Below are 72,089 nucleotides of genomic sequence, written 5' to 3' on the forward strand. Positions count from 1 at the left end.
AGTGTAGCGCCTGACGACAACTCTGTCGTCTGGCGCCAAGCTCCACAGTGCGACGCCAGTCCTGTTTCTTGGCCGACAGTTCGGATTATTGGTCGAGTCATCACTTAGAGTCTAATTAACCAGTTTTCTAATTAATTCGGTTAAATTTTGCTGTCAACAGTATTTATTTGAGTAAATGATCGAATTTAGGCACTAAGTCCCATGGTCTTACACAAGAGCCCAAGCATGTCACTTATACTCAACGCACACACCAATACACATATTTTGACCATGTTTAAGAGAGTCTTGTGTGCGCGTTTTTCCGTCATTTTTTAGGGGGGTAAATCGGATATTAATCCTCCAATAAAAAAAATATGCTTAGTTCCCTAAAAATATGTACATTATTTTTGCCAAAAAACATGCACCCTTTTCTTTACTTTTTCTTTTCTTCCTTAAAATAAACCGTAAAGTCAAATTGATTCGAGTCGAGTAATTAAAACGCAAAATGGTTTATTTACAGCGTGTGGTCAAGAAAGGAAGGATGATTAATCAAAGATAACCTCTTCGTACAAGTCCAACTTTCGACAAACCCATAGCTCGTAAGAGGAAAGCTAAGGTTATAATGGCCACACAAGAAGAATTCAATGATCTTAAGAACCAACTGGCTACCGTGACTGAGACACTGAAGCTTCTCGCACTCAAGATCGATGATCTCGTGAAGCAACAATAGATGGACCTCATGCAAGAGAGTTTAAGAAAGTTGTCTAGCGACTACAAGTTTCAAGAGCTTACATCACAAGGGGTCTCGGTGGACAAAGATCTTCTTCCGCAGAAGTTCAACGCCAACGATATCCCAAAATTCAGAGCAACTGACAACCCTTACTTTCATTTAAGAGCATTCGAAACAATAATGAGTATTAAGGGTATCGATAAGAAAGTTTTCCCCTCTCTGTTCTCACTATCTCTCGAGACCGTTTGCCAACAATGGTTCTTTTCTCTCGAGAAAGAAAAGACCTCTACCTGGGAGTCAATAGCAAACGCTTTTGTTGATAGGTACAAGTGCAACATTCAAGTCGAGACTGATCATAGGGAACTTGAAATCCTCAAGCAGAAAGAAAATGAAGGCTTCACCTCCTTCTTTAACAAGTGGAGAGAAACCTCAACTAAGATGATTGAGGTGCCAAGTGAAAAAGAATATGTGAGACTGTTCATCAAAAATCTCCAAGAAAAATATTCCAAGCATCTCAAATATCAAAATAATCTCCATACCTTCAAGGTCGTTTATGACATTGGGATCAATATTGAAGATGACTTGGCTAAATTAAAAGCTGCCAACAATAACTCCAACAGTGGCTGGAAAGGAAAGAAGAACGAAAATCCTTCTTCTTCCAAAACCGCCCACTCAAACAATGTTAGCACCTTTAATTTAGGAGAAGTCCTTGCTATGAACAATCAAGGACAAAAGAAACCATTTAGAAGGAACTTCACTCCTATTGGCATGAGTTATGACACCGCATTTGATCGATTAAATGCAAAAGGCCTTATAACTCCTATTGGACCATTTGGGGACCCACCAGTTGAAAAGAGGTCGGCTAATTGGAACCCCAATGCACACTGCAAGTATCACCAAGGTAGGGGTCATCTCACTGAAAATTGTTGGAAGCTTAAGGAAGCTATCCAAGACTTGATCGACAACAACAAGCTGCCATTGCCCCCTGCCAGTAAGAAGCCCAGCATTGACAATGCACCTCTAGCTCATACCCTGGCTATCTCCGATGAGGAAAACAAGGTTGACCCCTCATCTGTCATTAAACCTGTCAAAGAAATTAGCACCATAGAAAAAGAAGAGGAGATCTTTTTCGATGTCAAGGACAACCTTCTAGAACCGGAAAATAAAGATGATATACAATTGCTCACACTGTCTATGAGGAAGGTATCGCAACTACTGCGTGAAGCTCTCAAAGTTATGAACGAACTCCATAAGAAATATGATGAGCTTCCACTTCCGAAAGATGAACCTAAAAGAGAATTCACACCAGTGAGAACGACTTATGAGGCAAAGCATTTTCCCTTACAAGTCACTGAAAGACCCAAGAAGAGCAATAAAATTTACACTCCAATTGGGATCCCATATGCACAAATGTTCGAAATGCTCTCCGAGAGTGGCGAGATCAAACCTCTCGAACCGAGACCATTCGAATCGTTGAAAAGGACAAATAGATATTACTGTCAGTATCATCAATCAGGGGGTCACACTATAGAAAACTGTTTCAAATTCAAGGATTTGGTACAGAAAATGATTGATGAAAAGAAACTAGTCCAAGTTCAACAAGAAGAGGATGCAACCATTAATGGAGTTTGGGACAGTGACGAAGAAGATGTCTATCTAAAAGACCTATTAGGACTTCCACCTTCTGTGTTATACACCACAGATGACATTTGGGCTGAAGAAGACTCGTCAATAGACGTCCTCACAAGATCTGGGAGAATGCAACCTCCCATTTCAACACAACCTATTCCAACCACACAACAAGTTCCCATACCTATCATTGAAGACAATGACATCGTTAAGCAGTTTAAGAAGATAAAGGTTGAGATGAATGTGTGGAAGCTTCTGGCAACATCTCGAGAACATAGGTTGGCTGTAATGAATGCCTTGGACAAAATTGTGATAGACTCTGACACTACTCCTGAGGGACTAGCCAACTTCCTCACAAGTGACCTTCCTAGCCCGATTAATTTGATCACCTTTTCTGACAAAGATTTACCCCCAGAAAGTGACAAACATTACAAGGCATTAAACCTCACAGTAGTTTGCAAAAGGATAAATGTTCCTATGAATCTTGTAGGCAATGGATCGGCCATCAACGTCTGTCTACTTAGAACTGCGAGGATGCTCGGTATAAGGGACGAAGATTTAACTCCGTCTACACAAGGAATAAGGGCCTACGACAACACTCGTCGTCAAGCTCTTGGCAAGATTACCCTAAATGTAACGGCAGGAGCAATAGAACATGCTACTACTTTCCAAGTAGTAGACATCAAAGCTTCATTCAACTTATTGTTGGGACGCCCTTGGCTTCATGACCTAAAGGTCGTCCCTTCATCTCTCCACCAACAAGTGAAAGCTATAGTTGGAGGAATTCCAATCACCATCGATGCTTCTCCTATGAGGATCAAATCTATAGAAAATCCAATTATTAATGTGGAGCACGACGAGGATGATGAAGATCTATGGGGATTTAACGAAGAAGTCTCCCTAATCCAGGAGGATGAAAGGACCCCTCTTTGCCATGACCCCCATTCAAACACGATTGTCAATGCCATGCTGAAGAAACAAGGACATTTTCCTGGGATGACCCTAGGGAAGAAGAAAGGAATGACAAAACCGCTGGAGTTACCTGGCCTCCCTAAGTTAGACACTTTCGGACTTGGTTTCGAAGCGACTCGGAAAGATCTCAAGCGAGCCCAGGAAAAATTAAAAGCACGTAGGGATGCTCGCATTCAAAAGAAAGCAATCACAATGGATCAGTACCCTCTTACACTTAACGGTCAGTTTATAAAAGAAGGAGAGGACTATCCATGCCATGAATTTCCCGAGCCATTTGTTGTAAACGGCATAAGACAACCGGGATTTGAGATTTTCTTGGATTGCTACTTCACTGATGAAATCCCAACTCCCGTCCACAAGGAGAAAGCACCCCATGCTCTGACTTTAACGTCATGGGATTACTGTTTGGGAGAGAAAAGAATGAGCCAACTTATAAAGAGGATAACTCCTCGCTCATTCAAACAGTCCTACAAACTGAAAGCTTCGATCCCTCGAAGCTAATTACTCTAGCTGAAGGATCACTACAAGGGTGGCGCAAGACTATCAAGGTGACTACTCCAAGCGGAAGGAAGATATCCATCATGACAGAGCAAGGACCGATGTTTGAAGAGTCGTCTGAGTCAGAGTTCTTCCCTCTAGAGTCTTCTAAGTCTTTAGTAGTAACACCTCCCCCTCCTATTTCCTCTCATAAGATAGTTAGTGATCCGGTCCCTGAGGATATCACTCTTTGATGTAATGATCTCAGAGTATAATAATATTTCTCATTCTCCTTACTTCTCATGTTCTTCTCTAACCCAAGATGACGAGCATTGCTTAACTAACGATGAAAAAGACAAAGAAATTATTAAAGCAATGGAAACACTCGAAAAGAAAACACTGGTAATTGAAGAAACTGAAACAGTTGATATCTCAAATGATTCAACTCATAAAAGAGAAGTTAAAATCGGATTAACATTGAATAAACAAGAAAGAACCGATTAAATTAACTTACTTAAAGAATTTATCGATGTATTCGCTTGGTCATATGTAGATATGCCATGCATTAATAGAGAAATAGCTCAACATACTATACCACTAATTCCAGGAATGAAACTTGTAAAACAAAAGTTGCGTCGAATGAAACCCGACGTAGCCCTTAAAATAAAAGAAGAAGTTCAAAAACAGATAACCGCAGGTTTCATCAAGGTATCTAAATACCCCGAATGGGTCGCCAATGTCGTCCCAGTTCTGAAGAAAGACGGAAGGGTAAGGATGTGTGTCGACTATCGAGATATAAATAAGGCAAGTCCAAAAGACGACTTCCCTTTGCCACACATCGATATTCTGGTAGATAACATGGAAAATCACGCGCTTCTCTCGTTCATGGATGGGTACGCAGGTTACAACCAGATTCTCATGGCAAAAGAAGACATGGAGAAAACAACTTTTATAACGCCATGGGGCACTTACTGCTACACGGTAATGCCATTCCAGTTAAAAAAACGCGGGTGCTACTTACCAACGTGCGGAAACTGCCTTACTCCATGACATGATGCATAAAGAAGTCGAAGTATATGTCGACGACATGATTGTAAAATCAAAAGACCGTCCAGGCCATCAAGTAGCCTTAAGGAAATTTTTCGAAAGACTAAGAAAATATAATATGAGGTTGAATCCATCTAAGTGTGCTTTTGGAGTCACCTCAGGCAAGCTCTTGGGTTACGTCATAAGCTCTAGAGGAATAGAGGTAGACCCAACCAAGATCAAAGCAATCATGTCAATGCCACCGCCCAAGACCGAGAAACAGATTCGAGGATTTATTGGCCGGTTGCAATACATAAGTAGGTTCATATCAAAACTGACGACGATATGTGAACCAATCTTCAAAAAACTCAAGAAGAATGTACCAGTAATATGGGATGATGAGTGTCAAAAAGCCTTTGAAAAGATCAAAGCTTATCTCGCAAATCCTCCCGTATTAGCATCAGCACTTCCCGGAATACCTCTCAGGTTATATTTGACAGTTACCAAGGAGACAATGGGAGCTATGCTAGCACAAGAGGTAGAAGGCAAGGAGAACGCAATCTATTACCTAAGCAAAAAGATGCTCGAATACGAAGCACGCTATACACCGCTCGTGAAGTTGTGCCTCGCCTTGGTCTGGGCCACAACTAAGTTAAGACATTACATGTTGGTGCACACCGTTTTCGTAGTCTCCCGATTAGATCCACTCAAGTATCTATTCGAGAATTCTACACTCAATGGATGCATATCAAGATGGATAGTCAATCTAGCCCAGTTTGATGTAAGGTTTATGCCATAAAAAGCTATCAAAGGATCCGTGGTGTCAGACTTTCTAGTAGATTTTCCAATAGAAGACTCGACGCCAATACAAGACAATGAATTTCCAGATGAAGACTTAATGGTCACTGAAGATGATACTTGGACCTTATACTTCGACGGGGCCTCAAATCAAAAGGGATGTGGCGTTGGAGTGCTACTAGTATCACCTAAAGAAGAACATGTTCCAATCTCCATAAAGCTTGATTTCGACGTTACCAACAATGCTGCTGAATATGAAGCATGCGTGGTAGGCCTTGAAACATCTTTGGCATTGGGAGTGAAAAAATTAAGGATATTCGGAGACTCTTCTTTGATCATCACTCAGATATCTAAAAGGTGGAAAGTAAGGAGCGAAAGCCTAGCCCCTTATCAGACTTATCTGGAAACTCTTACCGATCAATTAGATAAGGTAGAATATACATATCTACCTAGAGAGGAAAACCAATTTGCCGATGCCTCGGCAAGATTAGCCTCAATGGTTAGGATTCCCACGGAAATCGAGCAAATGCCTCTAACTATAGAAAAAAGGCACAAACCAGCATATATCCAGGCTATAGAAGACGACGAGGTAGTCCAAGAAGAAGAAGAAGAAGAAGAAGAAGAAGAAGAAGAAGAAGAAGAAGAAGAAGAAGAAGAAGAAGAAGAAGAAGAAGAAGAAGAAGAAGAAGAAGAAGAAGAAGAAGAACTGTGGTACAAGAACATACTCAACTATGTCACCAAAGGAGAATACCCTCCTCATGCTGACAAAAGAGCAAAATGAGCATTGAGGCTTTTGGCTTCCCAATATGTACTCATAGACAACGAGCTACATAAAAGGGTACCTAAAGGTCGAGCTCTCTTATGTGTAGGAAATAAGGATGCACAAAGAGAAATGAGAATAGTCCACGAAGGAATCTGTGGCACTCATGTAAATGGAAAAATGTTAGTCCAGAAAATAATGCGAGAAGGATATTATTGGACTACAATGAATAGGGATTTCCATCAATATGTAAAAAGATGCCCTAAATGCTAAATTTATGCCAATTTACAACATGTCCCTCCATCTTTTCTCTATACCTACACATCACCATGGCCATTCTCTACATGGGGAATTGACATCATTGGCAAAATCACTCCCCCAGGAACAGGAGGCCACGAATTTATTCTAGTAGCAATTGATTACTTCACAAAGTGGGTCGAAGCGCAATCAAACGCTAAACTCACTGCAAAACATGTAGCACTCTTTATCGAGAGAAATATTATTTGTTGATACGGAGTCCAACATGAAATGATAAGTGACAATGGAACTCACTTTCAAGTCGAATGTGAAGAATTGCTACAAAAATACGGCATTCAACATCATCATTCTTCTCCTTATAGACTTCAAGCAAATGGAGCAGTCGAGGCAGCTAATAAAAATTTAAAGACTATCATCGAGAAAATGACGGAAAATTATAAGGATTGGCCTGACAAACTTCACTTCACATTGTGGGGTTACCGCACGTCAATCCGTACATCAACAGGAAATACGCCATTTTCCTTGGTATATGAATGGATGTCGTACAACCTGTCGAACTAGAAATACCATCTCTACGCATTGCGTTAGAGAGTAAACTTGATGAAGTTGAATGGAATAGGGCAAGATATGAAGAATTGATCCTACTCGACGAGAAACGACTAGAAGCTCTACATCACACTCAGTGTTACCTGACTCGTATGGCTAGGCATTTTAATAAGAAGGTCAAGACAAGAAATATCAAAGTAGGAGACTTGGTGTTAAAAGCACTAAGGAAAAATGTTTTAGATCCAAGGGGTAAATTTAGACCTAATTGGTCTGGACCCTACATTGTCAAAACAATCTTGTCAGGAGGTGCAGCAAAACTAACTGGTATGGTTGGCAATAAATTCTCAAACATGACAAATCTTGACCAACTCAAAAAATACTACCCATAATTACTCGAGTAGGATACTCAAGAGAGCTACGTTCGACCTGATTCCTTAAGAAAGGATACGTAGGCAACCCTTTACGGGTGCGGCCACTTTATTTTTCGACATCTCTGCGTTCCAGAATTAATTAAAAATTCAACAGAAGATCGGCGAATCATCGGCGTCGCAGAGAAGAGCTTGGCGCCAGCCAACAGCCATCAGCGCCAGTCGATGAAATCGGCGCTTAGCGCCAGACTTCAATGACAGGTGCCAATTGCAAATAAGTGGCGCCAATTGGAAAAAAAATTCTGGGCAAATTTCGGTATTTTTTTTCGGAAAATTTTCGACTTCTGTACTCGAAGAATTTCTGGAAAAATAATTTTTTCGTTTTTCATTGCTTTAATAAAATAAATTTGAAGTAAATAATTTAATTAAAAGCTTAAATTTCATTAATAAAATAAAATTACATTATTGATGGAATTTAAATAAAGTTGAAATAAATTAACTTTAAATAAAAAAATAATAAACTAAGTCTAATTAATTGAAATACAAGCAATGCTCCTAATCTTTCTTTTCCTTTCTAGCCCTTTTCCAATTTTTGTCTACTTCCTCCTCCTCATCCATAACTTTAGCTAGTAGGCACCCTTTATAGGACCTACATTCAATTTTAGAGTAGATAGTCTCCCCTTCAGCTAACACTCCATGCTTCTTTTCCACCCAAGCCTTTTTATCTGTGGTGTTAGCTTTCCTTTTCCCTTTATCTTTGGTACATTTTTCTTCCTAGGCATTGCTGGTGTTTTGAATTCAATTCTTGCACCTAGACGTTCCTTGGCAGGAATCACCCTGTCACCCAGACGACTCTTCACATCAGTTTTACCCTAATTTTTATTCGAATCCTTCGAAGGTTTCTTCAGCAACCACTTCTTCACATCATTGGGCAAGGAAGGAGGAACCTTTTGGGTAATCACTTCCCATAAAGGTCTAGCACCCCAGTAAGCATCAAATCTGTCTACTTCTTGGGAAACAGGGTACTCATAGGGAGGACGAAGATCCCCGGAAGGAATATTCTGAAGCAAGCCGCATTGTCTTTTTACCCTGCAGGGGTAATAATAAGTCACACGAGACAAGCTTGGAAGACGGAAGAAAGGTTGCTTGTTAACACCAACCATCCTTTCTATTTTCCACCATGGGACGACCCACTTGATAGCAAAATCACGTGATTCGAAGACTTTTCTCCACCCTTGGTTCCCAATCTTAGGGAAACGTTTCTTCCTTCTAATGAAGCAATTGGGAGTATACTTCTCAATATCGTCCGAAGGGCTAATTAATCCTAGCCTTTCCATTAGCCACATCTGTAAAAAAAAATTACAATGCAATTAAATTAGTATTACAATACAAAAATGTATTTTTTTGATTTCTATAATTAAAAATATTATTTTTCTACCTGTAATAAAATTGGAGAGCCGCGAAAAGGTGCTTTTGGGTCCCTTTTCAATTCATCTAGACTAATCATAGTCTCTCCAACTATTAATGACATTGGATTTCTCCCTGATTCAATTTGTTCTAGTACAGTGGTTATAATTGATTGGCCTTCTTTATTTTTAACACTACTAAGAAAAAATTGGTTAAGTATGCAAAATAAGAACGCCCTTCTTCTATATATATGAAAAGATTCAGAAAGAGGTTTATCAAAATAATGGCGTGCAAATTCTTTCAAATTAACTATGTTGCCATCTACTATTTTTAATAAATCCCTTTCTTTCAAATTAAAGAAGTGCTCAAAATCCTTATAATAGTATGCATCTACTCTAGGGATTACTACGAGGTCTATTGCAGGGAAGCATAAAATAGCACCAAATTCCTCTGGCAAAGGGCTAATCTCATCACACCCTATTCTGAAACAATGAGTATCAACATTCCAAAATTCTAAAGCGATATATGTGAAATCTAAGTCAAGATCTACCCCTTTGATGCCATAAATTCCCCCCAAGTGAAATAAATCTAATTCTTTTCTGTCTCTAGCATTAAGAGATCGACACCATTCATGAGTGTATTGGGTGAAGGTTTTGGTGACTAAAGACATGATTATTATTTTTTCTAAAGCAGAGAATTATTTTATTCGCTGGAATTATGAGAAGAATCGGCTGGGCAGGGGGCTATTTATACACAAATTGTGAGAAGTTTTAATCAGAATGAAATACGGTATCAGCGTCTATTGGCGTAAAAACTCCGTAATTGGCGCCAGCCGCCAGCGCTTGGCGCCACACGCCAAGTGTAGCGCCTGGCGCCACGCGCCATATTGTAGCGCCAGCTGGCGCCAAGTTGCCACATCAGCCGCGCGTGCTTAACTTGCGTTTTTATTCCTAATCTCGAGTCGACTAATAACTTTATGGCTCCGTTTATCTTTCCTAAACATTTTTTTAATCTTTTTTTTTTCTTAATTAAATAAAATAGCTATTATTTTTAATTATATTATTCTTTTTGGACTTTATTTAAATTAAATTCCAAACACCCGACATTTTGTTTGACTTTCCTCTTTTTTATTTTTTTCTTTTCGGGGAGAGAGTCGGATACCCTCCATCAATAATAAAAATGACGGAATTTTTGCGCAAAATTGTTTGTCACACTTCTCTTGCACACACTAACATACACATAATAATAACAAACAATATAAACTCATAATAGCATAAATATACAAAATATGTCTAAAAATAGTGAGTCTAAGGCAAAGTTCTATGAAAAGTCAAAATAAAATATACACAGGAACAAACTACGGTGCCGGAGGACGTATGCCCATCATATCATAAAATTGCGTCGTACGAGGAGTCACCTCTCCACCAGCTCCAGCTCCAGTCTCCGTAGGAGGAGGAAGACTCAAGGTAGGTCCACTCTAGCCAGGATCAACCTGAGTCTGAGGCTGCGGAGGCTGCTGCGATGACGAGCCTATCTCGTACATCCCACCACCTCTGAAAGCCGAGGTAGCCTCTCCTACCGGTGCAGCATGAGCACCCTCAAAAGAGGATCCCGAGCCCTCTGCAACGTCAACACGAGCAGCCTAAAAGCGACCACCTCTACCCCCTGACTAAGTACGACGTCGTCTCGAGCTAGACCTCGCTGGATCCCTCCGCCCCTCAGTTCTTGTGCGGGTTTGAGAAGCAATAGGTTGGCCCTGCAAAAAGAATTAAATCAGAAACAAGGTAAAATTGAAGCAGCAATGCAAAAAAATAAGTAAAGAAAGGCTACCTCTCGGATGACGTCATCCCGACGGCAAGTAGCCGCATTCCTCATCTGGACGAGCTGGCTCCGGAAGGCATTTATGCATCGTGCCATCGCCGAAACCACCTCGCGTGAAAACTGTCAGAAAAATAAGTCAGTAAATATGCATGATATATGAACACAAAATTGTGAATATCTAGGCTTACTCGAGTCTGGTGGCGAGGAATCGACCGCTCTACGAAGCGCTCGCCCTCGGGAGCCGGAGGAATCATCTCCTCGATCGGACCATACATCCCCTGGTAGTGGATGGACATACAGGGTGGCACGAACTTAGCAGCACCGTCCTAATAAAAAAAGAAAAGGTCAGTAAAACATTACTTGGGGGCTACTTAATGGAAAGTAAAAGATGAAAAATCTTACCCTCACATCCTCAGCCGGTATGGGGGCTGGAGCTAACAAAGGTAGTAGCTCCTCAGCATATCACCGCCCGAGGATCACATAGGACCGCCAAGGGGTACCAGCTCCCTCAGACATGTTCGACAAACGCGCATCATCGAACATATGACGCGGTGGAGGAATAGGAACGACGAAGACATCAGAGGAATGCTTTCTAGCAACCCTCTCTCCTAAGTACGCGATCGCTCCGTAAGTCCCCAAGAAATAGCGACGCTCAGCAGAATACTGTGCAGCTAACCCAGGGATTGTCCAACCGCCCCACGGCCGGTACACCACCTCATGCCCCTACAAAGAACATCAATCAGGCGAGAATATACCTAAAGCACCGTGAAAAGGCAAATAGATAAAAGTCGTACCGCGATGATCCAGTTCCGGACGTGTGTAGTAGACACATCCACGAGGCGGCCGCCCCAAGAGGCGCTCACTAGAAATCCCCGCGGCGATGGTCTCGCCGGCGCAGTAGAAGGGAAGTACTCGTAGAACCAGATCTACAAGGAGTTAAAATTGTGAGTAAATGCTAGCTAAAATGTAGAGCTAGACTTTATAAAGAATAATGTTTACCTCTACGACCTTCCAAAAGGCAGACAAAGCGACGTTCGTCCCAAAGGACCGGTGTCGACACGAGTCCCTCAGCGCACGAACAAAGTCAGCATAGGCCAAGCTGGCTCAGTCATAAGTCCCGATACGATGAAGATCGCGGACAGCAGGAAGATAGTAAAGCAACGCCAAACTACCTTTGTTAGGGGAGAATGTCCCTGACAACAACATCAGCGCAAAGATGCGCACCCGCTGCTCTCGGGTGGTCGCATCGTCATCAAGAGCCGCTGCAAGCGTCGAGCGGCGAATTCTCCTAGAGCTAAACTTAGTCGTCTCGACCTCGGCTTGGGCCCGAATAGCGATCGGCCCCAACAGCTCCTCGACCTCCGAAGAAAAGACGTCGATCTCACTGTCGAACGGCAGTGGCACGGAAGTGAACTCCAGTCCTGTAATGAGACTGAAGTCCGTAGGGGTGACCATCATCTCGCCCCAGGGGAAATGAAAGATGTTGGTGGTGTCCCAGAAGAAATCCACCAAAGCGCGCACTACATGGTGACCCCCGCTGGAGGCAACCATAGCCTTGGAGGTCTCGAACAGAGTAGCTAGTCCGCAAGACTCCCATAGGAGTCTCGTCTCAAGATCTCTGGCGAAGTACATCTTGTACAAATCGCCCAAACCATCACAGCCGGAACCGTGATACCGCGTCCTCCCGACCGTAATGCCCCGTCTCACCCTCTCAGAAATGTGGTGGACGGGGGCGAAGAACAGGGTCCGCTCATCCCACTCGGGAAGTCGACCAAGCGAAGTGGAAGGCGTGACGTCATCCTCTACGGGCTCATGCTCCCGTCTGGTGTTTCGGGACCGTGAACCCGAACCTCGTTGTCTAGTCATGCTACATTGTGCAAAATCATCATAAATTAAGGTTCTATAGTATCTAAGGTTCGCCTAGCTGTATGATACTATGTTCGCAAAAAAACAGAGTACGTAGTACTAAAACAGAGCACAAATTCAAATTGAGCATAACGGCATTTTTCAAGCAATCAAACAATTTCTTGCAACTCTATAGTAATTATTGTGACAAATTGGACAAGAATTGCAAGCAAAAACAACAAGAACAAGTCACATTGTTCTTCACGACCTTAAGAGGTCCAACGATGGCAAATTGCTCATTTCTTCACCAAATTGAGTCAAACAAGTCTCAAATTACTCCCAAGGCAATGTAAAAATATAATCAAGCAATTTCATGGCATAAAACTTGACAAACAAAGAAAATTGAGCATTATAAGTTTCGAATTGAGCATTATGCGGATAGAGATTGTTTCAAGAGAAATAATCTTCGATAGTATTCCCTTGGACGTGGAATATTATCTATGCGGTTGGAGATTGTTTCAAGAGAAATAATCTTCGATAGTATTCCCTTGGACGTGGAATATTATCAATGCGGATGAGGATTTGTTTCAAGAAAAGCAATCTTCGGTGATATTCCCTTGGACGTGGAATATTATCAATGCGGAGGAGGATCGTTTCAGGAGAAGCAATCTTCTAATTTGAGAGCAGTTATAGGCGTGGCGGTTTTCAAGCGGGATGGCATTCTCTAGCTTGTAGAAGGTCATCAAAACAGGAAGGATACAGTAAAGCGGCAACAATCGGTTACTTTCAGAGACGTGTGCTCGACGGTGCAAGATATGCGTTTCTTAACTCTTTTATCTGTTTAACTAACGCTAGTTTTACAGGTATCGGCGTTACAAGATTGGTTTAGGATCGCAGAACGTTCTGAATCATTCTCCGTCCCTATCGTTACTTTGACTTTTGTTTTCGAAACTTGCGTTTCTCCAAACTCAGTCAAAGTGGGGGCTTCTATAGACACCCATTTGTGTCTCCCAAAAACCAAACCCGGTGATGAGTACCTTTCGCGTCGAATCATAGTCGAATGAAGTGAAAGAGTGGAAAGTCTAGTGTTGCGGAAAGTTTTAATTTCTTTTCTCTTCTCTCTGTTTTTGAAAATTTATTTTAAGAAAACAGCCAATCCAGTTTGGTTGGTCCATGATATGGGTCCAATAATAGTTTAGTTGGATGGGGCTTGACAAAAGCTTTCCAACGATATATTATAATCCCAATTCCGATGAATATTGAGGAAATTATGGTCAATTTACTAAACTGGGTCCGGTTTGAGCCTTATATACGGCCCAATGATCTAGGGGGGGCCTAATATGATTTATCATTCCTAATGCAATTAGGAATGGTTTTAATCTTCTAGAATCTTCTAGAAGGTTCTTTTCATTCCTATTCAATTAGCATTGATAAATTGACTTTTGACTTTTCAGAGTTTTAATTAAAATCAAATAGCATTTTTGAGGAAATTATATGATTTTATCCTCCAGTACGGCAAATTTATCTGATTTTCGAAAACGCGTTGAAAATAGGCTTGGCGCCTGGCTTTGGCGCCTCGCGCTAGCCATTAGCGCCTCGCGCCAGTGTTGGTGCCTAGCACCAGTTAGCCAGGGTTTGCGCCAACTCTGTTTTTTGTGCGTCAGACTCTGTTTTGTTTATTTTATCTTTTTGGCTGATTTTCTCTATAAATATCGTATTAAAAACACTGTTTTCAATCATCTACATTCATCAACAATTAGTTTTCATTCGCAATCATTATTTCTTTAGTATTCTCTTAATCATTCATCTTTTTCTTCTAAACTTTGTTTTTAAATACAAAATTCCGCATTCGCAAGATCTAGAAACACCTAGCCATATTCGAAGTTGCCTTCGCCCTAGACGTGAAAGGTTTTAATTTCTGAGGGTTTGGTCCCAAATCTCTCTTTCAATTATTTAATTTGATTGTTTTGTTTATTATTTTCCTTGAAGTTAACTAACGTGTGTATTTTGTTATTAGAAAGAGGTACGAAGCATCAAAGTAAGTACTTTAATGGTTCATGACCTTATGGAGTTGACGATCTCTTGGATCGTTAAGGGGTGTAACCTTCATCCTATGAACGGTTTACAAGTTCCTAAAAAAACTTATTGGCGACTCTTTTGCTCTATCTTCTTCCCTTTTGGACGCCACCGTACTTTAGTGTATGATCACAGTGGAGTTCAAGCTAGTGGGATTAAAGCTTGAATTATTCCCTACAGTAACACTACTGAATCTGTTAAATTATTATTACTTAATATACTTTGTAAGATTGAATAAAGTCACGTGAATTCCAGTTGAAATTGTCTCAACTAGTGATTTTAGAAAATTAAATTTTTATTAATGTTCGCTAACTAGTCAGTAATACAAATAGTAAAAGATTTGCATTAGCAAAATAGGATATTAAAGAGACAGAGGATAACTAAATTCTCTCTCAAGGGTGACAAACATTAGTTGGATTATTCATAAACAGAATTTGCATCAAACCTGCAGAATTCAGATACTGATAGCTAATATATACAGGAGATTTACACTGTTCTAGTTTTTTTATCATCTCAAGGAACAGCTGCAAGTATGCTATCTGCCTCGGATTCCTGAATCTTCTGGGAACAGGAACTGAGGTAGAGATGCTATCCTTGGAAGATGGAGAAGAAGCTCGCCAACTGAATCCTTCCTTGACATGCTTGGTTCCTGTTGGAAATCATTTCCTAGTCCAGCCTCACTTCCCACTGCAAGAATAGTCTTTGTAGTTCGATTTTCACACAGTTGTTCGGCAACCAAATCCTTCCTTGAAGAGCTAGTTTCCTGTTGAAAATTGCCTAAACCAGTCTTGCTTGCTTCTGCAAGAACAGTCTTTGCAGTTTGATTTTCACACAGTTGTTTGGCAGCTTGGGTGTTTCCCACAGCCAGATCTCGCACACTCTCTAAGCTGATCTGTGCATTTTGAACTCCTGCATCATCCATTTGCAGAAGGCAGCAAAGGGAGTTAACTTTTGACATGATACGCTTTTCATCGGAATTTGTTAAAGTTTGGGAGTCATTTAGCAGATACTGAGTGATCTCGTCAAGAATTTCCCACTTTTGAGGTTCATTGATGGAAAGACTAGGATTGTCAGATCTAATCTGCTCTGAGATACAGTCACCAATATGGTTTACAAGATCACCTACTGACATGGATGGATTAAGACCAGGAAGTTTGATCTGGTTCAGAAGTTGGAGTCTATCAGCATCGTTATACTTGCTGCTGACATCTCCTTCCATCACGCGCATATCTGTAGCATTATTTAAATTCATGAGGTTATTCATTACTGTAAGCAATACTTCATAATAGGCAATAGCAAAACTAACTACTGCAATACCACCCCTCAATGGCAAAATGTGCTCCTGCCTGAAGGCTCAGAAATAAGGTGTACTTGTCTAGATAATTATGGGCCAAGGCATTGATTGTGCTAGATCATAAGGAATTGAGCCTAAGCCGATTTGCAGAGGTGCAAACAACACAAACTGGCCATTTGAGGGCTGTTACTATAAGATTCAATCACAAATAGAAGAAATAAACAGATATAAAATGTTCTTCACACAAAATCTGCCAATCTCAGGTTTCAAATTCTAAAGAAAAATATTTGAAAGCAAAATGACTGATAGAGCTGCTTCATAAATCAGGTGGGTTTTCGGTTGGCAGTAAGAAAAATCATCACCCATCTGTAGCTTGAACTACCACCCAGTAATTTTAGTTAACATCTAACATTGTTGAGATTATTAAGTAGGAAATGGCTTGTAATGTAAGGAACCCCATTAATGGAGACACCGACATCCCTCATGACCAACCAGATAGTAGCTGTTCAAGTTAAGGAAGAAAGAGAAGGTCCTAGCCCCCAGGCCATCACGAGAAACATTACCCTACCTAAAGGTATGGTTGGTATAATCAAAACTAGTATCTAAGCATACAAGTATATGAAAATTAGACAGTAAAAGATGGTCCATGTCAGTCCATGTCAGTTCAAATACCTGGAACAAACTGAGAATTTCTGTTTGAGTTCTGTATAGGTGAGCCAATATAGTTCTTGTTCTCAATATCTGAAGAGGATAGCCCAGAAACTGAAACTCCATCCCTGATGCCCGAATAACTAAATGTCCTTTCAGTCTTCAATTCAAAACTATGTGCAGGGTTACTGTGATCACCAAAAATGGAAGCCCTTGGTTGAAAATATGGAGTATCTAATTCTATCTGTGGCTGTTGACTTAGGAAGCTGAGACGAGGATCACATTGTATAAGTTTTTGAAAATGCTTTCCTAAAGTGCCCTGGGGAAACTGTAGAAAATGTTGCCTGCAACAAAAAATGAAGCTATCAGGATGCCATTCAATAAATTCAAACCATTAACATCCCCTACTTATAAGATGGTATCAGAACACCATTCAGAATTGTATCATGTAGATTCAAAAACTATATACGTGTAATTTGAATCAGTAGTCTTAGCAAAATAGCATAAGCCAGCCACACTATAGCCACTCTGGCCCATGGGCTATCTTAAGCCACAGGATCCTATCACGGATATCACCCATAATTGCAAGAACACGTAGCTATATAACAAGGTCCATCTATATTATGAGAACGCCATGACATTGAAACAGTCTAGTCAATCCTGTATTCTGTTTATATTACCGAGGTAGAGCACATGACTCAAAATACTAGCAGCTGATAATTAGTTATGGTCATCAGGTCAAGTGATGTAGCAATAGTGCAGAGGGTTCATCCAATGAACGGATGGTCCAGTGCAGGAATCTTAGCATAATTCTGAAAGCATGAAATCAATCAGTAAGCCGACAGCCCAGCAGTGGGCTATAAGGAAGGAGAAAATAACCCGCTTTCAGAAAAGCAGCAATCCTCAGGTAAATTTCTAAGCCATATCTTAATCAAGAGGCCATTCTTTGATTAGGACACGGCCAATCTATGACAGCTGAAGTAAGAATGCAAATCCACATGAAAACCCCTGTTATAGAGTTCGTAAAGTTTTTCTTTATAATTTCATATTTTCATAACATGACCTGATGAAGGAAAAATTGCAATAAGTAGTCCAAAGTTGTCAGTTTTACCATTAATGAATGTTCAGGGGGATATTCTAGGCAATCAACCAACTCCTATTGTCTTTTTCAGGATTACTAGATCACTATAACTTAAAGGCTATAAATTACTTGTACATAACAGTGGAGTAACGTCTAATAACACAAAAGCAGATCTTAACAATTTAAATGAAAATTTGTATAATATTTAAAAAAAAAAAAAATCCAAAAGCTGATAATAACTTCAATTTACAAATACATGACACAGATGGCAGATTCAGTCTCACCGAATTATTCCTTTAAAAGGAATTCTGAAAATAAATTCGATTGTCTTAACTTTACTCGGCGATTGAATTTATTTCCAGAACAGTGTTGTACAAGAACAGTATAAAGAACAATGTCAATTGAAGTTATTAACTCCAAAGTAACATGTTTATTCATTTAGCAATAGAAAATAGAATCATGGCTTGTTATAGATGTCAGTAATTTGTAGGCTGTTCTTCAGATATTCGGTAATCAACAATCATACTTACACACATAAATTAGGTGCAGCCAGCGACAAAATGAGAAAGAAACCAAATTCCAAATTGAAACAAAAACTCAATCAACTAAAACAATCAATAAGGCTTTGGCAATTGTACCTATGGAGTGAAGCCTGCCCGGTAGTAAAATCTGTTGTCGCCTGCCACAAAGTGTGCTTCCTTGGTTGTGGATTAATTTCTCTGAAGAACAGAGGTTGTCGCGAAAGCTGAACAGAACATAACACCTTCAATCATGACACCATTACAACAAACAACAATATACATTGAACCAACATATTTACTCATAACATACAAGTATACAACTATCTTACCACAACATCTAGTGTTCCAGGTTCATTATCAGGGTAGTTTGCCTTGATAGCCATGATGTCAGACCACTGAATTTCAATCTTATTCTTAAGTCCACCATCCAGAACTTCCCATACAAGCTTGTGCTTAGCAAAATAACACTTTGCCACTAAATCGCCTTCGTACCTTGACTTGTACTGCAATGAAAATACATAGCACATTTTCCTAAATATACTCTACACCACAAAAGGATACCACACACATACAAGTATACAACATTCATTTTCAAACTATACCCAAAGTTTTAACATTAAGAGCCTTAGTAGTTAGTACATATCATAGCATATGACAAACCAAATGCATTAACACCAGATCATATTTACAAGTATAAAGTTCAAAATTTTACCAATAATCATTATGTCAAATAAAAAAAGGAAAATTAATTTATAAACAAACAATAAGAAGTTAAATTAAATAACACCAATTAACACGTAATTTTGTCATAATTTTCGAAATCATAATATACTAGGTTATCTCGTGCGATGCACGGTTAGAATTAATTTATGTCAAATAAATAAGGAAAATTAATTTATAAACAAACATTAAGAAGTTAAATTAAATAACACCAATTAACACGTAATTTTGTCATAATTTTCGAAATCAGAATATAGTAGGTTATCCTATCCCGTGCGATGCACGGTTAGAATTAATTTTTTTTGTAATTTATGTTATGTTGCATTACATTGTATATAAATATTAAAATTAGATATAAAAATAATTTATATTTAAGGATATATATGAACCATATTAATAACAATAAATAATTGAAATAGTCGAAAGAAAATTATTTAAGGATGCATATTAATAAAATCTGAAAAAAAAAAAAAAAAAAAAAAAAAAAAAAAAAAACAGTATACAATTAACACAAATGTCATCAATATTATTATTTTAGCTTCCAACAATTAATCGTTTGTATAGTAGTCTATAGAAGCAATTAACACAGTATACAATTAACACAAATGTCAACAATATTATTATTTGTATAGTAGTCAAAATAAATAGTAGTATAACAATTTTCTAATCAATAAAAATAGAGTAGTTAGTTCAGCTTTAAAAAAAAATAAAGATGATGTTATTAAAGCATCTAGGCGGAATTTTTTTTTATGAGAAACGACGTGTATAATTTTAGAAAAAAATGATGTTAACATGTTTTATTTGTTTTATTTTAGTATTAGTGAATAGATAGATTCGGAAATACATTTAAACTTCATATTCCGTCCATCCCAAATTTGGTGGCCAATTTCGTTTTTATGATTAAACTTTAAAAACTTTGACCAAATTTTCTCATTATATAACTTTTTCATAAGTAAAAAAACATAGTCGTATAAGATAGGAGTATTAGATTTGTATATTGGTCAAATGTACGTATTGGCGTATTGAAGACCAATTTATTATAGTTCACACATATCCGTGTTAAGTTCAACTATGTATATCAAACATTAATTACACTGATTAATGTGTAATTAAAACATACAAACCGGCAATTATCCAAATTAAAAAAATGAAGTACCTCCCAAGAGCCAATTTTAAGCAAAGTAGCAGGAAAATTGGAAGCCTTAAGCTTATTATCAGCAGCAGAAGAAGCACCCTTTTCTTTTCTAGCAAGTGTTTTTGCTAAGGAAGCACTCTTTTCCTGAGACAATTTCATATGGATCAAATCCAAAAATGATGGACTCTTTTTTAGCTTTAATCCCAATGGACTTGGCTCTTCTAATGGATTATACTCCAATACCCCATCATTCTTTTCCTGAAAATCCAACCAAACACACCCTTCCTGAAAAAACTAGCTTCTTTTCATATATTTGCAACCATTTGATATTCACACTTTATGTTAAATGGTTATCAAATAATGTGATACGGAGGTAGTATAAAATAAATTAAAATTTATAAGAAAAATTGACGAACCTTATTGAATGAATCAAATTTGGGTCGTTTGGAGAAAAACCCATGTGAATTTTCACCAGAATCATCGAATTCTGCCTTGACTTTGACCTTTTTCCGGCATGATTTTTCCGGTGAAGAGAATTCTTCGACGGAATCCATGATTCTATGAACCATTTTTTTGAAACTCGAAGAGAGAGAATCAGAGACTCTGAGTTAACTCGGTGAGAAAGTGAGATGGAGTATTTTGATTTTGGTAGTGAGACAAAAACGTCAATTACAGCTATTCAACTCTATCCTATATAGGCTAGAGCACGAGTGTGGCGCGTGGAGTGACGTGGTACTGTTGAGTGTGCCACGTGTGATAGATGTGGTACTATGTACCTGGCTGTTGTTGTTCAAAGAAGGGAGATTACGGAATAGCCCTTTTGTCATTTACGGTAGCTAGATTATAAGAGTTGTGACTTCGGGTAAACGGGTCGGGTTTAAGTCGGGTTAGTGTGAGTCGGGTCATCTCGGGTCGGGTCAATATAGATTAATGTCATAACATATTTGGGTTGGATCATGCTTGAGTCGGGTCACGTCGAGTCATACATCTTATCGGGTTTAGGTCGGGTTAGTAAAAGGTCGGGGTACATTCGGGTCGGGTAAAAAATAGGTCGGGTTAAATCCGGGTCATTACGGGTTTAAACAAGTTAGGGTCATTCTCGGGTTCGATTCGGGTTCGATTCAAGTCAATTATTTACGGGTTATAATAAGGTCGGGTCATTTTTGGGTTGTAGTCGAGTTCGGTTCAAGTCAATACTTTGTGAGTTATAATCAAGTCGAGTCATTTTCAAGCCGGGTCATTCTCGGGTTCGAGTCGGGTTCGGTTCAAGTCTATAATTTGTGGAAAACATGTTTCGTCTTTGAAATTCGTCCCTATAAACATGTTGTGAAACTAACCTCTTAAAATTCAAAGTGAAATATTGAAGAAATAGAGTTAGGATTCAATTTTCGTTCCAATACCAACATGAGATAACGACCTATGCAAATTAATTAAATAACAAGTTGAGTTGAATTTGGGTCGGGTCAATAAGAAGTCGGGTTGATTCGGGTCAGGTTTGTAACGTGCCGTGTTGAAATTTGAGTCGGGTTTGTAGCAGGTCGAGTTAAATTCGGGTCGGGTTAGGAACAAATCGGGTTGAATTCGGTCGGGTTAGGAACAAATCGGGTTGTATTCGGATCGGGTTAGGAACAAGTCGGGTTGTATTCGGATTTTGACGGGTTAAAACGGGTTTGGGTCAATTTCGGTTCAGGTCGGGTTCGGTTCAGGTCAATAATTTACGGGTTACATTAGGTCGGTCGTCTCTAGGTCGGTTAATGTTCGGGGTCGGGTCTCAAATATTCGGGTCTAAAGTTGATTTCAGGCCGGGTTCGGGTCACCATTTTTTTCGGGTTCAATGGGTCGATTAATAGGTCGTTTTAGGGTCGGTATCTCGGGTCGGGCCAGCTTTTGGCTCTATATGTCCGTCCGAATAAAAGTTAATTGGATAATCTATGTGAGGATGAAGCTAATAAGTATATTATATATATATATGTATATATATATATATATATATATATATATAAGATTTGAAGAGTAAAGTTGACAAACTAGTCTTAATTTATAATTTTGCTTAATTTATTTTACTCGCAAAATTTTTAATTTTTGTGTCTATTAATATACTATCAGTAAAATAAAAGTTATGGAAAAATATAAAAAATAAATAAATAATTAACACCATAATTAGACTCTAACCCACCAAAACTTATCAAAGTAGATACTTCCTTCCCTCAAAAAAATAAATAAATAAATAAATAAATAAATAAATAAAATACTTCCTAATGTAAATTATTGTAAACTCATATTTCCTACGTCCCTATACTAGATTTCTAACATTTATTCTGAAATCTAGGGAGTAGTATATAAGTCGAAGTGTATGTTACAAAAAAATGAAATTACAAAAGGTGCAGTGGTCGTTAATGGCGGCTGGAATTGTCTTATATGGATGTAAGAGAGTCTAATGGGATGAGCTGGAAGGGTAGATAGGACACGTCAGCAATATTTGGAAGTATATGGGAGTTCACATTCACATTCTCGTGGCTGTTGTTGTTGTGGATAAAAACGTGGGGTCCAGATTCTTGAAGGTTCTTCATTGCAATTGCGAATTTGCGAGTGTGATGCGTGTGAGGCCGAAAGCTACGCTTCGCATCTAACCAACTTCTCTTATTGGTTCTAATTTTACACGTGGTTTATTCTAACAATTTATGTTTATATTTTTTAAAAGTTGAAATATTTATAGATTATTTGGTCGGAGAAGATTTGGATAAGGTTTACAACTTTCCAAAAGGCAATACTCCCTCGGTTTTTTTTTTTTTTTTTACATCACCTTTTTTTTTATACTACATAATTTTTTTTTTAATTGCATCACACTATATTTGGTAACTTTATACGGAGTATTATATTTTATCATTTCTCACTCTTATTTTAAACTCCACTCAACTTATTTTATTACTTCTCTCTTTTCCACTAAAATAATAAAAATCCTAGATATAAGCTCGTGCGATGCACAGTTCTAGTAAATATTTTTATTAATTTAAGATTTTTTTATATGAAGATCATTCAATATTTGGATAAAATTCCTAATATCATTAGATAATTTTTTTAAAAAAAAATTTTAACACTAAAGTTATCTTTTGTAGGTTTATTTATTTTACGTGACGCTTGAATTTAAAATTCCAAACCTTATTCTTTAATTTTGCTTAGGTGACAATTTAATTTTTTAATAAAAAATAAATGACAAATCATTTTATTTATTGGTTAAAATAAGTCCTTTGCAAATGCGTTTTCTTATATAATCGTTCTCTTTCAAAATGTTAGTCTCATCTAGAATATTTTAACTATTAAAAAAATTAAAAATTTCTCTCTATATATAAGGAAAAACATAGTGATATGAGATTTAGTTTTATTCGTTTCGATGAGTACATTATTAATATCTAACTTTTATAATATTTGATAGGGAGAGATTAAAGATATTTACGATCAAAGATTTACATCCATATATGTAAAAAAGATAATTATTAGTTTTTTAAATAGTTAAATTTTAATTGTTCATTATTCGTTATTTTTACCTAGATGGCAAAATTCTTAAATATTATTCGTCACTTTTTCTTAGAAGGCGAGTGAATTTTTTAATTCTAAAATAAATTATTAATCTAAAATTTCATTGGTCAAAATAATACCTTTTCTTATTTGGCGCACCGAATGCTCCAAAAAAATGCCTACTTTATTTATATATATTATATATATTTATTCTGCCTCACATACTTTCTATTGCATGATCCCCATCTTACAATAATTTATTCACCCACCAACAATATTATATTATTTTCCTAAAACTTTGTGCAATCCTAGATGATGCAGATAAAAAAAACGGAGGGAGTATTCTCCTTTTTTTTTTGTTTTTTTTAAGAGAGAGTCTACTGTACATGACTAATACCGCTATGTATTATAAATGCTATGGATCTGTTTTTATGCTATTAGCTATTCTATTGATGCTTTGTATTATTATTATTATTATTATTATTATTATTATTATTATTATTATTATTATTATTATTATTATATATGACCAAGTTATAATGAGAATCAATTCTATAATAGGAACTAAGAACTAATTAGGGTCGTTAGTTCTACCTCGAATGCGCGCTAGATGAGTGACTCAGATTAATTCATTCACTAGTTTTTGGCAGCGTGCAATGCACGGATTTATAAAGTAAGATTTTTTAATAATTATAGTCAATTGACATTAAATAGAGTTAATTGAAATAAAATGACTTATATAATAATTTTTTTTTCAAATTTAAATTTATTAATGTCTATCTTTTAAATTCTTAAATTAATATGTGTTGCATAAATAAAATTTATTAAAAGAATTTAAATATTTTTATAGAATTTTTTAAGGAAAATACATGAATATCATTTTGGAGGGAAAATTTTTCACAAAATTATTTGAAGTGTCCCCTTTGGTGATTACTTTAGTATATAGTATAGACTTCCCAACCATGTAGCGCACTTTCTTTTCTTTCTCTCTCCTCAAGCATTTTCTCTCTCCTCCATAGCAACGTGTGCCTGTGAATCTCCATTGAAGCGGTTTTCAAGCTTTTTCTACTCCAATGAAGCAGCTGTTAGAAGATATGCAAATTAAACGGAAACACTTATCTCAATGTTGTGTAGACCAATTGACAATAGCCGCGTCGTGGAGAACCACTGACCTAAAAGACGATTCCGCGCTACCTCCCGGTGCAGTAGACTAGAAGCGGTCGCCCTCCAGGATAAGCACGGCGCCGGATTTTATGTGCACTCACAAACCCGACTGGAACCCAGAATACTTGCCCTAAAAACAAATAGAAAGAATTCGTGTTTAGATATATATACTTTCGGAGGTGAATAAGGTTTATTTATAAGGCAATGGAGGGAGTAAAAACAACCAACAATTAAGGGGAAAATGGTCATCAATCAAGTAGTGTAACATCCACCCATTAATCCCCAATAAGAGCTAGCTTTTATCAACATTAAAAGGGATAGCGGCTAGTCTTTTTGTGACAACATTAATCAGCAATAATGCCTATTAAATTAGCAATAAGAGGAAGCTAAAATTAAGGAATTCCAATAGCCAGTAAATCCCAACAGTCAAAAGAATAAGCACCGTAACTCCTTTTTTTTTTTTTTTACTTCAAGAACTTCCAAGAATCCCCCATAGGTTCGAAGAAGTAAAAAGAAAGAAAGAAAGAAAAATGAATCCTGGGCAAAACAAAACAATTACATAAGTGTCAATGTCTCGCGACTTGAATTAACACATAGTGGACATCAAGCTATGATCTCTCACCTACCAAGTGACTTTCGTCTTGAACTCAATAGGGAGTTAGGGACCCGTCACTTTGAGCCACACAATTGAACATGTATAATATTCTGAAATTCCGCGAATAAAGATGACGCATTATACTAGCCATACGTCCAGCCTGGATGCTCATAGGTGCTCTAGAGTATAAGCCCACGAAATACTCATAGGAAGCGGCCACACTTCCACACCTAAGTAGGTGAACTCCATCAAGTGTGAGCTATAACACACCTCCAAAATATGGATATGGGTTCATTAAGAGCCGTATGCTTAACCTCCTTCTCATTTGTAGCTAAGCACAAACAAACATCTAGAGATGGACAAATAAAATAAAAATGTGCTTCCGAATTATTACATAATGTTCCCCTTTGAACTCATGGTGAGTAGGAGTTCACTATTTCACAATTCATACCACGGGCTTTAGCCCCATCTCTTCCGATGTTTCCAAAACTAGTTTTTTTTCATAGGCCTTTAGTTAACAGATCCGTAACATTTCTTTTAGACTTAATTCAGTCTAGTGATATCACCCCATTCAACAAATCATCTTTGACATCAACCTTATAGGCATGGTTCAATCAAAAGTAACCATGATTTGCAAATCTCAACGAATTCCCCTTCAATGGGATATTTGCAAACACATTTGCTCATAAGAGCCATATACTCTTGATCATCTTGCCTCATTACCTGTCAATTCAAGAGCAATAAATTTAGATTATTCCAAAACAAACATAGAAAAACAAGGTTGCTTTGCACAATTTCCAAAACATAGCTCCACCACTAATTAGTGGTGCAAACATAACCACTTGAGTTTGAAATCATTGTCGAACATCAAGACCTCATGGAAACTTCTTGCAATAGTGCAAACTCTTATCTTTTGTACTTTTCAAGTACTTATGCATCCTTCTCAAAACTATCTAATGATCATTGCTCGAGTTAAGAGTATACTTGCTTAATCTACTTACATAAAAAGCATTGTCAGATTAAGCATAGTTCCCAAGAAACATAAGACTACTAAACGGACACAAACTTCTCCCATATAATTAATAAATTCAAAAAACTTATCTGAGCAATGACTCATCCAAATCACAAGTTTAGCCTTAAAAACTTTCAGCAAAACTCAAATGTATTAACAACAAAATCCATAAAAGAAATATCAAGCATTACAATCCTAAGGAAAAGATACACATAGTTAGACATAACATAACTCATAATCAAGGACTTCTTCCATGAAAACAATCACTCATGATATTCCACTAATTTAAAGTTAATACTCTAAAGACATATAGATACCAAAACAAACTTGTAAGGAAAACCAAAACAAACTTGTAAGGAAAACTCAATCATAAACCATCTTTAGCTCAATTAACCACTTTTAGGCTTTGCATTAAACAATATAAAATTCTAACATTAATGTCACTCATTCCTACTAGATTCAAGTAATCCAGCTTGGATATCCAACCACTTGAAACATAGTAATAATACACATATATGCTCAAAGACAATTTATTCACTAAAGAATCAATTAGGATATGCAATTTATCAAGCAAAAACTAAGCAAGACTTTAAGTCCAACACCGATTCTTTATTACTTCCCCCACATTAGACAACAAAGTCCGATTCAAAACCCTTACCAATGCACCCACATTCTCAATGAATGAAATATTTGGATATAAAAACCTCCTTCCAAAAATCACATGGGGTCTTTATTAACATAGATTTCTTATAAAGAAAACGCATAAGTTTATATAACATGAACCCCCACATGAAAGGACAAGGTTCAAATACCAAAATAGAGCATAAACAAATACATGGTTGGGAAAAAAAATACAACTATGTCATAACACTGGGTATAATAATATATAAAGTGGACAAGAGCAGAGATATTTGAAACATTGAATCAATCAAAGATAATAATTCAACAACACCTCAAAATATTAACTCCCAAGCCACCATATAAAATTCAAGGCATTTACAAATTACTCATGCTTTATTCATAAGAATTATAACACAATAAAGAGTCATAGACGGTAACATTAAACCATCATAAAATATTGGAAAATCGTAGTCAATTCCCAAAATACTTTACTCGAAAATTCTCCAAAGAAAAAGTCATATAATCTCCTTAAGAAAAATTATCACATAATTTCCCTTCACAAAACTTAACAGATTTAAGAATTATAAATTCTACACTTACATGTTAAACCGAGAATAAAGTAATGAAATCAATTGAGTTATGAATAAAGCTTCTCAATACGTGTATTGCATATCATGGATTCAAGAAATTGACATAATACATCTCAACTCCATGCTCAACACATACATCAATCATGATAAAAGTAGTACACGGAGTACATACATGCACCTCAAAAATATGTTAAAAAAAACATTGCTCAAAGCATTCTACTGAATAACAAGTTAATCCACAAAATGTAGAACCAACAAATTAAAGGTAACTGATTATATGCAATATAATGTCATACTTATAAAATATTGACATTATAACTTTTACTTGCTATTAATCATTCAACAAATAATTGATTGACAAACTCAACATTCTTTGTCAAACCACAAAAGCATATATTTGTTAAGATGATTACTAGGAATTAAACCAAATGATAAACATAATAACATGAGACTTGGTTTAGAATGAACCTCCCTTGAATTAAATCAAGTAATATGTGTGAGACCTCTATGAGATGCCCAACCGTCCTCGTTGTAAATAAGGGCCTCAAGATATCATCATAACTCACTAATCTGAGCAGCTAGTGAGAATTCAACCGTTGAAAAATAAGCCTCATGTGCCCCAAACATACTCCCAAAATTTCAGCCCAAACCGACCAAGGATGACCTTTGATCGGGGGTCATCTTTGGGACTGCTCTCGAAAATCTGCGAATAACGAACAAGTCCTAAAGTCTCAAAAATATAGCATATTAAAGGCATTAGAGACTATCAACAAAAACTCCACAAAAAATTGAGATTTAGGGAACATTATAACACTCCGTCATGTTATCATATAAGATTGCAACTAGTTATATTGCAGCGTATATTAACAACATAATACCATTGGCCAAAAGTAATACTTGTATTTATCATCACGCACATACTATATGCAGAATTAATTCCTCAGATTAATTCTCACAATCCTCAAAACTTTAGCAAAAAAAAAATAATCCTTAAAATCAGTCAATCAGAGTACTAAGAAGTAATCAATTAAGTACTAGATAACATAACGTAATATACTCACTACAAGTAACCAAAGCAGCTTAGTATAGTAGCATCTATATTAGTTATTTCTGGCAGACATACATAAAAAGCAACACTATTGCATTAGTCATTGAAAATAATATAAATATTCATATATAGCATGGATATATCTCATATAAGCAATACTAACCCAAATGTAACTGTTTCACAAATAATATTAATTACAAGAGCAATATACTCCATACATAATAAAACAATACGGAGTAATAGATCACAATTATAATAATTCCTAGTTTATAGCCTAGGATAATCCATTTCCTAGTTTAAGTATCCATTGAGTAAAGGAAACAAATTACGGAATCAGTGCACGAAAAACTTCTTTGAGAAAAGTCGAGACGGTGAAATCAAAACCAAACTTTCCATAATACATTCACATTATAGGCCTTCTCACAGTAATGTATAAACATCAATTTAATAAATTCCATGAAATCATTCATCATTACAATAGTAATATGACTAATCACATACACAACAAAAGATTTCTCCAAACAAAACCACATCATAACTAATGGATACCATATTAAAATTATATTCCGTGAGTGATATCCTTTGCACTATTGACAATATATGCAATCTACCAAGCTTATCACAAGCTACTGACATAACTACGTTTTAGGCAACAACTAATTACAAAAATATTCTAGGCTATAATCAAGTAACCGAAATATATACAAAGATATATTCTTGACTAAAATAAATTAACAATCAGAATAAATCAAATCACAACATTGTCTAAATTTGACATATCAAAAATTCAAATATTTAGAAATCATATCAATCGTCTTTTAGATTGTTAGAAGATATGCAAATTAAACGGAAACACTTATCTCAATGTTGTGTAGACCAATTGACAATAGCCGCGTCGTGGAGAACCACTGAGCTAAAAGACGATTCCGCGCTACCTCCCGGTGCAGTAGACTAGAAGCGGTCGCCCTCTAGGATAAGCACGGCGCCGAATTTTATGTGCACTCACAAACCCGACTGGAACCCAGAATACTTGCCCAGAAAACAAATAGAAAGAATTCGTGTTTAGATATATTTAGAGAAGAGAGAAGACTGATTGTTAATATTCTTTCGGAGGTGAATAAGGTTTATTTATAAGGCAATGGAGGGAGTAAAAACAACCAACAATTAAGGGGAAAATGGTCATCAATCAAGTGGTGTAACATCCACCCCTTAATCCCCAATAAGAGCTAGCTTTTATCAACATTAAAAGGGATAACGGCTAGTCTTTTTGTGACAACATTAATCAGCAATAATGCCCATTAAATTAGCAATAAGAGGAAGCTAAAATTAAAGAATTCCAATAGCCATTAAATCCAAACCGTCAAAAGAATAAGCACCATAACTTCTTTTTTTTTTTTTTTTTTACTTCAAGAACTTCCAACAGCAGCTTAGGTAAGATGTTTGTTTTTCTCATTTTTGTTTTTTTTTAATCACGAATTTCAATTCACTGATCATTGATTTTTTTTTGTTTGTTTATATTTAGGGGGTGTTTGGTATCAAATTAGTAAATGTAAGGGAATGGAAACAAATTAGGAGGGGAAAGGGTAATATATAGTGTTACCCTTACTACTTGTTTGGTATTACTAAGGAAACGTAAACAATGATAACCAATCCTTTTCTTCTTGTTTGGCATAGATAACTTGGAAACAAATACCTTTCCTTCTATTTTTTGTTAGCTTGGCTAACTTTTGCTAAACATTATACAATGTAGAGCAACACTAATTACCATAATATACATACATATATATATATATTTTTTTTTGAACCGATTACCATAATATATCATATGCTAGATATAGGCAAAGTCACATAAATTGCTGATTACAAAAGCATTGAAATTCTAGTATTCTAAAAAAAAAAATTATATAAAAAAAAACATTCAAAAACCATTGAAACATTAACTCCAATAACAACTTAGGACAAAACTTTCTACTTCTTCTTAAGAAGATCAATTGCATATTGTTTCTTCATATTAGTTGGGGCTTGATAGAAGATGCGAAGCTTATGTTCTTCGGCCATGAGAATTGTAGCAACCTCCAAAGCTTCGGATGAAGAAATTCCATCTAACTTCATCACCTCATCCAAAACCTTGTTCACTTTTTCATCCATTATTTGCTCTCTTTCTTCCGCTTTAGACCATGCACTAGCCATAGTCCCAAGATTAACATTGATATTTTCAAATATCTTCCCAAAATTGTTAGATACATCATGGAGGGAGGCCACCAAATCATCATCATCATTCCTACACAAACTCTTCAAAACTACTTTGTTCTTTCCCTTCACCTTAGCCTCCTTTGCCTTTGTAGAACGTTTTCCGGATTGAGTAGTGGAATCACTTGCGGAAGAATGAATCGTAGAAGCCTTCACTTTTTCCATTTTTGAAGGAGTTGAATGATCATCCTCTATCTTCCGTTTTCTAGATTGACTTGTAGAAGAATAAGTGTCCGAATGAGTAGAATTCACATCATCTTCTTCATCACTCTCGACATTCAATGGTTGCTTATCAATCTCTTGATCCATATCTTCTATAGCATCAACAAACGACTCACTTGCATCTCCGGTAGCTTTGTATTTTGCATAAATTTCTGCTAGAGTGTCATAATGAATGAATGAAACTCCAAACAAACCCTTAGCTTTCTTATGAGTCTGCCATATAAGAGATAAAATAATTAAATTAATATTTTTTATGCATATACTAGACCTTAAATTCTGCTAAAATTTCTGATCTAAACTATCTTTTTAAAATTCTGACATAAACAGGGATAAATTGAAGTAGTTTAAATTAGATGAACAGATGCAGCATCAACACTGATTTCTGTGCTACTATGAACCTATGAATCAATAAACGTCAGAACTGTTCAATAATGACATGCAAGGGTACCCTTTAAGAAAAAATATTTCCAGCATTTGGATCTCTTTATTAGCATTTCAATACAATATAAAGGAGGCATTAATGTAATAAAAATACATACACATAACACATTTGTAATCTCTTACTCTATCCAACTTTTCTTCCATCCACCCACCTATTTACTACATCTATCTTTCTATCTTACATTATCAGCCATTTTTACACCCATTCACCTTTCTCAGTATTACCTATGTAAAAAGAATCTACGATAAGAGGAGAAAAAAAATATATCGGAAGGTGTATATCTAATCCAGTTGTTGAGAAAATCAGTAAAATCAGTCTTGAGCTGTAAACTCATTAAAAATTCAGGTAATGAGAGAATATATAAGGCATAATGTAAGGGGGATGCAGCAAGGTAGCAACAAAATATACATTGACTACAGAAGCATATAATACAGAAGCAGTTACCACAGAAGCAGATAATACAGAAGCTGATACTACAGAAGCAGATACCATAGAAGCAGTTCATACCTTTACCTATCCGTCGAACACCGACTTATCAACTTGTAGAATCTTCTTCTCAACATCCCATCCAAATCCTGAGGTGGATAACATTTCCGCCAATGCACTATATTTCTCCGACCAATGCTTGATCCTTGACTCAATGTGGGGAACCGCTCTCAAGCCGCAATTAGGAAGTACACGATTGATCATCTCTTCCAACTTATTCATGTAACCATTCTTAAACCCATTCTCACACTTCCACTTCGGATCACCACTCAACTCATGCAAATATCTTATTAGAACCGTGTCTTCTTCATACGTCCAATACCTTTTATTTTTGCCTCTTCCTCGATTGCTTGCCTCACCCTTAGCTTGACTAGCCTCCATCTACAAAAAAAAGTATGTTAAAAGGCATATTAGAACTCAACATAACAAATTACAAGGCTAATTACAATAGAACATATCATACATAACAGATTATAAGGCATATTTGAACTGAACAGAACATAACATATTATAAGGCATATCATACTTTTTGTGTTATTGACCATGTCTACCTCTCGCCCTCCAATCGTTAAACATATCTTGGGCTAATGTGTTTCTAAAATTGGTCCAATGATCTGAAGTAGCAACACTTGTAATAAACTCCCTCTCATCATCAGAATCACTCTCGGAATCATCATCGGATTCACTCAATTCATCTTCTTTTATATCATCCGTAGGCATGAATTTTCTAATTAGATTATGCAATAAGCAACAAGCCATCACGATACGTCCATGAGTTCGAATAGGGAAAAATGAAGGACTTCTAAGTATACTCCATCTTCCTTTAAGTAGGCCAAAACATCTCTCAATCACATTTCGCGCCCTAGCATGTTTCATGTTATAGAATTCCTCGGCACTTTCGGGTTGTCGATCCGTCCATTCTTTTAAATGGTATCTTTGACCTCTATATGGAGCAAGAAAACCCTCACAATTCGTATACCCTGCATCAGCCAAATAATAATTACCTTCAAAGTTATTAAACAAAATGATTACTACCTACCAAAACTAACAAAACATATATAACTCACAAAAAAAAAAGACGTTCACTTACCTCGAGGTACCCTAAAACCGTTTGGTCTAGAAAGAGCATTTTGAAGTACACGCATATCATGGGCCGAACCTTCCCAACCAGGAAGAACATAAATAAATTGCATATTAGGTGCACAAACACCCAATACATTCATAGCAATTGTTCCTTTTCTTGTTCTATACTTTGGTCGTTCTTGTGAAGGCACATTTACATTAATGTAAGTCCCATCTAATGCCCCTAAACAATTCTACAAAAATAGGAAAAAATATTACTTACAAACAAGCAAAAATAAGAAAATCCTAGCAAAACGTAGGGGCTTTGAAAATACCAATACCTTGAAGGATTTCCACCTTTCATCTTCACAATCATCCGATATTGGTGTGGGATTGTAAAGTAGTACTTCATGCAACTTGAGAAAATCCCTTAGACAAAGGTGAAATTGTCGGCTCACGGTTTCTCCACTTCTAAAGAAGTATTGTCCAATAGACCTATTCTTCTTATGATGAGCCAACGTGTATAAAAACATGGCAACTATCTCTTGAAGCGACATGTTTTTTGTTCCACTCAAACCCCCAATGTCTCTAAGCATCTCACAAATAATATTGAAAGTTCTTCTATTAACGCGAAGCTCACTCTTGCATTTCACATCACTCTCCCTATAAAGCCCTCTCAATACTAACATTTGTAACAATTTTTTGTTTCTTTTCCTTTCTTTTATTTGAACCCCCCTTATTGTAACAACGCAAATTATATACCACATCCAATACATCATCAACATAATAATAACCATTGCAATTACTAATTGTATTTGTTATAGTTTTTTCTTCCTTATAGAACGCATAAGTCGAGCCATTGTACAAGAAACACAACAAATGGAAATTGAACCTGACAAACGGCAAAATTTTCATGATACGTTAGAGAACGAGATGAATGTCACATATTCTATTAGCCAAGATTATAGTCAACTGCATAAAGATTGCGTTGCAACACATCGAGAACTTGAGTATGGGATGCTTTCCCAAGGAGATTAGTAATCATGAGCTAGTTTATTTGAATATTTCTCTTATGATTGACTAATAATATTAACTATCTACTCCTTTTCCTGCATCTGATTTTCATCAAGCACCCACAGAAGAAGTCATATGGACCAAAGCTGAGGGTCTGTATAATTGGTTTTATTTTTACTTTAGCTTTAGTGTGGTATCTATTGTTAAAGCTGCCTAAATCGTTGCAAAGGGGATATTCTGGCTTACCTAGTGCAAATATGGACTTGTAGTCCCACCACTCAATGTTTCTGTCAAGTCTCAGTCATATTTTTCTTAACCAATCTGAACAATTGGACTATACTTTGATTATGATTTCATGAATTCAAGGGAAGAATATTATTGCAATTGCTTAAGCTTTTAGAAATCATTGGAAGAAATCAAAATTCTAAACAAGCAACTTCCTAATGCACTTAAAATCCAAAAAAAATCCCCAACTATACAATCAACCCACCAAAAGTAAACCAAAATCATGGAAAAAATTGGGGGAGTAACACAAAATAACCAGCAAAAAAATGCAGCAGTAGAAATCCTAAGACATCAGTTTGTATTACTAGTAAGCATAAAATCAAATTTGGGGGAAAAGAAGCCAAATAATAATAGCATAAAATCAAAATTTGCAGAACAAAAAAATCAGTAAGTATTATTTCAACAATACTGATAAAAGAAGCCAAATAATAACAGCAAATTATACCATCTAATTTAAGCCTAAATCAAAATTTGGGGGAAAACACAAAATATACAACAATTACATGCAATAATAGCTATATATACCATCTAATTTAAGCATAAAATCGAAAATTGATATCATGTTAGCAATAATGTCATGAAACAAAAAGCAGGTGATTCAATTGAGAAAAATAAAACTCAAATAAAAATGAAAAATTAGGACAGAAAACCCTAGAAATTAACACCATAAATCGAAAATAGCAATCAACACAAACAAAAAATATGGATCGCAAATCAAATTAAGAGCATGAATCGAAAATATCTCCTAAATAGCAATCTTTCGATATACAGTAGAAAAATCAAAACACAATCAATCAAACAAATTTTATATAAATTCAACACAAACTCAACATCTAGGGTTCTTAATCAAAAAAGTGAGAGATCAAACCTTGAGATTGTGGATTTCTGGAAATTTGAAGTACGAAAATTTAGGGTTCTTCAGCGAAATTGTGGCTTCGATCGATCAAAGTTGAGGATTTTGAGGGGTGATCTGTTGTATGACAGGAGAGAGAATAGATAGAGGAAAGAAAGGGGATTTGTTTCCCCAAATTTTACAGTGGAAACAAAGTAATGGAATGGGTTAGAGGAGGGAAACGATTTCTATTACATAACTCTTTAACCAAACATCTTCTAACGGAAACGGTAACCCGATTCCGTTTCTAGCCCTATAAAAAGCCCATACCAAACATGCTCTTAGGGTTCTTTATTGTGAAATTCGAACTTTTATTTATTATTTTTGAGGTTATGAATGGTTTTATCGATTGATTTTGTCAATTTTGGTACTTTTGTTTCACTAATTAGTGCTTAAATTTTGATGCACACTAACTGTTTGACAAAATTCCCCAATGAATCATATTATTTTATCAATTTTAAATGTAGATAGAAATTAAGTAGAAGTAAATCGATTATATTTTAAAGTAAATCAAAAGACTAAAATAATCACATTGTGATTTTTGTTCAATCAAATTTCTAGATCTAGCGTATGAATTAGATCAAAGTAGACTATTGATTTGTTCGATATTGATTATTGATTTTTTTTTTTTAGTGTTTCAGTTGAAGTATTGCTTTAATTTAATCAAATTAGACTATTTAACGAGCATATATTGAATTTCTAAAATCCACAAATATTTCAAGATCATATATTACTTAGTGAATAATGTGAAGCTATGTATCACTATGAATGATTTTTTCTGGCTTTTCGGTTTCATTAGCTAATTTAGACTAATTTTGGAGCTTAAATTCATGCTAATTGGTCCTATGGATGATTCTTGTGAGATTTACAAGTTGAATTTATAAATTAAGTTGTATTAGTGAGATTACATATACATAATTTAAGGTTTTTTTAAAAAAAAATTAACTAATTTTTAGCTTTCTAATTAATATGGACAGAGTATTGTTTTTGGGAGTTTTCGATTTTTGGTAAAGTAAATGATTTTACATGTAAAGTAAATAGTGTTTTATTTAAAGCAAATGAGATGTATTTGGTTGATGGTGAAGATTAATTAGGAAGATCCTTTTAGTTTTTGGAGATGTAATGTCACATAAGGAATCATGACATTTATGCTGGGGGATCATTGATGTTGTTTGCTCGTATTTCATTGTTTTGATCATGTTTGCATATGTCCTTGGTTTAATTTGATTGTTTACAAGTTAATAAATAAATTTGTTCTTCGTGAAATTCTTAAGTGGTCTCTAAAGTAAACATCAAAATTTATTGTCAGAGTACTGTACCGGAATTTATGGCTGTCAGATTACAAGGAAACTCACCAGTCCGAAAATATGGAAGGCCCCTACTCAAGGTTGCATTAAGGTCAATTGTAATGCTGCTATGAATGTTGATGGATGGGTGGGATTAGGAGCCGTTGCGCGTAATCACATAGGGGAAGTTGTTTTTACTGCAACTCGAAGGGTAAGAGCTTACTGGCCTCCAGAGCTAGCTGAGTGCAAGGCTGTCCTATTTGCAATCAAGACTACAAAGCAATTTAGCCTCAAGAACATTATCCTTAAATCGGATAACAGTAACATTATCTCAAGGCTTTTGAAGGCTACTACTTTCTTGGCAAATTTAGATTCAATCCTCGATGACATCTTTTTCTTCTGTTCTCACTTTGATTTTACCAAATTAGTCTCATGTAAAGTGGGAGGGGAGCTTTGTTGCTCGCCATTTGGCTCGTCTTTTTCCATACGGGGTGGAACAAGTATGGTCTAATTGTTGTCCTAGTGATGTTATGCCTTATGTACTAATGGACAATTTGTCCCTAATTGATTAATGAAAGCTCCCTCGCTTTTCCTCATAAAAAAAAAAGTGGTCTCTAAAGTAGATAAATAAGAATCTAAAGTGAATAAAAAAGACTTTAGTAAACCTATTAGCTCTAGTGGTAGAGCGCTATGCGGATGCATAGAGGTGTAGGTTCGGTTCCTACATAGGTTATCTAAAATAATAAATATAAAAGTGAATATTAAATACTAAAAAGTAAATCGAAATACTCTACAAGCAAATAAAAAATCTCAAATGTACAGTGAATAAAAATTTATTTTATCTAATAAATAAACCTACGTGGGATTTGAACCCGCATATTTTATGCTCTACTTGTTGATACAAAGAAATAAGTTCCTCTAATATTGATGCTCTATTCTATATATATATTTTCTCAATTGTCAAATTTCATAAAACACGATCATAATTTGAAGTGATCTCTACGGTAAAAAAAAAAAATATAGAGTAAATAAAAAAAAATTCACAGTAAATTGAAATACTCTAAAAGTAAATTAAAAAAATTTCAAAAGTAGGGTGAATAAAAAAAAAAAATTATGGTCTCTAAAGTAAATAAAAAAGAATATAAAGAAAATAAAAATGACTAAATTCAAATTCTAATAGTAAATAAAAAGATCTCAAAAGTAGAGAATAAAAAATAGTTTCGTGGTCTTTGTAGTAAATAAAAAAGACTAAGTAAATAAAATTGACTTTAAAGTAAGAATAAAAAAAATACTTTTAAAAAAAATAAATAAAAGAAGTCGAATCAAAATATTCTAAAAGTAAATAAAAAAAATCATAAAAGTAGAGTGAATAAAAAAAATAGTTATGTCTAATGAATGAACCTACGTGGGATTTGAATCCACATCTTTTGTGCATTTGCACAATGCTCTACCTGTTGAGCTAGCAGGCTAGTGTATAATAAACCTTTAAAGTAAAACAAAATGACTCAAAAGTAAATAAAAAGTTCTCAAAAGTGAATAAACCTTTGTGGGATTTGAACCCACATCTTTTGTGCAAGTGCACAATGCTCTACCAATTGAGCTAGTAGGCTAGTATATATTTAACATTCGAAAAAAAAATGAAAAGTAAATAAAAAATATGAAAAGTAAATTAAAATGTCTATACAATATACGTAGCAAACTCATAAGGTGTTAAGAAATCTATTCATTTCAAGCAGCTCAAATAGATAGATTGATAAACCTATAAAATACTATTCCACCAAAAAGTAATTCAGATTCTACAATCTCGATTGCTCGTATATTCATTAAAGTGAAGCAACATAACTTAAAAGTAGACCAAATAACTCAAAATGTGATGAGCATGTTGCAGAAATGCAGCCAACACAACTCGCCTAAATAGCCAAAGCACAACATTTTATTACCCTCATCGATCTGCAATAATGCCTAACAATTGCACACAAACACACACACGAGTGCACACACGAGTGCACACACGAGTGCTCAAATAGATAGATTGATAAACCTATTAAATACTATTCCACCAAAAAGTAATTCAGATTCTACAATCTCGATTGCTCGTATATTCATTAAAGTGAAGCAACATAACTTAAAAGTAGACCAAATAACTCAAAATGTGATGAGCATGTTGCAGAAATGCAGCCAACACAACTCGCCTAAATAGCCAAAGCACAACATTTTATTACCCTCATCGATCTGCAATAATGCCTAACAATTGCACACAAACACACACACGAGCAGGGGCGGAGCTAGAAGGGGACGAGTGGGGACACTTGTCCCCCCATTTTCAAAAAAAAAAAATTAAATAAAAAAGAAAAGAAAAAAAGAAAAAAAGAAAAAAAAAAAAAGGTGGCCCGTTCATTTCTCTTCTGCAAGCCGCTCGACGCTCGTTCATTTCTCTTCTTCAACCTCGCTCCTCCCTCCTCTCCATAAAGTCGTACCTTGAATTATTCATTGAAGCCGTACTTTAAATTCTCCATTGTAGCGGCTTCTGAGCCTTCCATTCTGCAATGAATCAGCTTCTCAGGTGAAACAGGTATATCAATATTAATTTCGAAATTTTGGTGAAATAGTTCTGTCAATATCAATGTCGAAATTTTGCTTGAAAAACCCTAAACTACAAATTCGTTCCAATTTGGTGAAATAGGTATGTCGAATTTCAATCAGCGAACCATATAATGTGCCGAAGCTTTCATCCTCGCAATTAGGTAAAGTTCTCTGCTCAAAATTCGTGTTTCGCTGAATTTGCCCTTTTAATTTGTCAACGAACCCATCTAATTTACTGAAAATCGGTAAATGTACCCAAAAAATTAAAATTATAACATTTTTGTAGATTAATATGGGGTTCTCTAAAAGAAAAGACTGATTTGTTATTTTTGTGAATTTCATCAGTTAAGCATCATTTGAAGAATTTCCCATCATAAAGAAAGAGATCGAGAAATAAGAGGTTTATGTAGGTATATTTACTGCATGTTTGTCATTATATATACTGCATAGTTTTTAATAATTTTTTCATCAATATTGAGTTTTGTACCCGGATTTTAATATATTATCATGTCTAGAGCAACATTTTAAATCTGCATTGCCTAGTATTTCTCTTAAGAATTGAAACTTGAATGTTGGGTTGAATTGCAAAAGAAGACTCATGAGAGCATCAACAACAGATTGGCTCTTGTTATGAAGAGTGGAAAGCACACTCTTGGTTACAAGGCTGTTCTCAAAACCCTCAGATCTTCTAAAAGTTTGTTTTCTATAAACCCTAATAACCTAATTTTTTTTGGGTGTTTGTTAATTTGATATGGGTTTATCGTATTTTTGAGGGATGCTTTGATTTTTAATTTTTTGTTTAAATTTATAGAAATTTTAGGTATTTTTGATTGTTTGCAAAATGACTTGTAGTAAAATTCGAATGTATAGGTTGTTAATCTGAATTTGTGTATTGAGTTTACTTTAGTTTAATTCACATTTATGCTAAGATGATAGGTAGATGATCAAGTAGTTGGAATGAGATTAATGTTCCTGTTTTTTTTTTTGGTTAAGATTTTTGTCTAATTATATTATATCCATAATCCGTCCCCCCAATTTGTAAATCCTGGCTCCGCCACTGCACACGAGTGCACACATATAACCCCCCCCCCCCCCCCCCACACACACACACATAAACGAGAGATATAACCTGGGATCTATTACTAGCCTAAATGCAGGGTTGTGCTGATAATTGATAACCCGGTGAAAGCGAAAAGCTGAACTTGGACAAAATGAGAGATAAAAACACTTTGAGTTCCATCATAGCGAAATTTTGCCAAGACATACACGACCTCCGTACCTAAAAGGTATGTAAGCTTGCGAGACTTTGCATGCTGCTGCAATTCCATTTGCAAATCTTTCAGGGTGAAATTCTTTCGCATCTGCCCCCATAGATCTGGATCCTGTTGCAACATAGCTATTGGAACTTGGGTAATCGAGTCCTTTTGGAACTTGAATGTCTTTTAGCCTGGCATCTTATAGTGTTGTTCTTACAGAAAATACTGTTGGTGGGTAGAGACGAAGTGTCTCTTGGATAATCATTGTCAACTACCAAAAGAAAGTACAGGGTTACAGAAAAGAGTATTACAAAGCATAAATATACATGCCTAGCAATTGCACACAAATACACACACGATTGTGCAGCTGGGCTTGTACAACAGCAGCTGTAAGCTTGGTAGGACCTCCAGGGCAGTAGCTGCAGCCTTGGCAGGACCTCTAGGGCAGTAGTTGCAGCTTTGGCAGGGCCTACGTGGCAGGGCAATAATAGTCAACACGATCATTCTGCTACCCTAATTTGAAATGCCTAATAGTTGCACGTGCGCGCACGCACACACACACACACACACTCAAGTGAACACATACACATACATTGAGCTAGTAAGATGATTTATGTAACTAGAAGCAATGCAGCATGAGAGCATGACACAATGCAGAACCAGAAAGTACAATCAATCCCATACATCAATAAATTTCAACCAAAGTTAACATCAATAGTTCATCAATACATTTCAATATATATGGAGTAATCTAACCATAAAAATCAACCAAGAAACTATAAAAACGAAACATGTAACTCTGGGGGCAACGACCCATGGAGTAGATAATAAATCGCAGTATCCATTACAGAACCTTCCTCTAAGCTCCTAACTCGATCCACCAACTTCTCTATATCCTCCTGGCATGTCATATAAATGAATATATATTAAGCACTCGAAGTATAAAAATTACTCAAAACTGATAGTCACAATCAAATAATCCAAATTGAGTAAAATTACAAACCCTAACTGAATAACAAAATTTACAAACTAATCAAGGTGTAAATTCAACCAATAATTGGTTAAAATGCAACAACCAACTGAATATAAACACTAATTGGTGAATAAAAGAAAGGAAAATACTAGTTTAAACCCTAATTCTAATACTAATTGATTAAAAAAAACGCAATAACTAATTGAATGCAAATCTCAATTGAATCGAAAACAGAATAAACAAAAAACGAATTCAAATTAAATACTCAAACAAATAATTGGGAAACCCAAACTTTCGCAATGAAATTCGCAAAAAGCTTGTTTCAAAATCGAATTAAATCAAAGAAAACAACAAAAATGAAAATAAATCAACTTACCAAACCTTTAATTTGCCTTCGACGTGAGAATTCGCAAAAGATTGGTGAAATCGAAATAGAGAATTTGAAGGAGGAGAGAGAAAATATAATGAAGAGAGAGAAAGAAAATGAAGCAGCGTTAGGAGTGAGAACAAAGGTCATTCAATGCATGAAATTACAAAACTGCCCTTAATGAGGCAGGTGGAATATGGGCCGTTAGATTGAGCGCGATCAACAGTCTAGATGAGTTCCTAGTTCCTATTATAGGACTTGGTTCTCACATGATCCTGAATATATATATATATATATATATATATATATATATATATATATATATATATATTAGAAAAAAACAGTTAATTAACCCCATTTATTTTATTTTTCTCACAATTTTTTTAGTTTCCATCCTTCTTGCTCTTTCATTCCATCTACCTCTTTCTTTGCTTATTTTCATTCATCGCTTGAAACAAATTGTAATTTGAGGACAACATTGTTCAATATCTTTGAAGATTCAATTGAGATAATATATTAGTTTTATCAATAAAATCTCTCCTTTCATTAATCTAAATCGAACATATCCTTAATCTATATTTCTATAGACACCCAAATATGTCTCCCCAAAACCAAACTCAGTGATGAATACCTTTCATGTTTTTGGATTATCGAACAAAGAGAAAGTGTAAAAAGTCTAGTGATGAGGATGTTTTTATTAAAGTATCTATTCTTTCTGTTTTTGAAAATATTTCTTTTCTTACCCTATTTATAAAAAACGTGCATTCCAATTTAGTTTGGTCCATGACAAGGGTCCAATAATAGTGTAGTTGGATAACGATTGAAAAAACCTTTTCAACGATATATTATAAGCCCAATTCCGATGAATAATGAAGAAGTTATGGCCAAATTACTAAACTGGGCCCGGTTTGGTTTTTATATGCAGCCCAATGATCTAGAGGAGGGCCTATTATTAATTATCATTCCTAAAGCTATTAGGATTGATTATAGTCTTCTAGAATACTCTAGAAGGTTCTCTTAAATCCTAATGGAGTTAGGATTGATAATTATGTTTCAAAGAGTTTGAAATTAAATAAAACTACTCCTTTTGAGAATCCTTGTTTTTTACGAAGTGGAATATGTTCAGATATTATTTTCGTGACTCATAATATTTATCCAAATTTTATATGGTTTGATAAATATTGAAATTATCTTTCCAATGATATATTATAATAATAATTTCGAGCAATAACGAAAAAGATATGAATGAGATACGAAACTCTATCCAAAACTGACACCCTTCCACTATTTCGGTCATATCTTTTTATCTACAAAATATTTTAATCTGATTCTAATTGGGTTAAAAAGTAGACTTCAAGATATTTCCAAAGACATATTATATGCCTTATTTGGACTTTTGGATCAAATGATATGATAAAATCAAAATCCGCAAAAACGTCTTGCAGCGGCGGACGACAGGCTTGTCGCGTGGCGCTGCACATTGTCGCGCGACGACATGGGCTATTGCAGCGACATCGTCGTGTTTTATTACTTTTCGAACTCCGATTCTTTTTTTATCTATTCCGGGTTATTTTCATTATAAATAGCGTCCTTAAACCTCCGTTTTTAATCATCAACTCTCATAAAGAATGTCTTGATTCTCTCTTCCTCTTTCTAGCCTAGCCTTTTACAAACACAATTCCTTACACATTAGATCTAAACATACCTAGCCAAGTTCAAAGTTGCCTTTTCCGTATACGTGAAAGAAAGAGATACGAGGCATTCAAGTAAGTGCTTTAATTGTTTAATTGATGTTATGATATCGAAATCATGCTTAGGTTGTTATTTTGATTCCTAGTATCATGTTAGGATGCTTTTCCTAGTATCATGTTAGGATACTTTTCTTATTATGATGTTTAGGGTAAAGAATAAGTTCCTTATATCAATTATGATTTCTATGATGCTTCCTATTTCTTTCCTAATATCATGTTAGTATCATTTTAGGGCTAAAGCTTTGATCATCAATGTTTAGTGACATGCTAGGGTTTGTTATTAATCTTGTTATATCATGCCTAGAATCTTGCTATTAATATTATGCTTTATTGTTAACATGATTATTTTAATTATGATTGTTTTTTATTATGTTGCTTGATTTATATTGTTATTGCTTGATCACGCCTTTTTATGCATGTTTAAAGGAAATTTGTACTTGTAATCACGCTTAATAAGATAATTAATAATCTTGTTTAGGGTTAATTTGGTTATAATTCAAGTGATCGCCAATGATAGTTTTGTTTGTGCATTAATATTCAACCCAAAATAGATTAAACAGGTTTAGGGTAAACCTATTGATTGCATGTTAGTCAGAAAGCGCACATGAATACGAGAAGAATAAAGTAGAGGCCTATTTTTAGGGCAGATTCTTTCTCTTTTAGATTGCTTTTGTACCTTCATCCCCGAACTTCCAGTCTTGGTTCCAGACCTATTAGAGTTAACGATCTTTTGGATCGTTAAGGGGTGTAACCTTCACCCTATGGACGGTTTACAAGTTCCTAAAACTTGTTGGCGACTCTTTTGCTCTAGCTTCCTTCCCTTTGGAAGCCACCATGCTTAAGTGTATGATCACAGTGGGGTTCAAGTTTGGGGTAATGCTTGAAATATTCCCTACAGTAAGTATAAATTAATTGTTTTTTTTTTTTAATTTAAATATCATCCCTTCATTAATTTAAAACCCTAATTTTTTTTGAAGGCAAGTTAAAACCCCAATTTGTTTACTTTCAATCATATACTATTAATTCATGTTCTATGTAATTAAGAATAAATTTGATTTCTTAGATGTTAATTACTATTTATCTAATTCAAGAAAATCTGCAAACATAGCCGAACTAGGATTATTGAGTGCTTCATAATCCAATTAAACGATGATTATCATGTGCAATTGTTTTTTTTTTATTTATTCAATTTCACTCTTTAATACTAAATAGTGTATAGCCCGGGCGCTGCCCCGGGTTGCTACTTTTTGTAGTTATGCAACTGTTAATTTTTTAAAAGACGTTTATTAGTTTATATGTGATTCTATTACTTTTGTAGTATAAAATTCATTTGTGTGCAAGATGATAACATAAGTGACAATTTGTTAGATGGTTAACCAATGACTTTTCGTCTAAAAGGTTTAGTGTTCAAACCTCTTTATCCATATTTAAAAAAAAAAATATTAGTTGAGGCATCATCAATCATTAATCAATAACTATATACTAAAAGACACACCAACAATGACATGTACATCTTCTGATGTGTCCTTAATATATTTTTAAAAAATAATTGAAAAAATTGATAGAGAATATATGCAAATATTTTCTTCTAAAATTAAGGAAAAAAATAACAAAATAATATGTTTACCAACTTAGATATCTAACCATATCTTTATTTAAATTCCTTTATAATTAATTACTTTTAAATGTATAGTGATTATTTATAAAAAAATCATGAATATGTATCTTTCAAGCTAAATTAATTAGTAAATGACAAATTTTCAAATATACAATAAAGAATAATATACCATTAGGGTACAAAATATAATTAAGATTGAATATAAAATAAAATATGCAGTTGTAAAGGACAACAAAAAATTATTTTAAGTTGGTTGATTATAAAATAAGAAATTTATTTTACACCAAATTGTTTATTATATTTAAATATAATATTAAATTTATACACCGTAATAAAGAGTGGAAAATCGTGCATGGCACGGGATCTAACCGAGTATAGTGTAATTGTTGGTTGCGTGGGTGATGTACGATATTAAGGAGTTGAGTTGGTGACATGGTGTAGACACCCAAATGTGTCTCCCAAAAACCAAACCCAGTAATGAATATCTTTCATGTCATTTGATTATCGAACGGAGTGAAAGTATGAAAAGTCCAGTGATGTGGATGTTTTTATTAAAATATCTTTCTTTCTATTTTTGAAAATATTTATTCTTACACTCTATTTATGAAAATGTCCAGTCCAATTTAGTTTGTTCCATGATAAGGGTCCAATAATAGTATAGTTGGATTGGGCTCGAAAAGAGCTTTCCAACGATATATTATAAGACCAATTCCGATGAATAATGAGGAAGTTATGGATTAAATTAAATTTGGCCTAAAATGAATTTTATATGTGGTCCAATGATCTAGAGGAGGGCCTACTAATTATTATTCCTAAAGTTATTAGGATTGGTTTTAATCTTCTAGAATATCTAGAAGGTTCTTTTAAATTCTAATGGGATTAGGATTAATAATTATATTTTAAAGAGTTTTATTTTGAATAGAATATGTGAGTTTTTTCACCACATACCACTGAGTTTTTTTTGTTTATTCATCATATACCCATGAAAATTTTCAAATTCGCCATATACCCCTAAATTGTTACAGTAATTCACTATATACCCCTAATAAAAATAAGATGAGTGAAATTTGGTTAAATATAATTCGAAATCACTTAAGATCTCTCCCCCTCATCCCAAAACCACTCCTCTCCTTTTTTCAGCCCCTGAAACCACTCCAAAACTCTATAACCATATCCATACGATTGATTTTCAGGATAAGAAAAAAAAAATTTAGGGTGGTTTTGGGGTCAGAAAAGGAATGTGGGTGGTTTTGGGGGTTGGGAAATGTATTTAGGGTGGTTTCGGCTCATAATAACTCTAATGATTGACAAAACTAACAATCATTAGTCATCACGAGTATATGGTGTATTTTTGTGAAAACTCGGGGGTATATGATGATTTTAAAAAAGTACAGGGGCATATGTTGAATAAACAAAAAACTCAGGGGCATATGGTGAAAAACCCTTATGTGATTTGTCACAAACATGATTTTAATCTGATCAATGCGGAATTAGCTACTTAATCATATTAAGAAGAGGATTCTGCGTGGAAAGCGCGTTTTAATTCTGACTTAGCGCGAGACGACAAGGCTGTCGCTTGGCGCTAAGCCTGTCGTCTGACGCTAACTCCTGTCGTTGGCGACAGGAGGTATTTTATTCCGAATGGGACTCGAACTCTTTTCTATCGTTTTCGGACTATTTTTTTTTATAAATAGGGGTCGCATCTTTCCGTTTTTATTCCTTCACAATCATTATTCCATCATCTATCTCTCTTAAAGCTAGAAACTTTCCCTCTCTCTATTCTTTTTCTAAACCTTCCCTCTCACAAAATTCCACATACATTAGTTTTAGACACACCTAGCCAAGTTCAAAGTTGCCTTCGCCCTAGACGTGAAAGAAAGAGATAGGAGGCATCGAAGTAAGTAATTTAATTATTTTATTGATCTTTTGGTATAGAAATCATGCTTAGATTATTTTGTTAATTCCTAGTATCATGTTAGGATGTTTTATTGCTTCCTAGTATCATGTTTTGGGTTAACTAAGATTTCTAATATCATGTATGTCTCTATGATGCTTCCTATTCTTTCCTTCTATCATGTTAGTATCTTGTTAGGGATAAAGCTTTGGTTTTTATTGTTTAGTGACATGCTAGCATTTGTTATTAATCTTGTTAGTATCATGCTTAGGATCTTGCTAATATTATTATGCTTTATTAAGATTATTGTGATTATGATGATGATTATTATAATATTGTTGCTTGATATTATTTATTGTTATTGTTTGATCAAGCCTTTTATGCATGTTTAAAGGGAATTTGTACTTGTAATCATGCTTAATAAGATAATTAATAATCTTGTTTAGGCTAATATGATTATAATTCAAGTGATCGCCAATAATAGACTTGTTTGTGCATTAAAAATCAACCAACATAGATTAAACAGGTTTAGAAAGCGCACATGAATACGAGAAGAATAAAGTAGAGGCATATTATTAGGGCAAGTTTAATCTCTTTTAGGTTGGATTTGTACCTTCATCCCCGAATACCTAGTCATGGTTCCAGACCACTATGAAGTTAGCGATATCATGGATTGTGAAGGGTGTAAGGAGGGTGTTCCCATCGTAAGGGGTACTCTCCTTAAATGCCCTTGGCCACTTAAAAGCCTATGACTTTACACTTGTTAGGGTGTAGTAGGATTTGAATTCCTGACTATTTGGGGGACCATAAATTAGAATTGTTTCTATCATCACGCTTTTTTTTTTTATAAGAAACAAGTAGGTTTCGCTAACGAGTTTTAGGAAAAACTCATAAACCTCGTTTATTCCTTTCTTCCATGTGAAATTCATGGAATAATTAGCACAAATCATAAGTTTACCCATGCCCAAATTGGTCTATAAACCAAAAATGAGTTCAGGAGCGAGGGTACTAAGATAACGTTCCTTTTAGAGGGGAATCGTCATCCTAGCCTTAGTATGGCCTCTACTAGCTCTTCCTTTTTTTACAATTTCATCACCAAACAATATATGCAACGCGATACCTAAAACTATGTTATTTGATTTTATTTACAAACATTAATTCATGTAGGAATTACATCGTGATGTCGTTATTATTCTTATTTAATTAAATTCGTGAAAGAACAATAAATAAACAAGATTCGCCTTAGCTTAAGTGATCAACCAACAATTATTTGATTCAATTCTAGTCTTTATTTAACGCACGATACTATGTGGAATTGATTAATTAATTATTTTAAAAGTGATCAAACAACACTAATTAATTAATTAAAGTCCTTTTAAACAAGAAAATAAAGGTGATTTAACTAAGTGCTCAGGATTTAGCACTTCTCTTTGCTAGATCTCCGTTTACAACACTTATGGACACCTTCTTGCTGGGGATCCTCCACCGTAGTAACAAAGTGTTGAAAGGGTGAGTGTTTAGGACTAGAGGGCTAGGTTGCACAAGTTCACAAGTTATTTCGCCAGAGTTTTAGGTTAATTTTCTCTATATTGAAGCCTTGGTTTAAGCTCGTATTTATAGAGAATGATTAGGTTTAGGGTTTCGAGCAATCTGCCGTAGCAGGTGTCGCGCGCAACAGATGAAGTTGCGCACAAGTTATAGAGTTGCACTGCTATGTGCAGCGCAACTATTGGTCTTGCGCGCGGCTTTATGGTAAGATTCGATTTTTTATATTTTCCGTATAATTTCCGAATAATTACAAATCTTCTACAGCTCAGAGTTGCGCTAGGTGTTGCGCGCAACTGAAATAGTTGCGCGCGGCAGCCCAGCGCGACTTTGTGAGTTGCGCGCGGCTTTTTCTGGGGCAGCACTAAGTTTTAACCTAGGCGCTCCTAAATCCGTCATTATTAGGGTTTAAGCACGGGCTTAAGCCTAATTATGATCAGGTTTAGTTAATTGGACTTTTGTTTTGGCTTTTTCTTTGATTTGAGCTAGTCTTTTGTGTTTTGTGGCTTTACCAGTTATCCATAAGTATTCTTTACTTTGATCCAACACGAAGATGACTTTATTTATCGTCATTGCACTTCCTGTCGGGACAGGAGGCCAAAAGTAGATGTCTACAGTTAGCCCCCACTTTGATCAAGTCTAGAATAGACGATGATCAAAGTAGTCAAGGAAATAAATCCGAGACTCATTCTGCGAAGTTCTCTAAGGATAGAGAATCTTTCAGTAATGTTTAAGGATGTCGAAACAATCCTTGGTTTTCTAAGTGTTTGAAACAAGTAGCTATTAAGGCTAGAAAAAGACCTTCCTAGTCTTAACGCGCTAAAGAATCTAGATTGACTCTTTGCAATTGTAGAATGCTCTTACAAGTAAAAGTATTCTGGGTGATGTCAGGTCATGAGAAAAGATCGGTTTTAAAAAAAGGATAAAAGGAGACGATTTCCTCTCAATCATGTCATCGTTGGTCTAAAGTCCCTGGATACTTCATTGAAACTTTAGCCTGACTTTAACAAAGTAAAAGATGAAAAAAGTGGTTTTCAGTATTCTAGCCAAAATGGTCAGGTATTCGAGCCGGGTCCAGTATTCGAGCCGGAAGTGCACAAGATATAAATACATGTCTCAGGACTAGAGGCATATATCCAAATTCAGTGAGAGGGAAGAAAGTCAACAACTTCTCATCAGTTTTGTCCACTTCTCTTTGCTAAATCTCCGTTTAGAACACTTATGGACACCTTCTTGTTGGGGAACCTCCACCGTAGTAACAAAGTATCGAAAGGGTGAGTGTTTAGGACAAGAGGGCTAGGTTGCACACGTTCTTAAGTTAATTCGCCAGAGTTTTAGGTTAATTTTCTTTTTGTTGAAACCTCGGTTTAAGCTCGTATTTATAGAGAATGATTAGGTTTAGGATTTCGAGCAATCTTCCGCAGCAGGTGTCACGCGCAACAGATGAAGTTGCGCGCGGCATTCCAGCGCAAGTTATGGAGTTGTGCTGCTATGTGCAGCGCAACTATTGGTCTTGCGCGCGACTTTATGGTAAGATTCAATTTTATATTTTCCGTATAATTTTCGCTGTAGGAGCCTTTGGTTCTTGCGGTTCCCCCGATCCGGATGCTGCGTCCGGATCTGCTCTCTACCGAGGATCGAGCTCAGGCGATCCTTGGTTATCCAGCAGAGCAGCTGGTGCTGTCGGATGCTTCTTATCCGGCTTTTATAGCATCCAGGTTGACTCCTTTTTTGGCTTTTGTTCCGGTTAGTACTCTAACTTTTTTTTTTCTTGTTTCTATTTATTTTTTGGAACTTTGACCCTTTTATCGTTTTTTGTCACATGTATTTTTAGCGGGTCGAGCTAGGTGTTTGGGTGCCTCCTACAACAGAGATCACGTATACGGATGCTGTCGGATTGGTAATTCGTGAGACCTTTCCAGCAGCCGAGGATGACGAGGGGATACCGTTCGTACCTGAGACGCTTGAGTCGGTATGGCTTTTATGTATACGTACTTAAATATTTCTATTTATTTTTTGTTTCATATACATTTGTTTACTAACTGTCCTTGTATTCTTGGAACAGGTTCCGAGGGAGACCGTGAACGGCATGGTGAGGACTTTACGTGCTTTCCGAGCTGCTTATCGGAGAGCCCTCGTGACTTTGTCAGGTCGTGATCATCGGATGATCGCGGTAAGTTTTATTTCTTTTTTCTTTTCAACGAAGTTATTACATTTCATGTATTAATATTCGTTTTGGATTTTGCAGGATGTGCAACAACCGTCCAGTAGTCGCCGAGCACCCTGATTCCTCTTGTACACATTTTACTACATTTTTTAGGAAATTGATGTATATTTATTTTTTTTGTATATCTGACACATTTGTATATATATGTCATTATTATTATTATTATTATTATTATTATTATTATTATTATTATTATTATTATTATTATTATTATTATTATTATTATTATTATTATTATTATTATTATTATTATTATTATTATTATTTTGTTTCCATGTATACATTAATGCAACAAATTTTCGAGGGAGGGAAAGGGTTCTCGACTTACCCCCCTCGAAAAAATAAACAAACTAAAAAAAAGAAGGCAAAAAGAAGGAAGAAGAAAATAAAAAAGAAAATAAAAAAGAAAATAAAGAAGTAGGAAAATAATAATAAATAAAATAAAAATAAAAAGAAATTAGGAAATAATGAGGAAAAAAAAAAGAAAATGAAAAGAAAAAAAGAAAAAAAAGAAAATAATAAAAGAAAACAAAAAGAAAATAAGAAAGTAGGCAAGAAAAAGGAACACAAAGTGTTAGAAGGCAAGCGTATGATTCATCTTAAGATCTCGTGAAGATTTCGTAATTATATGAGCCAAAATACGGAAATAAACCCAACTTACATGCCGCGTCAGGGGAGACGCGCGCAACTGCGTGAGTTGCGCGAATATAATGTTGTTAAGCGCGGATGTCGTGCGTAACTCCCTGAGCTGCGCGCGCCACCTGTTAGTGAACTTTCCTTTAAGCCGAATTTGCCTAAAATTTGCCCCTCTTGGGTCTATTTAAACGTGGTTTCGTGTAGGCTTTTGATCATCTCGCATTCATTCTCTTAGTAACATAAGGAATTAAAAAGAATTAATCTCTCTAAAATCTTATTCTCTCTCTTTTTATTTGAACAATGGTGAAGACCTTTGAACAACGTTTGAAGCAATGGATCACTTCCCTTTCAACCGAGGACAAACTAGCTTTCAAAATTTACCACTTAGACCCTTTATTGAATTATATGCAATTAGTGATTAACTTTGATTTTCTTCATGCCGCAATCAACCATTGAGACTCTAACCACCATCTTTTCTTGTTTAGAGAAGACGAAATTGTCCCCCTTCCTGGCGAGTTCGAGGCCTTGCTAGGTTTCCCTACAAACACTCTCCCCTGTGACTTATTCGTCTACGTTGTCGGATCCCAAACCTATATTCCAAAGATTTTTTGGTTTGTACGACAATGATATGACCAACATAGGAACTGAAGAAGGCGTGAACTTAATTCAATTGATTGAACACTTCGTTGCCCCTCGTGACAACATGACTAAACAACGCCTTAAAATTTGTGCTTTATGTTATTTTCTTGTTGTTAATTGTTTACTTAGGTCAGGCAAAGAATACGGAGATTATTCGATGGTGTCCATAGTAGAGCAAATAGAGGATGTAATTCACCCGCTCCTTTGGTTTTAGAGGAAGCCGTTCTGTGCTTGAATCGCCTTAGAGGAGATCTTAACGAAAAAGGTTTCACGGGAAGTCCACTCCTATTACACGTATGTTTTTTTGGCGTTTATCAGCGCAAGTGAAGAAGTTGCGCTAGCATGACCAGCGCAATCTTTTGAGTTGCGTGCGGAGGGTGCGCGCAACTGCTTTGGTTGCGCGCGCCACCTGCTTGTGTAAAAAATCGCAAATTAATTTTTTCTTTCTTTTTTTTTAGATTTGGCTCATGGAGCGTTTGTGAATTGTTTATTAGCCTCAAAACCTTGAAGCTAATGGAGTAAAGACATTCCCTGGATGTTGAATCCTTTATAAGCATAAGAACGAAGAGGAATGAACGTCGTTTTTCTGTCATGGGGTTCCTAACATACGGTTTGTGATTCCTTGGTGGAACATAAATAGTATGATTGGGAATAGTCTCAATTGCCCTTACATTAGGCTTTTAGGCCTATCTAGTACTACTTATATTTTTTCTTGTAGGGTGATGAGACAATATGGGATGCAGCAATTTATTCCTCCGCAATACTGTGATGCCCCGGCCCTAAAGATGTGACCTTTTAACTCGAAAAAATTGCTCGTTGGATGGAATATTGGTCAAGTCTTCCAAGGTGGGTAATACAAAATCCTCCTGCGAGTATTACATTATCTTCCTTTTACAAGGCTTGGATGAATGCGGCGGATAAGGGTGAATTAAACAAGGCTAGATCTCAACTTCAAGCCGCCACCGCTCGCAATCCACCTAAGCCTTTGATGCATTGAACCAATACTACTCCTCCTAGTGGCCAAAACAAAGGTGTGAGAAGAAAATTAGACTTCTCATCTCCTAAGGCTCGTTCGAAGGAAACGAAAAGGAAAGCTCCCTCCAAACTTGCGCAACAAGGTGTGAAGATCAAAGAACCTTCACCAAATACTCGCAAGAAAGCTCCAATAGTCAAAGGGAAAGGAAAACAGGTTGCAAAGGCCTCAATCCCTAAATTGAAAAACAATGTTTGGGTGAAGAAGAAGAGTGTAGGGGAAAGCTCCAAGTTTTCTGAAAATGCTGCGATGGAAACTACTTCTCCATCATCTGTGACAATCGAGGACATAGTAAAACCTTAGAGTGTTACACAATTTTATCATTAGTTTAATGTTTTTTTGAATAAAGGGTAATCACTACTATGTTTTTTTTTTCGTTTACTATCTAGTTCAATAATGTCTCTCTTTTTAATTTTGAATGAAATTAAATGAGCTTTATATTTTAATATTTTGATACGACCGAATCATAAAGTTTGCCTACGTATTCGCATTACGAAATCAGGTCTTTGCGTAGTTCTATTTTTTTTTATTTTTTCTTTAATCTCTTAGATAGACATTAAATGAAAAAAAATTAATCAAACCTTGTTTAAAAGAATTAAATCAAAGTTTAATTTTATTTTCCGAGTATATGTTATATTTAAGAAACACCCTTATTTTACCGTAAGTAGAATTCGCAACTTCATTCGAACGCAAAAATTCGGGTTCGTAACAAAATCATTTTCGCGTGACATCCGCGCGCAACTATGCCAGTTGCGCACGACACCTGTGCTACGTATGTCTCGAAAAAATTTTCTTTAAAAAATTGTATTGTTACCCCCCAAGTGTGAATATTTTTTTGTGATGTTCGAAAAATTTGAACACTTAGAACGGTTTATTATTTCTAAATTACCCCCCAAGTGTTATGTATTTTACCGTGTTATTCGGTAAAATGCATAACACTTAGAATCTTTCAATTGAATGCTTAATTAAAAATGGTTGTATGAGTGAACGAGTTTTATCCGGATTTCATTTGTAATATTTCTTAAGGTGATCAATGTTTATTAATTGGCAAATTTCATCTCCTCCAATATCCATTAATCTGACGGCTCCTCCTGATAGGATTTCAATTACGCGGTAGGGACCTATCCAAATAGGTTTGAATTTCCCTCTTGAATCAGTTGGTGAACCCCTAACCTCCTTTAGTACAAAGTCACCTTCTTTTATATTTCTAGGTTTTACTCTTTTATTGAAATGATGCGCAATGCGCCTTTGGTAGACTTGTACATGATGCAAAGCTCTTAATCGTCGTTCATCAAGGAATAAAATCTCTTCATACCTCGCTCTTACCCATTCAGTTTCCGGTATCTTACTCTCAAGTACGATGCGTAGGGATGGTATTTCCAGTTCGACTGGTTGAACTGCCTCCATTCCGAAAACTAAGGAGTATGGAGTTACTCCTATTGATGTCCGTATAGACGTTCTATAACCCCATAATGCAGAGTGTAGTTTATTCGGCCAGTCTTTATAATTTTATGCCATTTTCTTAATGATGACTGTTATATTTTTATTTGTCGACTCTACAGCTCCATTCATTTGAGGTCTGTATGGGGATGAGTGATGATGTTTTACTTTATAACGAGTTAAGAGGGTCTCAACTTCAGCTTTGAATTGAGATCCTTGATCACTAATTAGTTCATGTGGAACTCCATATCTACAAAATATGTTTCGTTCGAGAAACTTTGCTACATGTTTAGAAGTGATATTCACGTAAGAAGCAGCCTCAATCCACTTAGTAAAGTAATCAATGGCAACTAATACGTACTCGTGCCTTCCTGATCCTGTTGGAGAGACTTTTCCAATTATGTCAATTCCCCAAGTCGAAAAAGGCCAAGGGGAAGTGAGATTGTATAGTTCGGATGGAGGAAGGTGTTGTAAATTAGCGAACATTTGGCACTGTGGACATTTTTTAACATATTGTATGCAATCATGTTCCATAGTGGACCAATAGTACCCTTGTTGTGAAATTATTTTTGAAAGCATTTTACCATTCATGTGAGGTCCACAAACACCTTTGTGAGTATTTTCCATAAGGCGTGTGGCTTCCGGTTGGCCTATACATAGTAAACTTTGACCATTAGGTCCTTTTTTGCATATTTGACCATTTATTAGACCATATTGGGTCGCAAGTGTTCGTAAGGCTTGTTGGTCTTTCGATGAAGTATTTTCAGGATATGTGCCATGAGTAATATATTCGGGGATATGATCATACAAGGATTGTCTCCTTCAATGTCATTTATTTCCTCTATTGCGTTGCAATACGCTGGTTCTTCTCTTCTTTCAACGCATAATGGCATCATATTTAAGTGATCTGGAATGTTGATCATTGAGGCTAATTTTGCTAGCGCATTGGCAGATAGATTGTCATCCCTTGGGAGGTATTTGAAATCAATATGTTCAAAATGCTCGATGAGTTTCTCTAAGTGTGCTTGGTATAATATCATTGTGGAGTTCTTTATTTTCCATTTTTTTTAATATATGATTTATAATCAAACTGGAGTCTCCATATACCTCTATTTTTTGCACACCTATGCTAGCTAATGCTTCTAATCCAATAATGCACGCTTCACATTCTGCGACATTATTAGTAACCTCAAAGTCTAATTTAATAGAGATTGGAGTATGTGCTCCCTCTGGACTTATGAGTAACTGTAGACACCGAAAAATGTATCCCCAAAACCAAACCCGATGATGAACAATCTTTCACCGCCATTATTGGTCGGGTTGAGTATTTAATCTTTGGAGTGCTTAAATCCATATTCAAATCCATATTTTCATAAACCAACCCCATTTCTAGCCCATTTCCCCAAACCATAACTTATTTTCCTTTTTTTCGTGCCTTTAAACCCAAAATAATTCATTTCGTGTCCTTTAAAATCATTCATTTCGTGTCCTTTTTATAAAAACGTTTAATCAAGTTTATTTTGGCCCTTAATCTGGGTCTAATGATTGAATAGTTGGATGGGGCTTTAAAAGAGCTTTCAACGATATATTATAAGCCCAAATCCAAGATATAACGAATAAGTTATGGCCAAAATATTAAACTGAGCCCAAACCGAACCTAAGCCCACCTTACCTACGACCCAATGATCATGTGGAGGGTCCAAATGATTTATTCCAATTCCTAACCAATTAATATTAATTAGAAGCTTCTATAAGTTTCTAAAAGATCTTAATTATCATTTTTGAAAAGATAAGACTAAAGAGTTTGAAATTGAATAAAACTTTTCTTTTTGAAAATCCCATTTCTATCCGAATTGAAAGACGTTTAAAGATAGACAAATATTACTTTCTGCCTCACATTTTTATCCAAATCTTATATGGTTGGGTAGCTCTTGAAATTATCTTTCTAATGATATATTATAATATCAATTCCGAGCTATAACGGAAAAGATATGAATAAAATGTCAAACTCTATCTAAAACTGACACCGTCTCACTATTTCGGCCATATATTTTATTCTACAAAATATTTTAATCTGATTCTAATAGGGTTAGAAATTAGAATTCAATAACTTTCCAATGATATCTTATTTATCTTATTCCGATTTCTGGATCAAAATATATGATAAAAACAAAAACCGCAAAAACTGCTGTCTTTCGCAAGAGTTTTATCCGATTCGAATTCTTATCTTTTCTTGATTCTTCGACCCTTTTTTTTCCTTATAAATAGAGTTCATATATCCCCCATTTCAATCATCAACAAGATTGATCATCAAATCATTCTCTTCTCCCACTTTAGCCTAAACACTAGCCTCCCTATTCTCTCAAAATACTTCCCTTAAGCACTCCAAGGAGTTCATACTTAACCCAAAGTTCTATACTTACATCAAAGCGTGAAAGGTAGAATTAACTGAGGTTTTGGACCAAATCAAATCTACATTTATTTAATTTAATTGTTTCAATTTGATTTAATTTTTTATTGAAGTTACTAACAGTTTATTTATGATGTAGCAATTCAAGGAAATGCGGAAAATGTATAGTTAATCATTTAATTACTCTTATTTTTATTGTTATTGCTAGTATCATGATTAGGTTTATTATTTATATTTGATTTAACTAACAATTTATTGTTGAATTGCTTCCAATGTTAATGTGAATTCTATTATTAATGATCACCGTATTGCATGTTTAAAGGGAATATGTAATTGAAAATCATGCCTAATAAGATAATTTGGACAACCGGTTTAGGTTCCTTTTTAATCTTGTTGTTTAATCAAGTGATCACAATATTTTAGAATAATATGTTGCATTAATATTAAAATAATTTAGCATAATAATAGTTTGGAGCAAATTGAATATTTTGTTTGTATGCCTTTGAGATCGCAGGAATCACTTTTCACTATAAGAATCGAGTAGAGGCCAATACGGGCGAATGTGACTCCATGACTCACTTCGTACCATCATCCCCGATCCTCCTTTCGTGGTTCCGAACCATATGAAGTTAGTAATCTCATGGATTATGAATGGGGTGTAACCTTCACGGGTCAATCGTTGTTGTATATCGTTGTCCCTTTATTCATGGTTGCCTCTTATGATCCGTGAACGGTTTACAAGTTCCTTAAAAACTTGTTGGCGGCTCCCTACTTTCCTTGTCCCTAATCGTACTATGTCAATTCCCACTTCCTATGAGTGCCAAGCATATTCACACATGCTTTAAAATAGGTGCACTTCGAGCGACGCCTACAGTAACACTCCTACGCCACTTCCTTTTTAGTTGGACGCACCGTCGAAGTACATTACCCATTTTTCATCTTGTGTCATGAGAATCTCTTTATCCGGAATATGAGTAGTTTTTGCATAACTTGTTTGAATTGAATTTTGTGCCAGAAAGTCGGAAATTACTTTTCCTTTCATTAATTTTTCAGGAATATATTTTAGTTCAAATTCAGCCAACATCACCAACCACTTAGATATCCTTCTTTGTATGGGTGGTTGTTCAAACAAATACTTTATCGGATTTTGTTGAGAAATCACATGAGTAGTGTGTGGTAACATATAATGTTGTTACTTTTTGGTTGCCCACACTAATGCTAGGCTTGTCTTTTCCAAGGTTCTATATTTTGTTTCGTATTGGATGAATTTTTTGCTTATGTAATATATTGCACGTTCGACTTTTTCTACCTCTTGTGCTATTATGGCCCATGTGGTTGTGTCTGTAACTGTAATGTATAACCTAAAAGGTAGTTTGGGTACTGGTGGTGCTAAAATTGGTGGACTTTTGAGATAATATCTTATTTTCTCAAAGGCCTTTTGGCATTGATCGTCTCATTCATGTTTCTCCTCTTTTTTCAAATTTTTTAAATATTGGCTCACAAGTCATAGTCAATTTGTTGATAAATCGACTAATGTATTGTAATTTGCCAAGGAATCCCCTAATTTCTTTTTCTGTTTGAGGGGGAGGCATGTCAACAATTGCCTTTATTTTAGAGGGGTCGATCTCGATGCCACGTGTGCTTACTACGTATCCGAGTAACTTACCATAAGTTACTCCGAAGGCGCAATTTTGTGGATTCAATCGCATTTTATATTCTTTTATGCAAGTGAAAAATTTGCGTAAAGCTTTTATATGTCCCATTCTATCTTTGGACTTTACGATCAAATCATCTACATACACTTCTATTTCTTTATGCATCATATATGCAAAAGAGTCGTAGCCGTTCTTTGGTACATAGAATTATTAATTATCATTCCTAAATCTATTAGGATTGATTATAGTCTTATAGAATATTCTAGAATTTTCTTTTAAATCCTAATGGAGTTAGGATTGATAATTATGTTTTAAAGAGTTTGAAATTGAATAAAACTACTCCTTTTAGAATCCTTGTTTTGTACGAAGTGGAATTTATTCAGATTTTATTTCCGTGCCTCATAATCTTTATCCAAATTTTATACGGTTGGATAGATCTTGAAATTATCTTTCCAATGATATATTATAATATTATATCCGAACTATAACAAAAAAGATATGAATGAGATACAAAACTTTATCCAAAACTGACACCCTTCCAATTCCGCCGTATCTTTTTATCTACAAAAGATTTTAATCTGATTCCAAATGGGTTGGAAATTAGACTTCAAGATCTTTCCAACGAAATATTATATGTCTTATTTGGACTTCCGTATCAAAAGAATATGATAAAAAGAAAAACGCGTGAAACTGATTATAAGCGCCTGACGACAAGCATAAGCGCCTGGCGCTAAGGCTTGGCGCCTGGCGCTAATGACTAGCGTCTGGCGCTAATTGAGTTTTATTTTCGTCGAAACTCTGATTCGTTTTTTTATCCATCTGAGTGATTTTCTCTATAAATAGCCTCTTAAAATTCTGTTTTCAATCATCAATTTCCATCAATTCTTCTCATCTAATTCTCACCAACTCTCATCAAGAAATTCTTGATTCTCTCTCTCTCTTTCTAAGCCTAGATTTTTACATACACAATTCCTCATACATTAGCACTAGACACACCTAGCATTGTTCGAAGTTGCCTTCGCCCTAAACATGAAAGGTTTTAATTTATGAGGGTTTGGTGTCAAATCTCTATTTCAATTATTTAATTTAATTGTTTGTTTATTATTTTCCTTGAAGTTACTAACGTGTGTATTTTGTTATTAGAAAGAGATACGAAGCATCCAAGTAAGTAATTTAATTGTTTACATTGTTATTATGATATAAAAATCATGTCTAGGTTGTTATTATGATTCCTAGTGTCATGTTAGGATGTTTTTATCTTCCTAGTATCATGTTTAGGGTAACTTTAATATCAAATATGACAATTGCGATGCCTTTTATTTTCTTTCCTAATATTCATGTTAGTATCATGTTAGGGCTAAATATTTGATCTGTATTGCTTAGTGACATGCTAGAGTTTATTATTAATCTTGTTAGTATCATGCCTAAGATCTTGCTATTATTATGTTTTATTTTTAACATGATTATTTTTATAATTGTTATTATTATGATGATGATTATTATTGTTATGATTATTATTATGTTGCTTGATATATATTTATTTGTTATTGCTTAATCACACCTTTTATGCATGTTTAAAGGGAATTGGTACTTGTAATCACGCTTAATAAGATAATTAATAATACAAGTGATCGCCAATAATAGTTTTATTTGTGCGTTAATATTCAACCAACATAGACTAAATAGGTTTAGGGTTAATCCTATTGATTGCATGTTAGTTAGAAAGCGCACATGAATACGATCAGAATAAATTATAGGCCTATTATTAGGGCAGCTTCAATCTCTTTTAGGTTGGATTTGTACCTTCATCCCCGAACTACCAGTCATGGTTCCAGACCTATTGCAGTTGACGATCTCCTGGATTGTTAAGGGGTGTAATTTTCACCTCGTGAACGGTTTACAAGTTCCTAAAACTTGTTGGCGACTCATTTGCTCTATCTTCTTTCCCTTTGGACGCCACCGTACTTTAGTGTATGATCACAGTGGGGTTCATGCTAGGGATGATGCTTGAAATATTCCCTACAGTTTTTTGGCGACTCCACTGGAGAGGATTTCTATTTTAATTCCTAAAATTTATTTCGGCAATGATTTAGAATGAGTGGATGAGACTCGAAAAGTTATAAGTATTTCATGAGCGTAATTTTGATTAATTTTATGTCATATGCATAAAAAAGATCTCATTGGAAACACCATCCGTAATGAGTTAAAAGCATAGGATTTTTACACGTAGGAAATTTGAGGAATATCTTTCACAACTAGGACCGAAATGATGCTGTACGAAACTGGAAAATTTTATCGAGCATAGAAAGCTGCTGAGGCATGTAGGAACTAGCGTCCGGAAACAAAGTCTAGCGCCACTTATTTGACCTTAGCGCTTGGCGACAGCTTCTGTCGCCAGGCGCTAAAGCCAAATTGTGGCTCCGGCCTCTATTTGCTGGCACCAAGTTCTTCTAATACTCGAGCCAGAAATATGCGTTCTAATTTTGACAAGTTTTTAGCACTGTTTGCTCTATCCTACTTCCTGATTGAGTTTTTCTCACTTTTTTGAAATCCATATGTGTTCTACATATGGACATAAACTTCTGGGAATTCATGCTCCATCTACCTGATTGAACGCTCTGTGAAACAAAGGGTACATCCAAGAATGTTGAATTCACCAAACTATGGAAGCGAGTTTTTCTTAACTCGCGGTGTCCCATCCACTCGCGCCAACCCTTCACGGTTAGGCTTCCGCGCAGTGCATCCGGACAATTAACCATGGACCTTCTTTGACTAACCCATATCCCAAACTTTAGAGAACTAGAGCCATGGTTAGGTTGCAAACTCATTGCATCATATTGTGCCTATTTGACTAATTGTGCATTATTTGTTGTGCATACTCTATGTGATTTTTCCTAATCGTTTGTTTGACTTGTGTTAAGACTAAATGAACTAATTAATAACTAAAGGACTTTGCTTAATTAATTGATTAATTAATTGATTAATTAATTTGAGCTAATAAATATGCCTTAAATCGAGTCATAGTTTGTTTAAGTCAACTCGGATTTTTATTCCTGTATACTGCACAAGCGTCAACTTGTTTTGGTCATAGCCGGAGTTCTAGGAAGAACTACGAGTCCTAAAACCTATGGATATGTAGCCCCGAGTTTTATCTTTAATTTGCGTTGGTTTCATCCCAATCAAAGTCACATATAAAAAGTTATGACTAAAATACCACAGTCTGTCCAGTTTAATGCATATACGTGAGGTCTTAACTTAATCTTTGCTCGAGTCTAGTCACATAGCCTAGCCACATGGTCATGACACAAGCCTTAACATGTCACCTACACTCACTAGTCGTAGCACACACTTTATATATATGTACACCATGACCATATCTTAGGTTCATGCATGATTCGGTTTATTTCGTCATTTGAGTTGGGGGTACATTCTATTCCTAATTTTTTCATATCTCTCCATCTACATCATCTTTCCATTCTCTACATGCTTTCTCCATATCACAACCTTCATTCTATCTTACCTTCTTCCATCCATGCATGTTGAATCGAGTATGAGTCATGTGATTGACAAACAAAAAAAATGAGGGTAATGATGAAATAAATGCACAAGGCAAGCTTCTCACCAAGATTTCATGACCTCTTTTTCTATTTCTTTTTCATTTTTTCCTTTCCCCGATAAGTCTAGCATAGGCACCTTTCTTTTCCCTTAGATTTATTTTGTAGGATTTTTCTTTTTTCCTTTAATAAAAATGAGCATTTACTTTCTTGCATATGATCATTGCATTGCATTAAAAAAAGAAAACGTCGAACTAAGCACAAGGTATACCAATGACTTGAGGCACCCCTTGTAGCCACATCATATCACCTTTCACCCTTCAAATATGCAATCCTTTTTTGGTAAACCACTTTGAGCCTCGTCTAATGATAGACCCTTCATTTTTTCAACCCATATTTACCTAACTTTGGGATGGGATTGTGTGCAACTTATGCAATTTTCAAAAAAAAAAAAAAGCTTGAGTGACTTCAAAATATTAAAATAGAAAAAACTAAGCAAATAATAATAATAATAATAATAAAAGTGTACAAAAGGGCAAGTGTTCCAATGTCTTTGACATGAACATGTCTTTGATATTAACACGTCTCAGATTGCGTCTCTTATCGAGTGCTCGGTACCGTGCCTGAGAAACATGAATGCCAAGTGAGTGATAGACCGCATGATCGGGATTGCCCAAACTTATAAAAGTAAAAAAATTTCAAAAGGAAAAAAAAATAGCAAAAATAAAAAAAGAAAGAGCTCAAAAGTGAGAAACCTCAAGCACAATAATACAAAGATTCAAAAGCAAGGTTGCACACCTTGGGATTTTATCGAGGGTCTTGAGCCTTTATTCCCTTATTCTTCAACCTTTAGCCTAACCACGTTACAACCCTTAAAAAGACCTTTTAGAGGTATACACACAATTGTGCAAGGTTCGGCTAGAGCTACGTTCGGCCTGATTCCTAACGGATACGTAGGCAACCTCACGTCAAGGTGCGGCCGTAATAAAAATGCATTCATATTCACATTCACATTAACACAACATGGTCATATCAAGGGATCTCCTATGCTCATCCCTATCTACTTAGAGCTAGACTTGGGGGCTTGATCCTTACATCATTAGCTTACCTAGCCTAAAGAGTCACCATCATTTGACTCTTCTTGAAATTATATTTTCCACACACTTAGCCCTAGCAGCCTAACTTTAGAATCACTTTCACACACCGCACAGATACATGACCAAATATACTTTTCCTTAGAAACCCTTTGTCATGAAATCTTAACACATCGCTGAAGCATGCCTTGTCATGTCAATATCGCTCATCAATCATCATTGCATCACAAAGTATGAAGTACTTAGTCTCTGCGCCTAAGTTACCAAAATACTTTCATCTTCGAGTCAACTAGGATAGTCTAAGATGTTACAATCCTTATACTATGAGAGATAACATTAACAAACTAAGCTCATTCAACATGCACCTTCAAAAACTTCGCTTCTTTCTTTTTCGAGAGAAAGTCGGTACCCTCCACAAAAATGACCAAAATTTTTTGCTTTTTTGCATTTTTGAGTCGCACGGTCACAATACAATGCACACACGGGTCATGAGTCACACGCGTCATTTCACTTCGAGTCGAGTCAACCTCGAGTCAATCACAGTGAGTCAAGTTTATACGTTGAGTCGTGTCAAGTCATTGAGTCAAGCAACACTAAGTCTTAGGTCAACCCTAATTACATTAGCAAAGTCCTATAGTCAAAGATAAATACAGGTGCATCCTAGCGGCAGCAAGAGAAGAATAGGGAAGACCCTACTCCAGCGCCAGACGGCAACATCTAGCGTCTGACAACAGATTTCAGCGCCTGGCACTAGATCCTAGCTCCTGGCGACAGAGCCAAATCGCGGCGCCAGAGGAATTGCAGCGGCGACAAAACGCTCAACCACTCAGAGAAGTTATTTCAACCTCTTTTAGCAATTTCAGGTTCCTTGGTACGCTAGTTAGCCCCTATAAGAAATTTGACATGATTAAGTAGTCGGCTTGATTACAATCATAATAAGTGATCGACCTGACGAAAGATCGTCTCACTTAGTTTAAAGCGCCTAAACATTGGCTCATTGTAAGACACCGACGTACTGGTTCATAAACAGCAGAGACACCAACATACTGGTTCATAAACAGCAGAGGCACCGACATAATGGTTCACAAGCATCAAAAGCGCCGACGTACTGGCATATTGGAAGCAAATTTTAAGCGAGCTTTAAAGATCGACCAGCGTTGGTCTTAAGAAGTTTTCTTCGGAATATTATGCAACAAACATTCAAGTATCATCAAAGCTCTTTTGTTAAGAGACGCGTGGACATTTCTTTCAAGCTCTTTTGTTCAGAGACGCGTGGACATTTCTTTCAAGCTCTTTTGTTCAGAGACGCGTGGACATTTCTTTCAAGCTCTTTTGTTCAGAGAAGCGTGGACATTTCTTTCAAGCTCTTTTGCTCAGAGACCTGTGGGCATCCTATTATCAATACCTTTTGCTCAGAGAAGCGTGGGCATCTTATTATCAAGCTCTTTGTTCTGAGACGCGTGGACACATCATTCAGAAGTTCATATTAAAAAGAAGCTCTTTGTTTAGAGACGCGTGAACATATCCAAAAAGCTCTGTTTTTCAGAGGCGAGTGAACATCAAAACATCAAGATGGCGTTCCCTAGATTGTGGAAAGTTGTCGCAACAGCAAACAACAACAAGTCGGTTACTTTTAGAGACGTGTGCTCGACGGTGCAAGATACGTGTTTCTTAATTCTCTTATCTGTTTTAACTAATGCCAGTTTTACAGGTATCGACGTTACAAGAATGATTTAGGATCACAGAACGTTCTGAATCATTCTCCGTCCCTATCGATACTTTTACTTTTGTTTTCGAAACTTGCGTTTCTCCAAACTCAGTCAAAGTGGGGGCTTCTGTAGACACCCAAATGTGTCTCCCCAAAGCCAAACCCAGTGATGAATACCTTTCATGTCATTTGATTATCAAACAAAGCGAAAGTATGAAAAGTCTACTGATGAGGATGTTTTTATTAAAATATCTCTTCTTTCTATTTTTGAAAATATTTCTTTTCTTATCTTATTTATGATAAACGTGCATTCCAGTTTGGTTTGGTCCATGATAAGGGTAAAATTATGGTGTAGTTGGATTGGGCTTGATAAGACCTTTCCAACGATATATTATAAGCCCAATTCCAATGAATAATGAGAAAGTTATGGCCAAAATACTAAACTGGGCCCGGTTTGGTTTTTTACCTACGGCCCAATGATCTAGAGGAGGGCCTACTATTAATTACCATTCCTAAAGATATTATGATTGATTATAGTCTTCTAGAATATTCTAGAAGGTTCTTTTAAATCCTAATGGAGTTAGGATTGATAATTATGTTTAAAAGAGTTTAAAATTGAATAAAACTACTCCTTTTCAGAATCCTTGTTTTGTACGAAGTGGAATATATTCAGATATTATTTTTGTGCCTCATAAACTTTATCCAAATTTTATATGGATGGTTAGATATTGAAATTATCTTTCCAATGATATATTATAATATTAAATCCGAGCTATAACGAAAAAGATTTGAATGAGATACAAAACTTTATCCAAAACTAACACCCTTCCACTATTTTGGCCATATCTTTTTATCTACAAACGATTTTAATCTGATTCCAATTGGGTTTGAAAGTAGACTTCAAATTCTTTTCAAAGAAATATTATATATCTTATTTGGACTTCTAGATAAAAAGAATTGATAAAAACAAAAACGCGTGAAACTGATTATTAGCGCCTGACGACAAGCATTAGCGCTTGGCGCTAACCTTCAGCGCCTAGCGCTAATGACCAGCGTCTGGCGCTAATCGCGTTTTATTTTCGCCGAAACTCTGATTCATTTTTTATCCATCTGACTGATTTTCTCTATAAATAGCCTCTTAAAATTCTGTTTTCAATCATCAATTTCCATCAATCCTTCTCATCTAATTCTCACCAACTCTCATCAAGAAATTCTTGATTCTCTCTCTCTTTCTAAGCCTAGATTTTTACAAACACAATTTCTCATACATTAGCACTAGACACACCTAACATTGTTCGAAGTTGCCTTCTCCCTAGACGTGAAAGGTTTTAATTTACGAGGGTTTGGTCTCAAATCTCTATTTCAATTATTTAATTTAATTGTTTGTTTATTATTTTCCTTGAAGTTACTAATGTGTGTATTTTGTTATTAGAAAGAGTACAAAGCATCCAAGTAAGTACTTTAATTGTTTACATTGTTATTATGATATAGAAATCATGTCTAGGTTGTTATTATGATTCCTAGTGTCATGTTAAGGTGTTTTGATCTTCCTAGTATCATGTTTAGGGTAACTTTAATATCAAATATGACAATTGCGATGCTTCCTATATTCTTTCCTAATATTCATGTTAGTATCATGTTAGGGATAAATATTTTATCTTTACTGCTTAGTGACATGCTAGGGTTTGTTATTAATCTTGTTAGTATCATGCCTAGGATCTTGCTATTATTATGCTTTATTTTAACATGATTATTTTTATAATTGTTATTATTATGATGATGATTATTATTGTTCTGATTATTATTATGTTGCTTGATATATATTTATTTGTTATTGCTTGATAACACCTTTTATGCATGTTTCAAGGGAATTGGTACTTGTAATCACGCTTAATAAGATACTTAATAATCTTGTTTAGGGTTAATTTGATTATAATTCAAGTGATCGCCAATAATAGTTTTATTTGTTCATTAATATTCAACCAACATAGATTAAATAGGTTTAGGGTTAATCCTATTGATTGCATGTTAGTTAGAAAGCGCACATGAATACGATCAGAATAAAGTAGAGGCCTATTATTAGGGTAGGTTCAATCTCTTTTAGGTTGGATTTGTACCTTCATCCCCAAACTACCCTTCATTGTTTCAGTCCTATTGGAGTTGACGATCTCCTGGATCGTTAAGGGGTGTAACTTTCACCTCGTGAACGGTTTACAAGTTCCTAAAACCTGTTGGCGACTCTTTTGCTCTATCTTCTTTCCCTTTGGACGCCACCGTACTTTAGTGTATGATCACAGTGGGGTTCAAGCTAGGGTTAATGCTTGAAATATTCCCTACAAGTATGTTCCGCGATTTCCCTATCTATTCCAGGCATGTCCTTGTATGACCAAGCAAACACGTTTTCGAATTCTTTGAACGTCGATATGAGGGTCGATCGCTCTTCCGGATTTAGAGTTAAGCCAATTTGACTTCTCTCTTATTTTTGTTAGTTCTTATATTAACTATTTCAGTTTCTTCAACGACAGGGTTCTTTTGTTGTCGTTCATTCATTAATTCAACCAATTTATTAATGTTATCACCTTCATTAGATTGATTGTTATAGCATTCGAAAGATTCAAGAGAAGGCATATACTCGGAAATAGAGCTCATATTATTAAAATGAAAAGAGACTACATCAAGAGAAGAATCCTTTTTGGGATCTTCGTCCTTAGAACTAGAAAATAAAGACTCAATAATTGCCACAAGGCCTAAATTTTCAGCTTCCCTAGAGTCTACAATAGATTCATCGTCCAATTCTTCAAACATCTTCCCTTCGCCTGTGACGATCTCCAGTTTATCACCTTTATGATTGATCCATTTAAAATATTTCCTCCATCCATGCTCAAAAGTTTTGTTTGAAGGGGTGATCAATGAGGTTGGGTCAAAAGCTTCATCTTGAATGGTGTTTTGATTAGTCATTGTTGCGACATGATTTTGCTCTAGTCCAAATAGCAAGTTAAATTCTTGCCCATCATAGAACCCTAGTGTTGGGTGTTTTGATTTAACGATGCTAAGATCGTCATCCAAGAAGTAGCAATAATGAAATATTTCAAATCCAGGCTTCTTGATTCCTTCCAAAACTAAGGGTTCCGGAAAGTCGTAGCATGGGTAGTCTTCTCCCTCCCTAATGAATTGTCCATTAAGGGTTTATTGATAGGATGGGAGTAAAGTGATTATCCCTTTCTTATTATTGTCTCTACGTGCTTTATTTTTTACATCGTGAGACTCCAATTCTTCTTTGGTTGGTTTATACCCCAATCCAAAGGAGAAGTTTTTCTTTGGGATAGGAAGTAAGATAGATTTCTTCATTCCTATTCCCAAAGGCATCTAAGGAAAGTAACTACTCTTGACCAAGATGTTGTTTACTATCTGAGTGGAATATGGATCAATCTTGAATGGTTCTTCCAAGTCTTCTTCCATTTCAATTGTGAAGATTGGCACCACGGAAAATCCCCATATGTCCTCTTCATCATTATCATGGTTTATTTCTAAGAGTGATTGATCATTTATTGCTATTTTGAGTGGAGAAGCATGTATAGACATAGGAAGCCTTTGATAGTTCAACCTAATCATTTGTTGAAGTGAGGATGGTATTGCACCAAGCTCATGTATCCAAGGACGTCCATAACATGGAATTCAACCTCTTTTGAATTGGGCCTGTGGTGATTGGTAGCTTAACAGTTCCACACACCGATCTTCTCGAATTGTCATAGGCCCTTATGCTTTGTTTTGTTGACTGGAAATCTTTTTCTGGATTTAGGCCTAAGTATTTTTCCGTTCGTAATGGGCAAACATTTACAGCCGACCCATTGTCTACCAAAGTTAGAGGGATATTGTATCCCTTGCATCCCACAGTTAAGTATAACACATGGTTGTGGGTAGTGTCTTTTAAAGGCAAATCATCATTAGTGAAAACGATTGACTTGTCGGATTTCTCGCTAGTAAGCAAGCTAACGAGGTCCTGAGGGGTTATGTCTGTGCTTACAGACAAAGCCGTTAGAGCGTTCATGAGAGAATTCCTATGTTCTTTAGAAGTACTTAGGAGTTCCCAAATGCTAACATTCGCCTTGGATTGGCGAAATTGTTTGACCAATGGATCTTCCACCTCAAGTGGAGGTGGTATTTTATTTTGTGTTTGACCTTGATTTTGATTTTGTGTGGTCGAAAATCCATTTGGTGGTGGTGCTTGGTAGACTCGCCCAAAACGAGTCAAATGATCTATCTCATTTAGGTTAGTCATAGGACTCATAAACCAACTTTCTTCTAGAGGCTTTGGATGTGCCTCCATTTCAAGATGCTCCATGAGTTGTGTTTGATGCCATTGTTCATCCAAGGAGAGATTCAATAAATCTTGCGATTTCCCCAAGAAATGATCCCAATCAAGCGCTCCATTTGTTTCATTTTGCAAACAAGATGGAGGTGGGACGGCGGCATACTAAGAGACATATAAGTCTTGAAAGTCGTCACTGGGCGCGCACAAGTTACTCAGTTCCGCGCGGCTGTCGCACGCAACAAAATAAATTGCGCTAGGAGGGGTCGCGTAACTTCTTGAGTTGCGCGCGCCACCTGCTCGTAATATATTTTTTTTATTTTCTTTAAATTCGAGCGTTTTTTTTTCAGATTCGAGTTTTTTTACTTGACCTTTTTTTTATGTTATCCTTTGAATATGACGCTAAATCACGAAGAGACAACTTCGTAATTGGGAACCTAGACCAAACTAAAAAAAAGAAAAAGAAGACTATCCTAACACGTTGCACATAGTCACATAATCACATAAGCACGTGATAAGTCAAGATTCACGTAATGCCGTTCTAAGGTCAAAAAAGGCTTGGGTGTCCAAAGGTACCATACCTTAAGAAACGACGCATAAATCAATCACTCAACTTGTTAACCCATGACATCGCTCTCCCAAAATTTTGTTGGTGATATGGGTGGGATGATTGTTATTGATTTTGGGATAGACGCCTAGTGTAGGCGACCCCTAGTCAATGAGCCAATCACAATGGTTTAAGTGTGCTATGCTTATGCATAATGCAATGTTGCTTGTTTAGTTTTTACTCTTGTGCAAAAGGAAGATATTATGCGTTCAAGTCTCGCTCTCTAACTAGAGATTATCCAAGTTAATTCTCATTACAACCCATACGCAACCTAGTGTTGGATACCTTGGACCATAACTACGAATAAATCATGTAACCTCTAAGACCCCAGTTGAGTTTCCACTATAAGGAGGGTGATCCCATTGTAAGGGGTACTCTCCTTAAATGGCCTTGGCCACTTAAAAGCCTAGTTATTTACACATTTTACGGTTTAGTAGGATTTGAATTCCTGACTATTTGGGGGACCTTGAATTAGAATTGATTCTATCATCACGCTTTTTTTTATATGAAACAAATAGGAGTCGCCAACGAGTTTTAGGAAAAACTCATAAACCTCGTTCATGCCTTTCTTCCATGTGGAATTCATGGAATAATTATCACAAATCATAAGTTTACCCATGCCCAAATTGATCTATAAACCACAAATGAGTTCGGGACCGAAGGTACTAAGATAATGTTCCTTTTAGAGGGGAATCGTCATCCTAGCCTTAGTACGGCCTCTACTAGCTCTTCCTTTTTTTACAATTTCATCACCAAATAATATATGCAACGCGATACCTAAAACTATGTGAGTTGATTTTATTTACAAACATTAATTCACGTAGGAATTACATCGTGATGTTGTATTATTCTTATTTATTTAAATTCATGAAAGAACAATAAATAAACAAGATTCGCCTTGGCTTAAGTGATCAACCAACAATTATTTAATTCAATTCTAGTCTTTATTTAACGCAAGATACTATGTGGAATTGATTAATTAATTATTTTAAAAGTGATCAAACAACACTAATTAATTAATTAAAGTCCTTTTAAACAAGAAAATAAAGGTGATTTAACTAAGTGCTCGGGAATTTACCACTTCTCTTTTCTAGATCTCCGTTTAGAACACTTATGGACACCTTCTTATTAGGGAACCTCCACCGTATTAACAAAGTATCGAAAGGGTGAGTGTTTAGGACAAGAGGGCTAGGTTACACAAGTTCACAAGTTATTTCGCCAGAGTTTTAGGTTAATTTTCTGTCTGTTGAAGCCTTGGTTTAAGCTCGTATTTATAGAGAATGATTAGGTTTAGGATTTCGAGCAATCTTCCGCAGAAGGTGGGGCGCGCAACAGATGAAGTTGCGCGCGACATCCCAGAGCAAGTTATAGAGTTGCGCTGCTATGTGCAGCGTAACTATTTGCCTTGTGCGCGGCTTTATGGTAAGATTTGATTTATATTTTCCGTAAAGAATTATGAATCTTTCGAAGCGCAACTCTGAAAGTTGCGCAGGGTGTCGCACGCAACTAAAATAGTTGCGCACGGCAGCCCAGCGCGACTTTGTGAGATGCGCGCGACTTTTTTGTGCGGCAGCACTAAGTTTTGACTTAGTTGCTCCTAAATCCGTCATTATTAGGGTTTAAGAACGGGCGTAAGCCTAATTATGATTGGGTTAGTTAATTGGACCTTTGTTTTGGCTTTTCTTTAATTTGGGCTAGTCTTTTGTGTTTTGTGGATTAACTAGTGATCCATAAGTATTCTTCACTTCGATCCAACACGAAGACGGTTTTATTTATCGTCATTGCACTTCCTGTCGGGACAAGAGGCCAAAAGTAGATGTCTAGAAAGGGGTGTAACCTTCACCCTGTTAACGGTTTACAAGTTCCTAAAACTTGTTTGCGACTCTTTTACTCTAGCTTCCTTTCCTTAGACGCCACCATGCTTAAGTGTATGACCACAGTGGGGCTCAAGTTTGGGATGCTCGAAATATTCCCTACACATGGCGTATTGATGAGGATTTGAATTTACGACGTGTCGCAATGAGGTGCCTACGTAGCACATAAATGTTTTTAGGAACGCCTTTTAATATATTAGTATAGAAGATTACATACTAATAGTGGAATGAATTGAGTGCTTTGTGTTTCGGGGTTTTCTGATGTCCTGCGGGAGAGTTACAATTCCGAGACTGGAGCCGAACGCCTGTACCTGCAAAACAAACGGATGCTCCGGATGGT

The 72,089-nt window shown here is 35.7% G+C and overlaps 2 protein-coding genes and 1 long non-coding RNA gene across 7 annotated transcripts; all 3 read right to left on the bottom strand.

Moving 5' to 3' along the window:
* Positions 1–15,012: 15,012 nt before the first annotated feature.
* Positions 15,013–20,752, bottom strand: LOC110713110. Of its 2 annotated transcripts, none has more exons than XM_021891570.1 (6): positions 20,508–20,752; positions 20,113–20,349; positions 18,566–18,739; positions 18,354–18,460; positions 16,659–16,978; positions 15,013–15,922 (listed from the first exon to the last, which is right to left on the bottom strand). In XM_021891570.1, exons 1-6 carry the CDS (start codon positions 20,658–20,660, stop codon positions 15,228–15,230), a joined length of 1,686 nt encoding a protein of 561 aa, XP_021747262.1. In that variant the 5' UTR covers positions 20,661–20,752; the 3' UTR covers positions 15,013–15,227. The 2 variants fall into 2 exon arrangements, with proteins under 2 accessions (XP_021747262.1, XP_021747261.1); XM_021891569.1 differs by having other exon boundaries at positions 20,113–20,376.
* Positions 20,753–30,123: 9,371 nt separating this feature from the next.
* On the bottom strand, positions 30,124–35,555 carry LOC110713129 (protein ALP1-like). 4 transcript variants are annotated; one of them, XM_021891596.1, is made up of 5 exons: positions 35,267–35,538; positions 33,441–33,991; positions 33,128–33,353; positions 32,564–33,017; positions 32,372–32,418 (listed from the first exon to the last, which is right to left on the bottom strand). In XM_021891596.1, the coding sequence occupies exons 2-4, from the start codon at positions 33,894–33,896 to the stop codon at positions 32,572–32,574; spliced, it is 1,128 nt and encodes a 375-aa protein (XP_021747288.1). In that variant the 5' UTR covers positions 33,897–33,991; positions 35,267–35,538; the 3' UTR covers positions 32,372–32,418; positions 32,564–32,571. The 4 variants fall into 4 exon arrangements, with proteins under 4 accessions (XP_021747290.1, XP_021747289.1, XP_021747288.1 ...); XM_021891595.1 differs by having other exon boundaries at positions 33,441–35,538; XM_021891598.1 differs by lacking the exons at positions 32,564–33,017; positions 33,128–33,353; positions 33,441–33,991 and adding an exon at positions 30,124–31,322 and having other exon boundaries at positions 32,059–32,418; positions 35,267–35,555.
* Positions 35,556–41,071: 5,516 nt separating this feature from the next.
* On the bottom strand, positions 41,072–41,972 carry LOC110713146. Its single transcript, XR_002509781.1, has 2 exons — positions 41,765–41,972; positions 41,072–41,314 (listed from the first exon to the last, which is right to left on the bottom strand). It is a non-coding gene; the product is annotated as an uncharacterized LOC110713146 (long non-coding RNA).
* Positions 41,973–72,089: the final 30,117 nt, after the last annotated feature.

The sequence above is a fragment of the Chenopodium quinoa genome, unplaced genomic scaffold, assembly GCF_001683475.1.
Source record: "Chenopodium quinoa cultivar QQ74 unplaced genomic scaffold, ASM168347v1, whole genome shotgun sequence".
Lineage (NCBI taxonomy): Eukaryota > Viridiplantae > Streptophyta > Magnoliopsida > Caryophyllales > Amaranthaceae > Chenopodium > Chenopodium quinoa.

What these genes read in the sequence shown, in the direction of transcription:
- LOC110713110 (XM_021891569.1), bottom strand. Translation starts at nt 20,660, where the DNA reads ATGGTTCATAGAATCATGGATTCCGTCGAAGAATTCTCTTCACCGGAA. An exon ending in TTAAAATTGGCTCTTGGGAG is followed by an intron (nt 18,740 to 20,112) that starts GTACTTCATTTT and finishes TTTTCATTGCAG; the next exon opens with TACAAGTCAAGGTACGAAGG. An exon ending in GGGCAGGCTTCACTCCATAG is followed by an intron (nt 16,979 to 18,353) that starts GTACAATTGCCA and finishes TTTTTGTTGCAG; the next exon opens with GCAACATTTTCTACAGTTTC.
- LOC110713129 (XM_021891596.1), bottom strand. Translation starts at nt 33,896, where the DNA reads ATGGTTATTATTATGTTGATGATGTATTGGATGTGGTATATAATTTGC. An exon ending in AAAGGTGGAAATCCTTCAAG is followed by an intron (nt 33,354 to 33,440) that starts GTATTGGTATTT and finishes CTATTTTTGTAG; the next exon opens with AATTGTTTAGGGGCATTAGA. An exon ending in CGGTTTTAGGGTACCTCGAG is followed by an intron (nt 33,018 to 33,127) that starts GTAAGTGAACGT and finishes TGGCTGATGCAG; the next exon opens with GGTATACGAATTGTGAGGGT.